A 72,089-nucleotide genomic window follows, 5' to 3' on the forward strand; every position below is an offset into this window, starting at 1 on the left:
GCTTCTCAGTTGGTGAGGAGGGTCTGCGGAGCTGTGGATCTCAGCTGGAGAGGGCACCTAGTTAATCATGGAGCTTCCACCCTGAATCTGCTCAGGTTGTGCTTTCTTCATCATTGTACATGGAATGACTCCTGTGAAGTGTTTAAAATGATGTAAAAAAAATGTATCAAATGTGTGGAAGAATAAAACTATGTGGATGTATAGTATTAATAAAATATCTTTTACTCCTTGATCCATTTCTGTTAGTAAAATTGAACCCTGTCCACCCGCTGTTTTTGCTCATAATGCTGACTTTATGAAATTTCAGAGCATGGCCTTAAAAATGGAAGTCTTCATAATTAATAAGAGGAGTCACAGGAAGAGATGAAAAAGATCCCTTTCTTTCCTTCTGCAAATGGAGAGAGATCTTTCCCCCATAAAACCATTTCCAATAGTCTAATTTGATAAAATGCTAAATTACGAGTAGTCACAAGAATATAATCTTGCTTTTGTGTGTGAATGACTGTTAACCAGCTCATTTTCTTCCTTTATCAAAATCTGTTCTTGATAATAATATGAACAAAAGGGTCTTGTTAAGAGCCCTAAGACCTACAAATTGTTGCCATGATCTGTGAAAATAATGGTGCTTGTTATACTCTATGACTCTCTCCAGGATCCAGTCTCTCTCTCTTTTTTGATGCCTGCCCTGTGCCCCAGGAGGCTGAACCCCTTGAATGCACCTTCCAGTCTCCCTTGTGGATGGCCTTGTTGGCTTTGGTCAATCGGAGAGCCAGAAATTTTGATGAGGCAAGCAAAGCCCACAAGGCACAAAATTTAAAGAGGCCTCCTCTGTCAGGTGTGACCCTCCCCTATGTGAGCCAGAGAAAGCCCTTGCCTGGCCTCCCTCACCCAAGCAAGGAAGGGGGAGGGCATTCACTCCACTTCTTCTCTGCTTTGGCTGTGTTTCTAGTTATGATGACAGCTCTGCCAGGGGAAAGACATCAGGGGAGGCTCCCCTCCCTGGGCTGTAGAGATTCAATTTTGGATTTTTTTAACCAGCTTCTGACTCTCTTTCCTGATCCTCCAAGGTCTGTTCTATGATAAAGGGACAGAGAGCCATTGTTATGCCTGAAAGCCCAGGTGCATGTCTTCAGTTAGTGCTGTGCAAAGCATATTTGGGAAGATATGTTATTTGCTGCATAGAAACTCCTCATAGTGGGTGGGGGGCAAGTGAGATGGCAATATGACAATACCTTTACTAGCACGCCTCTCTTTCCTGACAATTACAACTACTCCATTGCTTTGCCCTCAGGGGAGCTGTTTAACAAGTCATGACTATCAACCAGCAAAGCACAGCAAAATCCAGTGTGTCCCATTTTGAAAATTGAGATTTAGTTCCATGGGATTGAAAGGACAGAAGGTCAAGTGAAGAAACCACTGCTCTAGCTTTGGGACTCACTCTCTGCCCAAGGCTTGCTTGCCTGCATGCCAGGCTATTGTTTCACCACCCCATCCAGTACTTGCCAAGATGAAGCAATGGATATGATAAAGTTGAAACTCATCATTCATCTGGCGGCATACTATTGACCTTTTAGTACACTGCATTAGATAAAGAGGCTTTCAGAAGTCATCGTTTTTTGCATCTCAGTTTTGTTTAGATAGCAAAATACTTGCAAGTTTCCAGTGTGAGTTTCCATCGCTGCAGACACTGATGTCTTGATTTACACATGTACAAAGCTGGACTAGCTATTGATAAGAAAATGTTAATTAGTGTATAACTGCTTCTTAATTTGCATATTCTGTTAATTAACTTTCTCCTTGGGAGTGATCAGATTTGGAAAATGAGAGCAAGAGATCTAGGTAACCTCAGAGATACAAAAGATTTTAAATTTTTTTTCCCCCAGCTACCATTCTAATACTGAATCTCCTTCACCTTGTCCCTATTAAGGGTCTTTCTACTTTTGCCTGCACACCTCTAATGATTTCACTGTGGGAAATGGGATGAGTACTAGCACTTGATCGTTTGCTGGATACTATGTGCTGGGCATTTTCTCCTTTATTCCCCAACATCACCTTAGCAGATAGGAATTGCTATATCCACTTTATAAATATTGAAACTGAGATTCAGAGAGCTTAAGAAACTTCTTAAAAACAAGTATGTAGACTTCTGATTTCAACTCCAACATACAAAAAGCTTAGAAGACATCACTCCTAACCTAACCATAAGAAAACCTGGACAAACTGAAAATCAATTACTTTTCTTGGACTCATCAGATAACTGCATTCATGGGGCAAACTGCTACCCACAAATCTCAAGAGGCAGGTGAATACAGAGAATACTGCTGAAGTCTTACCTGGAGCAGAAGTCACTGGATCAATAAGCTGATAACAAACACTTAAACAATAATTTTGGCAAGTTGCTGGAAGCTGAGTGTGGAACTAGGATAAGGGTGAGAAACTACTTGGGGAGGGGTCACAATTTTGGTGGAGCCCCCCTGTTATGTGGGCTTTACATCCAGGAGCCCCAGGTTCCTAAGGTGAAGGTTCCCAAAGATCTCTTTGTGGATCTGTTCATAGAAAGAAAAGCATAATCATTGTGAAATATGTGAAAAACGTTCTCCATGATACACTCCAGGGGAAAATACTTTGAGCTTTATCTTAGCTTGGAGAAGAGCATTCCTCCCACTCCAGCTCCCTGCTATCTTCCTGTTTTGCCTGAAGAAAAACAAAAACAGAAACAACAACCATTGGTAACAGGGATTAGGCCTCAAGGAAATAGATGGGGAATGCTGTAGCCAGGAAAGGGAGTAGGGGGCAGGGAGAAGCACTTGTGAAGGTTGCAGCCCAGAAATACTCACAAAAGGAATAAGATTTAATTTGAAGATTATAGAATGCTACCTCTTCTCCACACCTTACTGCATTACCACTGGGGTTCCAGCATAGCCATAATTGATTACAGCTAAAAAAGCTATAAGACACAGACCAATTCTTTCTTAGGAGGAGTATTTAAGGAAGCCCAAGGTCAACAGCAGAGACAAGAGAAGAAACCCGAGGAATTGGAAGCCTCTGGTTCCTATAGCTAGCAAATATTAAAGCCAAACTTGTAGCCAGATTAACATAAATCCCCACTCTAGGTCTTCTCTATCTCAGTCCCTATTATCCAATAAAACATTTCTAATACTCAACAAAAATTACAAAGCATGCTAAAAGGCAAAAAAAAAAAAAATTAACATAGACTAAAGAGACAAAGCAGTCATCAGAGCTAGAATGAAATATGACACAAATGTGGGAATTATCAGACAGGGAAATTAAAGTAACTATGATTATTAATAAGAGTCCTAACAGAAAAAATAGATAACATACAAGAACAGATGGGCAGTGTAAACAGAGAGATGGAAAGTCTAAGAAAGAACCAAGTGGAAATGCCAAACATCGAAAACACTGAAAAACACTGTAACAGGAATGAAGAAAACCTTTGATGGGTTCATCAGTAGACTTGACATGGCTGAAGAAAGAATTGTGAGACTGAGGAGCTCAACAGAAACTATCCAAAGTGAATGCAAAGAGAAAAATAATGAAGAAAAATATAAAACCAGAACAAAATATTTAAGAACTGTGGAACAATATCAAAAGGTGTAATATGCATTTTGGAATACAAGAAGAAGAAGAAAGCCAGAAGAGAGAAGAAACGTTTGAAGTAAAAACGGCTGAGATTTTTCTAAAATTAATGAAAGATATCAAACAACAGACCAATGAAAGTAAGAATAAAACAGAGTAAATGTAAAACAAACAAGAAACAACCACCTAAGGATATCATACACAAATTGAAGGAAATCAAACACCAAAAGAAACTATTTAAAGAAACCAGAGGAATGAAAGTATCTTAGCCGCAGAGAAACAAGGATAAGAATTACAACAGACATTTTGTCACAAACTGCACAAGAAAGAACAGTAGAGTGGAAAAGTGTTGAACAAAAAAAAAGACTGCCAGTCTAGAATTTTATATCCAGTGAAATTTTCATTCAAGAGTGGAGGAGAAATAACAACTTTCTTAGAAAATCAAAACCTGAGGGAATTCCTCACCAGCAGACTTGTAATGTAAATGTCTTAGTCCATTGGGACTGTTATATCTGAGTACCATAGATTGAGTGGCTTATAATCAATAGAAATTTATTCCTCATAGTTCTGGAGGTTGGGAAGTCCCACGGTCTAGGTGCCAGCAGATTTGGTTTCTTGTGAAAACTCACTTCCTAGTTCATAGACCTCCATCTTCTCACTGTGTCCTCATATGGCGGAAGGGGGTGAAGAAGCTCTCTGGGCTAAATTTTATAAGGCCTCTAATTCTCTTCATGAGGGCTCTACCCTCATGGCCTAATAACCTCCCAAAGGCCCCACCACCAAATACCATTATATTGGAGAAATAGGTTTCAACATGTGGATTTTTGAGGGTGAGGGGGAAACACAGATATTCATTCTGAGGCAGCAAGAAATGTTAAAAGAAGTTCTTTAGGCAGAAGGAAAATGATATAGATTAAAAACTCGAATCTACATAAAGAACAGAAGAGTATCATAGAATTGATTGATCTAAAATATGTTTTTATTTAAATAAATAATAATAACAATGTATTAAGTGATTAGACTATATGGATAAGTGAAATGAATGACAACAATGCCACAAGGGATAGAAGAAATTGGAAATACTCGTTATAAGGTACTTTTACTACATGTGAAAAGATATAGTGCTATTTGAAAATAGATTGTTAAAGGTGTATATTGTAAACTCTAGGATAATGACTGGAAATATTAAATGAAGTTTAATGGAAATGCTGAGAAAAGAGATAAAATGGAATCATACAAAGTATGCATGAATTAAACCAGAGAAGGGGGAAAAATGGGAAGTTCAAGCATGTCTGTTACTCACTACATGCCAGGCACTATTCTGACCACTTTAGAAATATTAACTCTTTAATTTTTTTTTTATTTTTATTTTTTTTAAAGATTTTATTTATTTATTCATGACAGTCACAGAGAGAGAGAGAGAGGCAGAGACACAGGCAGAGGGAGAAGCAGGCTCCATGCACCGGGAGCCCGATGTTGGATTCGATCCCGGGTCTCCAGGATCGCGCCCTGGGCCAAAGGCAGGCGCCAAACCGCAGCGCCACCCAGGGATCCCTAACTCTTTTAATCTACATTGCAAAATATGGGACAAGTAAAAGTATTATACTTTTTTTAAAAAAGATTTATTTGTGTGTGTGAGAGAGAGAGAGAGAGAGAGAGAGAGCAAGTGGAGAGGAGGGCAGAGGAAGAGGGAGAAGGATAGGGAGAGAATCTCAAGCTGACTCCCCACTGAGCATGGAGCCTGATGTGGGCTCAATCTCATGACCCTGAGATCATATTCTGAGCCAAAGTCAAGAGTGAGACACTTAACCAACTGAGCCACCCAGGTGCTCCCAAATTATTATAATTTTAACTCTCTTTTACAGTGAGGAAACTAAGGCACAGAGATGTTAATTGTCTTGCCCAAATTACACATCCAGTAAATGATGAAGCTGGGATTCAAATTCTAAGTAACTCTTACTCTTAAGCCTTACACTAAATGGCTTTATTCATATTAGAGCCAGAATGTGAAATCAAATCTCTCTGGCTGCAATGTTTGCACCTTTATTCACTATGCCAGGAATATACTCTGTTACCTCCATTTGTAGATCTTTTCATCTTTGGGCAGCTCTGAATTTTTATTTTTTAAGATTTTTTCCATGTTATTTACATAATATATGCTCTCTCTAAAAAAAAAGTCAGTACAGAAATATATAGGAAAATACAAAAAATAATCTGATTATCCAGAGTAAATCCCTATTAAAATTTCAGTGACTGAGTTGATAGAACTCTCTAAGCATATATGCAAATATGTAGATAAAGCTACATTCATAGAATATTATACATACTATTTTAATTATAAACACATTTATTTTCTTCTAGTCTTTTACTTCTTTTTGGCTGTGCTCACTCCACTCAGCCTTTCTCCACTCCCTACTTGCCTCAAACTGGGAAATCAATTTTAACATAAATATTATAAATATATATTTACATTTATAGAGATTTTGCCATTCCTTTTACAAAAGCGGAATCATATTTGATACATTTTTCTGTGCCTTCCTTTTCACTTAACAGTACGTCATAGAAATCCTTCAAATAGTCTGGTATAGATATAGCTCATTTATTCTAATACTTCAAGATAAGAATGAATTGCAGCAAATTCTAAAGTTTCCTTATGAAAGGTTTTTTTGCAGACTTAGTTTTTGATCTCTACAAATTCTGCAACAAAAATTTTACACTGAACTTCTTGTTAGACAGATTTAACCTCTGTGTCCTTTCCAAACCCACTGAAATCACAGTAAATGGATTATTGTAATGGTGTAATCCCACAAGGACAAAGAATAGGAGAGGTGATATCAATGAAAAAGACAAATGGCATCAAGCTTGGCAGACCTCAGAAAATGAAGGAAAGCCAAGGTGTAGTCTGGTATATACTTCATGGCCTCCAGAGGCTCAAGTGCAGGTGGTATCAGGTGCCTCCAGATGTAGGAGGTAAGTTGGAACTTAAAAGAGTAGAATTGTTTTAGTGTCTGGCTAAGAAGCAGTGAGACATCTGGATTCCCTCCCCAGCTTCATTTAGCTTAAGTGACTACCAGGTCCCCTACTCTGGGTGAAGACTCAAAGCTTGTTCTCTGGATTGGGTAAATCAGAGACTCTTTAGACTGAGGGACACAAAGTACAGTGAGGGCAGAGGTATATAATTGCAGACAAGAGAATTAAGTAAAAGGTACATGCTAAATGGCTCTGTTCCTCCACTAGGCTCTAATAATGTCTGGAAGCCAGATGTATTCTAACCAGTTAAACAACTAGAAGCTTTCTGTCTAGGAAATGTAATCAGCCTGAAGAAAAGACCTAAAGATACTGATACCAACTGATCCCCAAGTGAAATAGTCCTCCCATATTTAATGATAAGCTCAAGTTTGCAGAGAGCTTTGATATAGCATTTGAGTATCTCCCTCTTAAATATGAGCTCATAGCCCAAAATAATCCTGTATTTGAGGAGGATCTCTAATATGAAAGAGAGAACAAAAACAAGTATGAAACAGATACTATGCAAAGAGAAAAGTTAAAAACAAAACCTATTCTCAGACAACAATGTTGCATTTAAAAAATAAGATCAAGATACTATTTTTTAAAAAGACAATTTAGATAACAAAAAAGGGGAGGCTCTTAAAAAGTTAAACATAAGAAATTGCAAACTCAAAAGAACTAGAATCTCCCCTCAAAATGGAACAAAAAGTTAAAGACATGGAAAATAAGATTGCAATAAAGATTTAAAAAGTTAATATTTGTTAAGTGGTTAGAACAGTGCCTAGCACATAAAGAACAAAAATGATAATAATTATTCCAGAAAGAGAAAATGGAAGGAAAGAAATCACCAAAGAAATAATTCAAGAAAATTTCTTAGACCTCACAGATATGAGTGTCAATATTGAACACACTACCAGAAAGCCCAACACAATGAATGAGGTACACACCATTGTGAAATTTCTCAATTCTTGGAACAAAGAGAAGAATGTTCCAGAAGAAAAACACAGGTTTTGTACAAAGGATCGAGAAGCAGAATGCTATGGAAGCCAGAAGATAATGGCTAGTAGCTTACTTTCAAAATTCTAAAGGAGAATATTTCCAACCTAAAATTTCCTACTCAGTGTTTATTTTTTTATTTTTTAAAGTATTTTTTAAAAGATTTTATTTTTTTATTAATGAGAGACACAGAGAAAGAGAGAGGCAGAAACATAGGCAGAGGGAGAAGTAGGCTCCACACAGGGAGTCCGATGTGGGACTCGATCCCAGGACTCCAGGATCATGGCCTGGGGCCAAAGACAGGCACTAAACCACTGAGCCACCCAGGGATTCCCCCCTACTCAGTGTTTAAATCTCCAATTAAATATGAGAGTAGGATAACAATATTTTCCAGAGATCATATATCCAAATATTTCCTTGAATTTATTCTCAGGAGGCTGCTGGAGGACATACTACACCAAATGAAGGAGAAACCTTTCTCCCAAAACCCAAAAAGACAAAACTAAAAAACATTCTTGACCTCCTCCTTCTACTCATCCTTTTCACTGCTCCAACTCCTGCCATTTCCATGACCAATTGAGTTTTTTTGTTTCTATTTTGGTAACCTAGGATTCCACTGGGTTTTGGCAGCCACATCATACTTTCATACTCCCTGAATTAGCTTTCAACCCAAATCCTCAAATCTTCTGCATACGTGCTATTGCTAACCCATACCCCCTCCCCTAATATGCACACCAGGTGCCTGTACTTAAATATCCTACACTTGCAGATCTGTATTAATAAGTTCCCTGTATTAATAAGATTTGTTTTAATGAGTCCTGGCTTGTTAAATCTAGTGCAGGATCTTCTATCTATTACTGCTAAAATTCATCTTGTTAGATGAGTTTGTTTGTCCCATTTTTTCAGCTTGTCATGATCTTTTTGGATTCTCATTCTATCACCCGGTGCATCTGGTATCCTTTCCAGACTCCTGTCATCCACAAATTAAATCAATGTGCCCTCTAAACTTTCAGCCAAGGCATGGATACAAATGCCAAACAAACCAAGGCTGCACCATCCAGGAGTTCATCAATCAATGCCAACAGTTATTCTACCAGTTATGAATTTCCCTAACTCTCATGGGAGGTGCCCCTGAAGATAGAACTAGATCTGTACCCCCAAACCGTAGATGGCCATTAATATGGAGTATCTGGTTTCCCTGCTCCCAACACTACTCATAAGAATTTGTGCTTAAAAAAGCCCAAACAAACAAATAGATCCTTTGACTAAGGTGAGCAATCAATACATTTTTTTAGCCTCAGTTCATGAAAACTGACTACAAGGTGGGAAAAATTGCATACAATAGGTCTATTGTAAAGAAAACCTAAAGTGAACTTTGCCTCAGTCACTATTACCCTTAAAAACCCTTTAGGAAAGAATCACACTGGAGACCATCTCAGTCTTGATAAGATCACCAACATCAGTTTCTCTTTCAGCTTTGGGAGCAGATTGCTGTCTCTTTTGCTGAGCATCAGTGAGGTAGTTGGTTCAGTTTTTGTGACCATGTTAAAAGAAAAATATCGACCTTTTAAATATTAGAATCATACTCTGTGGCAAGATGCTCCCACTGTTAGGGAAGCAAAAGCATTGAGTGAATAGCAGGTTTTCATCTCATCCTCACCCTGGGGTACACACTCAATGAGAGGAACAGCTGGAAATGTACAGTCTCTGTCTCTCTCTTTCTCTTTCTCCAATTTCCTAGAGTAGAATTTTTCTCAAGTTACACGTGGGTATGATGGCTGTTTGGTATTACCACGTTTAGACAAAAATGTCAAAAATGTAGATTTCTGAAGCCTGAGGCCAGAAAGTTAGGGTGTTTAGAGGGGGACAGTTCCTTAAAATAAGGTCAGTTGCCTTACAATCTGATATCTTAAGGGAATTCAGGACTGCACATTTCAGCCACAAGGTAAATATCCCTCATAATCTAGGTCTGTTACAGTTTAATTACTTGTCTACCCTGGGGAATTATTGGGTGTCTAGATCTGTTCTTTGGCATTACTGTGCATCATTGCCCCTGTGTCTCATAAGGTTCAGAAGAGATCAGGTTACCAGGAAGCTGAGATTTGAGAGTCTCCCCCTAATATAAAAAATGCCAAGGAGAACTCGCTATTCCTTTTTTGCCTCTCCTGGCTAGCAACCCTTAGGCAGAAGGAGAATTCACCTTAAGAAAGGAGAGTCCATGGGCTTGTCTTCCATAACAGGGAACTGCAAAAAGAAAACCAGGGATGTATTGAAGAGTGTGACACTTAGTGCCATATAGATGTGCTTATCTAATGCACCTGTAGAATCTTTGAGCCTGTGAGACTGTGAACCTAATTTCCTAATTTCTAAGAGAAATTGACCTTGTCAAGCACAGACCATGTCATTATGCTTGATCCCAAAGGAAGGTAGAGATTGCTGGTCTTTCAGTGTACTCATCACCATGCCACTTGAATCAGGCCCTGACCCAAATATCAATGTATTAAATAGTAACCCAGCCCTCAGATTCTTGCACAGGTGATGTTTCCAGAGAGAGAGATGCACATTATTGAAAAACTTGGACTTAATGTGGTCTTTGGCTGCATGATGCAAGCACTTAGGTTTAGTAATTTACAGAATTAAATGAGTACTCATATTCAAGAGCTTTTATAGAAATGAACAAATAAATGACCAACGTTTCAGTAAAGCATTTTAAATCTGCATTTAGCAGATAAATTTTGTCCTGAAACCAAAGGATAAAATCACACTTGTGATTTTTCACGTGCTAATATTAACTGCATTTGTACATTTTAAGCCATGGCAATAGACTTTGTACTGAAGTCTAAAACTACATTTTTAAATATACTCAGGGCCTTGTCACTGTGTAGTTTAGCATCTTCCAGGGCTTATTGATCTCATAATGTCAAGACAAATTTCTTTTTTTTTAAATTTTGCCTCAAGGCACTTAATCTTCCATTAGAGGGGATCAGTTATCAAAACTGACTATAAAGAGCTTTAAGCCTGAATTAAAATTACACCAAGTAAACAATTGTGTCATTATGTTTGTTAGAAGGCAGTCACCACCTGGCTTATCCTGCTTGTGCTTTAGGGACCCGGAGTTATAGGGCAATTTTTTTAGTGGAAGTTTTTAATCAAACTGTCATCTTCTGTCCAAGCCATCTTGTTGAAACATAACATTTCTGACCCTGGTAGCATCATGGGAATTTGAAAGAGAATATAAATTTGCTTTTTCTGAGTTTCTTTATTGGTCCACACACAAAAAAAAATTAATTTGTATGTACTCATGGATTAAAGTATCAAACTTTAAAAATCTTAGTCCCTAGAAGTGGGAGAGTAAGATGTAAATTAACAAAATTCTCCTGATACTTTTTTTTAAAAAAGATATTTTTCATTTATTCATGAGAGACACAGAGAGAGGCAGAGACACAGGCAGAGGGAGAAGCAGGCTTCCCATAGGGAGCCTGATGTGGGACTAGATCCCTGAACTGGGATCATCCCCTGAGCCAAAGGCAGATGCTCAACCACTGAGCCACCCAGGCATCCCTCATGATACTCTTATGCATCTTATTCACCAATAGAACTCTAGCCAGAGGATTATGGCCAACATTTACTGAACAGTTGCCTTCCATGCCAGGCTCTGTTAATGCTGAATTGTACTGTCACTTAATCCAGACCCTAACTGTGGGAGGCATGTTTTATTATTACATTTTATTTTACAAATGAGGAAACTGAGGCATAGAGCAATAAGTTATACTTTTTTAAAAAAAAAATTTTACTCTTTTTTGAAAATATAACATGTCTGTTTTACTTCAAACAAAACAAAGCAAAACCCAGGCCACCTGCCCCCCACCCCGCCCCGCCCCGCGAAAGGGCCCTTCACAAAGTTCTTGGGTAAGGTGTGGCTTCAGCCAAGCAAGGAGTGTGGGTGCAGAGCTAGCTTGAGGCCAGGTTTATGACTGCAGCATTTGTGTTCTAACATATTCCTTCTGAAACAATCTACTCATGAAATAGGAAGATCCTCACCTAGCCCTTTGATGCAGTAACAATAAAACCTACGGAATGGACTGGATGAAAATAGTGTATTTTCAAATCCCAAATTCTCTCTTGAATTCTGTTCCTATTCCTTACATAGGTTTTGAAGAGACTTTGGCCAAGCAAACAAGCTGAGCTGCTCCTGTTTAAGAGATCTTTTTTTTTTTCATGAGTGCTACATGTAGCACATAAAACGGAGGCACAAAATGGAAAAAGCATTTAGTCCATCTTCTCTTCTCTTAAAGTTTTTCTAAAAACTGCTTTATTTATAATAACACTTGGTATAAATGACCTTTAGGTAATTTGGCTTCTGTAATCAGAGGATTGTGGGGCTTTTCCATTTGGCTTTGCTCTCTCCTCATTTTCCTCCTAAAAAGGACACAAAATATTTTCTCTTTATTCTGAACACATCTAAACCCTCTAAACAAGCCATGCTCAAGCTGTGCTGCTGATATTTGGCTTTAGGAACTCAGCTGGTTAGTGGAGCAGCTACTCATTTTATTTGATAGAGGGCAGCAGCAGTGGTAGGCGATTTGCTTGGGGAATCCTTTTACATTCTACTTGGAGAGCAGCTCACAGGTTAAGATGTTTAAACTATTGCATTGAGAATGGTGCAGAACTTTTTTGCCAGGTAGCTTGATGATGGTGACAGCAGGAGGCAAATCAGGTTCCAGACCAGGAAAGGTCATTCCAAGTCTGAAAGAACTGTCTTCTATGTTGTGCAAAACATAGATAGATACTTGGAGTCTTTTACTTTGCCTAAGTTTGCAGTTGGGAGCTAAGATAGAGGAAACATTCAAGAGACTGTATTTTCTGAGTCCTGAGCTTCAAGTTATTTATTTATTTTTTTAGCTTAGAAGGAATTTCAGGGCTTATCTATTCCATCCCTAGACAAAAGAAGAATGCCTCCAAGTGAGAGACTTTGATCTTCAACCTTTTCTGGGAGAAGAAGTGTAAGAACTGAGTGCCAGCTTGATCATTAAGATTATACCTTTTGAATTTGTTGCATCTGCTAACATTCACTGAGCATTTGCCATGTGCTATGTACTGGTTAATTCTAGGGATGTGAAGATGACTGTGACACACTTCCTCTATTCTCTTTGAAAGGGGATAGTTAGGTATGATTTAGCTTGGTTTAGCAAACTGGGGCCAGCAGGCTAACTCCTGTTGGAACACAGCCATGTTCATTTGTTCATATATGTCTATGGCTGCTTTCACAATATAATGGCAGACTTGACTACTTGTGACAGAGATTGTATGGTCTGCAAAGCTGAAAATATCTATGATCTGGCCCTTGACAGAAAAGGTTTGCTGACAGCTGATTTAATCCCTCTTCCTTTGGGGTTTCATTAACAGCAGTGGTTAGAAACTAGTGGCTGATAGATGAGTTTGCTTTGGCAAGCACTGTGTTTTAAAAAGTAGAATCTGAATGTCTCTACAAGAGACTCTAACTCTCCGGTTTCCTAAGCTGAGCCACCTTCACATTTAGGCTCTTTCTGTGGCTCCTGAAGGCGTTTTAGTTTGAGAGCCTGGATTCTGAGTAAGACCACTTAACAGGAAAAAAATGAAGAGTGGTCTGTCTTCACACAGCTGCAAGGCTCAGCCTTGGCCCAGGGACATTCTTCTTTACTATCAGTAACACTCCCATAACAAAATCTTCAGGCATTGATGGAGTTATAGAAGAGAGGGAATAGTCCAGTAGAACACTCTTCACCTTAGGTGCGGGTATTTATTGGCTTTCTGAACCTGGAGCAGCACCAGCATATAACAGATCCTACATAAATATTGTTGAATGAATCAATGTAGAACAGAGCAAATAAATAATGATACGTTTTAACTGGTGATGAAGAAGTTGAAATTACCTCATTGTGTTTTCCATAAATTTTTAAATACTCCTTTTAATGGTGTAAAAGCACATTTTTGATTAGGAAATTTGCCCAAGCTAATGAAGAAGTCCCCATGGTTTGAACAATTAATTTAATTGGTTTTATTATCAGTACATGCATAACTTTTCAACAATCACTAAAGAGAAAGACTAGGAATTGGGTAGATGGAAACTCTGGCTGGGCCTTCTAAAATGCTGTTGGATCAACTTTTAATTAACTTGACTTTTAACCTTTGGCTGGTCCAAGTGTTCCTACTTATAGAAAGATGTTGATGATATTATTATTATTACTCATAGGTGATAGAAATCAGCTTTTCATGATATATAGAAAATATAACTTCATATTACAAAGGTAGAATCCAAATAAGCTATAAAAGATCCTATAGTTACTTCTCTGTTGGGTGGCAACATTCTCACCTGAGCTATGATAGACAAAATGAGTTCATTCTATTTAAAATATTAAATTTTGTAAATAGTTTAACATCCTTAGAAGCTAACATTTATTGAGTGCTTACTATATAGCAGGCACTATGCTAATAATTCTTTGTGCAATATTTAGTTCAGTCATTTCTACAAACATGAGGGAGATTGGCTTATTATTTTCATCTTATACATTTGGAAACTGAGACAAGATCAAAAAGGTTAAGTTACCTGAAGTTGCACATGTGTTTATTGTCAAAGACAATCTACTTCTAACTCCAAAGCCACTTAGCCACTGAACTACCAATTCAATAACTTGTTTCAATAGTCCATGTTTAATCATGTTTATCACCTTATCAACACAAAAATTCTAGGTGGAAATACTGGCTAAGCCATATATTGCAGTGGGATTTGCAAAGCAGTTCTTAACCTAGGATCCATGGATACCATGCAAGTTTATAAGTGCTTTAAAGACACTGCAAAATGCAGACATTTTATGCAAGCTGTGTGTGTGTTTTATGTATATAGGTGAGTATTCTTGTGGGGAAGAGCTTTAATTGAAGCCCAGGACCGAACAAAATGCTAAGAACAACATACTTTCTTGATAATTCAATTGTTTTTTTTATTTACTCAGTAAAAATTTCCTGAATATCAACCATGTGGCAAGTATTATATAAGGAGATGCTAAAATGAAAGACTCATTAAGATAAAACCCCTTTCTGTCATTTATTTTGTAACCAACCTTCATATCTTTCCTCATTCTTAGTTCCAGAATCTAACTTATATCATGCTTTAACTTAGAATTTAAAGCTCAGTAAAAAGTTAATACTGCTAAATATGTTCATTAGTTAATTCTAAAACATTACAGATACCATTTCCTACCAAACAAGAAAAAGAATCCTCTGTATTATCTTTTTATAAATTACATAATTATTCAATCTTTATTGTATTGCCTCAATTTTTTCAAGGTAATCAGTCTTCGAAAAAAGTAAACAACAACAAAAAAATGTTTTTAGCAATGACTTTAAGTCTTTTCATACTAGATTTGTTTTTTGGAACTCTTTTACTATCAAATGACAGAAACCCAACCTTAAATAATGACAGGAATTTATTCAGTCACACAGCTGAAGCCCTAAAGCACATTTCATCTTAGGTATGTGTGAGTCCAGAGTTCTAACAATAGTGTCAAGCTTCATTTCTCTGTCCATCTTTTAAATAGGCTCTTGCTATATGGTTAGAAATAGCTCCAGACCCTTATTCTATTAACTTAGCAACCTCAGCAGAAAAATAATATTCCCCAATCTCTCAGCAGAGAGGTCACAAGCAGTGTTTGAATTGCCCTGGGTTAAAAATGCTCAATGCTAATCCAATAGCTCCAGTAACTATGGTCAAAAAGCACCCAAGGCCAAGATCATGTGTCCACTCTTGGGGCTGAGGTGGGTGAGAAAAATTGCTCCACTCAAATAACATGGTATCCTAGAGATCAGAAAGCTTCTCTTACCATAATAGAGGTGAATGGTGCCTGATGGACCAAGATCACAGCTGTCCATCACACCAACATATATGTTTTCAGGAAACTGCCTATCAAGCTGATGGCCTGTCCTTTACCCAATGACAAACATCTTTTACTATGCACCAGGCATTTTTTTAGGCACTAGAGGTACAGGAAAGCAAAACAGGCAAAGATCCTGCCTTCATACATCTTATATTCTAGTTAGGAGAGATAGTCAATAAAGAAAGAAAATGAGTAAATTTTACAGTAAGACAAGGTGAAAAGCATTATGTAGAGATAATAAAGTAAGAATAAGATAAGAGAGAGGTATAGAGTTTATCAGAGGAGAAAGGGGGATTCAGTGTTCACATGGTCATGAAGTCTTCACTGGGTCACTCTGAACAAAGACTTGAAGTCAGTGAGAGGTGATTATACAGATATCAAAGGGTTTAGAGGTCAGACAAAAAGGAAACAGTACGTGCAAAGGCCCTGAGATAGGAACATTCATGACTTATTCAAGGTTTAGCAAAGGAGTACCTGAGATTGAGTGAGCAATAGGGAGAATATTAGGAGATGAGGTCAGAGAATAATGGCATGCCTTGAGAGGACTTTGGTTCTTACTCTGCGGGAAATAAAAAACCATTGGAGCATTTTAAATAGAGCTAAACTTTTTGAACAGGAATGCTCTGGATGCTGTGTTGAGAACAAGCAGAGTAGGGGGCCAGGGCAGAAGCATGGAGACCAGTTAAGAGGATTGGCAATAATCTAAGTGAGAGATGGTTACTTAGATCAGGAAAAAAGACAAGCTCAGTTCCAAGATCTTTAAGGGTGGAGTTGATATTAACTAAGGTGGGAAAGATCTAAGAAGGAGCAGACTGGGGGAGAGGGAAGGGAAAGATAAGAAAAACTACTGAACTTTACTATATTCAAATGAAATCTATTTTCAACCCCCCAACATGTTCATTTCTCCCCCGCTCAAGAAAGCTCCTTGCACGTACCAACACCTACTTTGTAGCTGGTCCTCTGCTAGGTGTTGTGAGTAAAGCCATATGCTCACAGCTTACAGGCTGTTTGAGATGACAGGATTTACTCACAGGGAACTTTAGTAATAGTAGAAGATTGGAGTAACCACCTGGAAAATGACATAAACTTTGTTGCAATAAGACTAATTCTGCACTGTGGTCTTGTAGGTGTTCAGATACAAGGCAGCTCAATTCTTCTGATCAAAATAAGGAAGGTATAATTGACAGGGCAGGATTTTGGTTGGATCCTGAAAGAAAAACTAGATTTGGATAGATATTGATTGTCTATATCTTGGCTGCCTTTATTCTTTAACAAGCTGTAGAGCAGGGCTTCTCAACTGTGGCTGCTTGTCAGAATCACCTGGAAAGTTTGCTTTAAAAAATGATTCTCATTTAATTGACATGGGATGAGTCTTGCACATCAAGAGTTTTTAAAGCTTCCCAGGAATTCCAATGGCAGGCAAAGTTGAGACCCACAGTATAAAGCAGAGGCTGGTAAACTATAGCCCCTAGGTCAAATTCAGCTGCTGCCTATTTTTGCATATAAAACTTTGTAAGAATACCCATTTGCTTACATATTGTCTGTGGCTGTTTTCATGCTATAACAGCAATGTTGAGTAGTTGTTATCCAGCCTAGAAAAAGTTTGCTGATTCATGGTGTGGTGAGAGGAGTCCACACTCCTGGTATCACACATACAAAATCTAAATCCTATTTCTACCAAGTAATAGCTGTGTGACTTAGGGCAAGTCACTTCACTTTTTGAAAAATGCTTCCTGCACCTGTAAAATAAAGATAACAGATCATGAGATTCAGAGAAGATTAATCTGGTAAAGAAAGCAGCATAGGAACTGGCTGGAGGAATTTTCAAAGAAGTCATTTTCCTTTCTTCTATATACTGAAAGGACCCGTCTTCCCAGAACCTTTCCTCTGCAAAAAAAAAAAAAAAAGAAGAAAAAAAAAAAAACAACAAAGAAAACCCGGAGTCCTTTTAATTTCTTGAAGACTTGTTATAGCCTTCATGGAGTGAAGGTTATATTATATGCCTCTTCATGTCTCAGCAGGTACACCTTAAGCAGGGCCTGCTGACATTCCAGTAACTAGATGCTCTTAAGAGGAGATCAAGATGGACCTACTTTGTATGTTACTGGGTAATGAAGAGTTTTTAGTGTGTTCTGGTGTATTTAATATGTAATATAATAAAAAGGACTTATGTGTCATGTCAAGGGGTAGAGCATAAATGATTATGACAAGGGAAATGGAAGATCAGATGGTATAACCTCAGTTGACAGCAGAATCAGCATGATTAACGTTCTTAGCTAAAATAGCCAGCTTTCAAAATCGTTGTTCCAGCCTTTCCAAGGAGCTGGGAACATGAGCTGTTTCATAATGAGAAATGACCAACTTAGTTTCCCGAGTCTCTAAAGGAATAAGGGACAATTCTTACATTTTCAGAAAGGTTTTAGAAGAAAGCTACTTGATTAAGGGCAGTGATATGAGAATGTGGCTTTGTAGAAGACCTTCAGCAAATCACATGTACATGCTTGTGTGTGCACACGCACACACACACACACACACACATACACACACTATCAGAAAGACAAATAGTTTTATACTCAACCCTGACTGCTGGTACTATAAACTACTGTCCCATGCTATGTCATTAGTGTCTTTGGCCATCATCTCCATGTGTGTGATTTTTTGTTCAAAGGGGCTTACAACAGTGACAATCTCAGAGGCTGCCTTACAACTTTTGTGGTCTCTAGATACTTTTGCCTTTGTAGGGTCCTTGTTTCATTACAAAATATTTATAATGGTATTCATGATTACATGAGTTTAAAGATGAATATAATCTCAGCTGAATTATATTTATTTTTTCTTTTGATTTTAAAAGAATCTAAAACATTTTCAATAATCCCTAAAAGTATAATGTACTCTTGGCACTGTGTGTTTTGTGCCTAATGGATAGATCAGCTATGGATATGTGTATACAAAGGTAATGCATCATATTACTTCAAGAATCAGAAATACTTCTAACAAGACTAGTTAAAAGCCACTTCTACTGTATTCTAAAATCCTGATCCTGAATGTCCTATTGGACATTTCCCAATGTATTGGTGGTGAAAAAAGGTGATCTTAACCAAATATGATTTATTCTTCTTGTCTGGATCAATGTTACATTTATTACTGTGACATAGTAATTGTCCTATTCCTACAGCTGTCTCCTTGTTACTCCTGTGTAGCCATCCAGAAATAGTGTCAAGAGAGAGGAGTGGACTGAAGATGAAGATGATAAAGAAGGCAGTGAGTTTAGGGTGCTGTGCATTGCCACCTGGGATTTCCATGGACAGATTGGTGTTGAGAAATATTCCCCCAAAACTATATCCTAAATACCAGTACAAAGACAGTTTCTCACACAATGATTCAGCTGAGGAAGATAGCAATCTGAGTGTGATATGGGGTAATTGGGCAGTGTTGGTTTGTTTTTCTGAGCAGGTATCCTCTTCCCAGAAAGCTCTACTTCAGTGGGCATGATTACTGAGAGTGAGGAAGATGAGTACAGAGTTACAGTCATAGGCTCTATACTTCAGCAGCACTTCAGAAATTGAAACAAGGGAAACTTCCTTGCAGTAGTCTGGAATGACAAGGACCATCATCAGATTGTAGGCTAGCCCTAATTTGGATGTTAGAATTACATGCATGGGCCTTGGTGCGCTTTTGACTTGTCTGTCCTTTGATGTGATCAAAGAAAGAAGCAAAAAAAAAAAAAAAAAAGAAAGAAGCAGGGGTTTCACTATAATCTCTCTTGGCCATTCTTTAAGTGGCTTGTGTTTATGTTTGGTGTTTGGTGAGTGTGCTTTACTTGGAGGAGGGGGTTTCCAATGAAAAGATATTACAAATTACAAAAGTAATTTTAAATTACTTTTAATTTAATTTTAAATTAAGTAGAATGTCAAGAAGATTAGCATATCACAATTCTGATTTCTTTACCAAAAGCAGACATCCAAAATGAGTTTTAATATGAAGAGATAAATAGAAAATACTCCTTAAATGATTTATGGAAACATGAGCCAGGAAGAGGGTAGGGGAGGAGACTATGTCAGACCTAACTCAAAAAGCAGCTATGCAAATCAATTTATTTCACAGAGTCATTTGTGGAACTATTGTTGATGGTATTTGTATTTGAATAAGAGCTTGTCTCTCTCATTACCCTGCTTCTCTCTTCCAGGAGCCTATAGTGAAGGCACAAACTTTTACCTGGGTGATTATAGCCGGTTGTCATGGAAACTGCTAGGAGGCACCCAATTCAGCATTATGACTTCACTGCAGGATCACAAGGAGGAGGAAGAGAGAGTGGGTTTAAATAAGAGACTTGCTAATTAATGGAGCGCCAGGGGACAGCTTTAAGAGAAAATCACACAGTAGATAAATCCAGGTTTTCAGGGCTCTCGAAAGGAATGATGGCAGTTCCAAAGGTGCTGTGGAAGTGTTTTCTCTGTGATCTGTCCCATTTTGGGTCTTCAGAGGCCAGTTTGCCTGACTCTGGAACAAGGTGGAAAGGGAACAGCTGTCTTTAACTTGCCAGCCAATTGAATTCAAGATGTGAAATGGCTCAACTAAGACCCCAGAAGATGTTGGTGGCTTTCCCAGTCCCTACATCACCCTTGCCCTTATGTTTGTGTTCAGGTTCTTGGAAGGAGCCATTTTGGGGGAATGGGCTCTCCTGCCCTGCTGGTTTTCTCTCTTCTCTTCCATTCTCACAAAATACAAATGATATACCTCCTTTTGATTCCTTCCTCCTTTCCTTGCCTTCTGGCCCACTTGTAAGGCTGTCTCTGGACCAGCTAGCAAAAATGCAAGAGCATCTGGTATAGCAGAGACTGAATAAAATTTGAAAACACCATTGTATGCGTTAGTCCACAAATATCAGCAGCTAGGAGGGGAATGGGAAAATTATTTTCTCACTGGCCATCCATTTTAAAACACAACATTTCAAATGTATCAGATTTCATTTTACAAATATTTTCTTAGTGTCATTTACTGATATGGGTGTTGTGGAGTTTAGTCAGGTAAATCAGACAGATTCTTCCTATCAGTAAGCCTCCTTTACACAGGAGAAATAAGTCTGTGATGCCTGATGAAATGGAATTTAAATAATATGCCAGCCTCTTTTCTGTGTTGAGAGAAGTCACACTGAGATGAGTCTCAATATCCATACTTTGTGCATTTATGTTGAACCTATATAATTTTATTTGACTCATAAATATGTATGGTACCACTTCACTAGATGCAAGGTCTGCTGAGTTTATGCCAGTGTCTAGAGCATAAACTAGTGTGTGCTAGGGCAGGGACCAAGTCTAGTCTGTAGTCATGGCAGGTGGCTACTCTAAGCCCAGCTCCTTGGCAAGGTGGTTGAGCTTTACTAACAATAACTGAGCATGTGTTTGTGACATGTGAGATCTGTGATCTTTTAGTTCAAACTTCAGGCCCCACTGTGCCTTGGAAGAGATTTCAACCAACTGCAGCAAGGCCACAACAGTGGGAAAGCATCCATCAGGCTCCCTGGGACAGATGTCCCATAAAGATCCCATGTGGAACAAGCAAAGCAACAGTGGTAATGAACTGACCAAGGTGACCTCTTTCTCTTGGCACTTGCAAGCAAGACTAACCTCTTCAAACTAAGTAAGTCCTCAGTTATTGAACAATTTGGAGTGGAAAAGAGGCCTCAACGGTGAAATAATAGGCTTTCTGCTAATATAAACATGTGAGTGCTCAATCAATTAATTGGGTAAATAAAAGAATGAAAGTCAAATTCTTTTACTGGTCTCTGGGATCTCTCTCGTACATTTCTGTGAACGTATTTCTTGTCAACCTTACCCTGCTCACTCAACCTCAAGCAAGCCAGCCTCTGCTGTTCCTCAAACATTCTCTCACCTTAGGACCTTCACACTCACTGATAATCCCTATGCCCAAAACACCCTTCTCCCTGAGATCTTCCCTCATAGCCTTATAGCACTCCTTCCTCCCAGCATGCTCAGTCTTCCTATCCTCCTATCCTATCCTATCCTATCCTATCCTATCCTATCCTATCCTATCCCAGTTGCTTTCATCCACAGAAATAATTATCTGACTTTGTACATTTGCCAGTTTTTCACCTCTTACCTCTATTGGAATGTGAATTCTACAAAGACAGGGGCTTTGTTTTGTTTTCTGCTGTTCCACCAGCACCTAGAATTGTGTTTAGCCCATAATAGATGCTTAACATGTATTTGTTGTTGAAGGAGATGTGAATCTATTTGTATTCCAAGTTGAAGGAGTGTATTCTTACACATTGTGAAGAAATACCACTATGAGATAGGAATTGAACACCATAAGAGAGAGCCAGACCAAGTACCCTTGGACTCTAGAAGGAGAAGAGATGATCCCAACTGAGGGAAATCAAGGAACAGTTGATGAAAAAGGGACCATTTGATGCTGGAAAGATGGGTAGAAGTTGAACATTTGAGGGATGGAAGGGAAGTTTAAGTGAAAGACATAACACAAACAAATGCATAAAGTTGTTGAGAACAGCTCCTTTGAAGTTTGCTCTTTAATCTCATTATGTAAGGCAATGTTTTCAGTACTTCTTGCCATGAAAAAAAAATTAAACTCAGCTGGGTGGCATTGATGACATCACCCAACTTTATTTATTTATTTTTTAAAAGATTTTATTTATTTATTCATGAGAGACACACAGAGAGAGAGAGAGGCAGAGACATAGGTAGAGGGAGAAGCAGGCTCCATGCAGGGAGCCCAATGTGGGACTCGATCCCAGGACTCCAGGATCACACCCTGGGCTGAAGGCAGGCACTAAACCACTAAGCTACCCAGGGATCCCCAACATCACCCAACTTTGGAGTCAAATCTAAAGCAAACTTTCACTGGAATTTACTGTTGAACAAAATTATGGTTGCTTTTTATTTTATTAATACACTTAGACTTAATTCAAATAAATGAAGATAATACTTTGCATAATATCTATAACAGTAGTTTTTTTGTTTATTACAAACTGGACACTCTGCTAATCACTTTATATATAGTGTCTAACTTAACCCTTTCAACAATCCTATTGGGGGAAGCAATAATTTTACTTCCCTTTTACAGATCAGAAAGAAAACTGAGGCATAGAGATATAACTTGTCCAATTTCACACAGCTAGTATATGATAAATCCAAATATTTCAATACATGCCTGTCTGATTCCAGAGCATATTCTTATAAGTCAAAAGAATTAATTTTCAATGCAACAAGATAGACTGAATGCAAAAAAGGAAAAGAAAAGAAAAGAGAAAGAAAAGAACTCTTTTTAACCAGACCAAGGGAATACAGAAAAGAGAGCAGGAGAAAAGATGACCTGAAGTGTAATTGAGCTTAGATTTTGAAGGGCCTTGCTTCTTGGTTGCTCTATTCTCTAGAAAATAACAAATTCCAATTCCATGAAGCTTGTAATGACACACCAGAGGCTTGTATGTAAAATAGGTGTAGACACAGAGCCAGTCAGGTAGGACAAAGGAGGAGCAAACATCCCAACCCACACACCCATTCCCATCTCTGAGAACCCCTAAGGCACTGCTGTGCAGAGTCTGAAAATCACTGTTCTATAAATAGGGAGCTATTAGAGGTATTTGGGCTGAGAGGCTAGACTAGAACTTTGTTTCAAAAAGATGAATCTGGCAACCAAAAGACAAATTGGAGAGAGAAGGAATCAGCAGTAGGAAAACCATTTCTGAAGATTCTTGCCACAGTCTATGGGAGAGGGAATGAAAGTCATAACTTAGGCCTGACCACGAATCATTAATTCTTGAATTAGAACCCTGGCGATGTGCATGGAAAAGTGACTACTGGGAGAAAAGCAGGAATAGGTGGTAGGATTGGGGAAATTGACTGAGGTAGTAGTTATCCAAATGGGCACCACAAGCTCAGGGTTGGCTCACAGCTATGCGACATCCCCGAGGGAAGATATAAGCGTCCAGCCATGCTGCAGGTCAGAGAGATGTTCACCTGGTTCTTCCCACTTAGTTCTCTGCAGGATCCAAGCCTGAAATTTGAGGTGTGGGAAGTCAAGGAAACAAATGGGAGAGCCAGGGAAAATGTTGGAGCCTAACAGACCAATGTTTCCAGCTTAGCTCCCATACTCAGACTGCTGAGCCCAGTGGGAGAAAATCACACAGCTCTATGTACAGGTACCACTGAAGGGACATTTTTGCTTTGGTGAAAAAGCCATGAAGTCCCTCACGGGGCCCTCATCAATTTAGTCTCCATCTTCTTGACAAACTATCAGGACTCTTTGAGCCCCCTACTCCACTTATTTTCGGTAAGTGGCCACGTTTCTTCTCTCTGGGGCTGATAAATTCCAGCCCAGAATTTTAAATGCTATTTTGATAGTGAAGATTCCAGAACCTGTTTCTCTTACCATGACTTTTCTGTGCCCCAAACTACTTACCTCATATATCCATTGAATATCCCATAGACCTCTCAAACTTGGCATGGCCTAAATAGAACTTGATTTCTACCTTTAAATCTATTCTTCCTCATGGCTTTTCCCATTATTATAAACAGCAACACCATTCACCGAGATGCATTAACTTGAAACCTAAACACCATCCTTGCTTCCCATCCATTGGCAAGTCTTGCCTGTTCTACCTCAGAATACATCTTTCACAAATCCATCCTCTCCACTAATACAATCACCATCTCATCCAAACCTACATCATCAACACTTAGGTCACAAGCACAATCTCCTAACTGGTCTCTTCGTCAGCCCTCTGCTGCCTACCTTTCACTTTACTTCCCACACATCCAAAGTTCTCCATTTATTCATATTCATCCTAATTCACCTCTTAGTACCCTCCAACACTATTAGTCACTTCCTCTTTTTAAAATTCTTTCCCCCTTGATTTCCAAGATGCCAGTTGGTTTTCCTCCAACTGTTTGGGCTACTTCTTGTTTGTCTTCTTTTCAGGCTCATCCTCTTCAGTGACCATTAAATAGTAGAGATCCTCCAGGCTTCATCCTAAAATCTCTTCTTTTCTTCTTCTATACTCTATTCCCCTGACCTCACTAGTGCCCGTATATCAATTACGCTGACAACTAACATATTTGTATCCAAAGTCTGGAAATCTCCTTTGAGCCCAGACCTGTATATTCAGCTGGTTCTTTGACATCTTAGATGACTAAAAGTATCTTAAATTTATCATTTTCAAAACTAAACTAAAATTAAATTCCTTCCCCAAACCTGGTCCTCTTCTGAGGTTCCTAAGCCCAATGAATAGTCTTATATTCCACTAATTGCACAAGCCAGAACCCAAGAGTCACCCATAAAACCCCATTCTCCCTCATCTCTCCTCTTGTCCCTATGTCCAATTCAATTAGAAATGAGGAAACTACCTCCCAGCCTGAGCAAATGATTTCAGCTCTCTATGCTTCTATCTTTGCTCTTATGAATTTGGTCTTGTAACAGAATCTACCACATGGGGCTGCTGTGTGTACTAAATGAAGTAATCTATGCAAAGTGTATAGGTTGCTGCTTGACATTAAAACAACAATATTCCACAACTGTTAGCTATGACTTTAATCCAATTTATAACCAAATCCCATCAATTTTTTACTCTAAATTAATTTTGAATCCGTTCATTTCTCTCCTCCCCCTTTGCTACCCTAACCAAAAACCACCACTATCACTCCCCTGGACCCCTGCAGTGCAATGGAGCAGCCTCTCAACAGGTCCACCCTGTTCCCCTTGCCACCCTCCCCTCCCAAATATCCCCTCCACACTGCAGGCAAAATGCTCTCTTCAAAATGCAAATCAAATGGCATCTTACCTACTATCTCCACTTCCCCACTTCTTCCTGTTTTTCAGGGACGTCCTGCTGGGTTTAGCACCAATTTCAAAATTCCTTACCAGGGCCCTGCATGTGTCAGGCCCAGCTACCTCTGCAGCCTTCTGGTGCCCACACCACCCTTTCTCTCACTCTGTGCTCCAGACACAGGAGACTCCTTTGGGCTCTTGTCTGTTCCATACTCACTGCTACCCAGGACATCTGCACAGGTCATTCATTCTGTCTGGGAGCCCTTCCCTCACCCCCCTTCTCTCCCTCCCTCCCCTCTTGTGCTAACTCAAGCCCCAATTCATCCCTGCAAATCCCTGCTCCAGAACTGTGCCTGCAGGGAAGTCTCTCCTGACCTCCCTGACTCCATCAGATTTCCACACTGCACCCTCAGTACACTGGCAAGCCTCTCTCCCTGTATGGCATCTGACACAGCTGCCATGCTCTAATGCCCGGGGTGGTATTCAGTGAGGTCTGTTGGACCCCACTAGCCTCTGTCTGAGTGCCATGAGGACAGGGGTAAGCCCGCTTTGGTTCACCTCAGACCCCCTGCTTGGAGTGTACTGTCCAGCAAAGAGTAGGCATTCCCCAAGTGCTTGTTGGACAGGTGTGTGACTCACTAGTAGTCTCAGTGAACTCTTACAGAAGGCTGAAGATCCTGAGCCAATGGCTGCCTGTACCCAGCCTGCTGCCACTTCTGTCCCAGCACCAACGTGCCTGCCTTCCCAGAGCCAGGCAGCTGTGTGGGTTGCTGAGTTCTGGTTTGAGTTCTGGTTTGAGACTGCAGACTCTGTGGGATCCTGAGGTGGAGAATTGGTGCAGGACTTTCTCCTTGGTGGGCTGCTGGAGAGCCTGGAGACCAGCACTGGACAGTCCCCAGAGAAGGGCTGGAAAGACATGATTTCTGGAAAGAGCGCAACACTCAGAATTCCAGGTATTCGTGGCTCTGTGTGAGTGCTTGTCCTCTCTGGCCACCAACACGTCAGGGAGGAAATGCAGAGGTGGCCACAATCCTTCCTATGCTGGAGCCTGGGAATGAGAGGAGTCCTTCACTCAGAATGGCTTCCACTGCATGCCTCATCAGCCCTCATTAGGGCTGTGTGCTGGTTGCATTATCAACTCACGTGGAAGAGAACACTCTTCCTTCTACCACTGCAAAACTGCCATAACTTGGAGAATTTTAACAACTATTTATGAGCTCCAGTGAGTGACAAAGAAAAGAAAAGAAGAATTCATCTGGGGGCCCAGAAGCCAGAAGGGGCATATTGTTTTGATCAGAGCAAACAGAGCCATATTCAGCAAACAAAGCTGAAGAAGGAAGAGAAAACTAATGTGAAGAAAAGTAACAATGAGAGAGCTCAAGAAGATTAGCATGCATTACATAAAAGACTTTCTGAAACTAAAGGATGATTTCCCAAATAAATAGTTGAGTTAATTAATTAAATGAGAGAGAAATCAGTCTTGGGATGAAAATTAATGTCTGAAGACACATGGAAGTAATATTTCAAAGCACAGAGCAAAAAAATACTTCTGAGTAAAGGTAAGAGAGTTGGAAATTTGACCTAGAAAATCTAATGTATGACTACAAAAAGAGAGAAAGAAATAGGAAAAAGAAAGTATAGTTGAATTCCACTATAATGTGATAAATGAGGTCCAAAAGATCCATTGTACAAAATGTGAGGTGAGAATTATTAAGGGATCAAGCATGACCAGGAGCAGCCTATGTCAACTGCCAGTCTGGAATCCCCTAGACAGATGTCCTGCTGTGTAACCTAAAATCATAGGGCCCAGCTGGGTTTGGGCACTACCTGCCGACAACCCTCTGCTCCAACTTAAATACCAGTGGGAACAATTCTAGGCGTTGTGGCTGGCTGGGACATCTAGGCTGATAGTAGTCATTCTTGGCATCATCCAGCTGGTTGGTACCCCATTTCATTAATTTGATCTGGGGAGGCTGGACCAGAAGAAAACTAGGTGAGATTGCCTGCAGTTTCTCCACTTGGCTATGCTGTCATTACCTTTGCATCTCTCCTGCTGTCTGCCACACAGAGCACATCATTTGGGGCCATTCCTGTTTGAGAAGGGAGCTGGGCAAATGAAGACAGTCATATCAAGCAGTGATACAGGTTTGCATATCATGGTTCATTTCAGTATGTATGTACCATGGTACAGTACACATTGTACTATAAGAAAAGAAGGTTGCGGGGATCCCTGGGTGGCGCAGCGGTTTAGCGCCTGCCTTTGGCCCAGGGCGCAATCCTGGAGACCCGGGATCGAATCCCACGTCGGGCTCCCGGTGCATGGAGCCTGCTTCTCCCTCTGCCTATGTCTCTGCCTCTCTCTCTCTCTCTCTCTCTCTGTGTGTGACTATCATAAATAAATAAAAAATTTAAAAAAAAAAAGAAAAAGAAAAGAAGGTTGCCTTCACTAAAGAAATCCTCGCAGATTGAAACCACTTACAATGTTCCAAGCAGGATCAGAGAGAAATGCCACTGATATTAAGTACAGATTTGTAAAATTCCTGAGCTAGAATTAGAATAAAAATTGACAAGCTTCTAGCCAAAAGTAGTAAGTAAATGACAAAGGAAAATGATCAGACTGGTATTTGCAACACAGGATGTTAGAAGATGGTAAAATAATATCAACATTACATTACGTAGAATAAAAAGTAATAAAACCCAGGGAACACATTCCTACATGAGATAGCACCTAAAAGAAAACAATTGAAAATAGATAAAATTCAGAAGATGCACTGAGCTCCTCTCAAAAATATTCAAGCCCAAAACAAATGAACAAGAAGAAACCTTGAAATAGAGGATGATGATAAGATGAGGAGACAGTGGTTAGCCATGAATACTGTCAACCATTTGGATGAAATGGGTTAAAAAGAGTTTGGGTTAAAAAAGAGTCTGACTGGGTACCTAGGTGGCTCAGAGGCTGAGCATTTGCCTTCCGAGCCTGCTTTTTCTTCTACCTATGTCTTTGTCTCTCTCTTTCTGTCTCTCATGAATAAATAAATAAAATCCTTAAAAAAGGGGGTGGGGGGGATCCCTGGGTGGTGCAGCGGTTTAGCGCCTGCCTTTGGCCCAGGGCGCGATCCTGGAGACCTGGGATCGAATCCCACGTCGGGCTCACGGTGCATGGAGCCTGCTTCTCCCTCTGCCTATGTCTCTGCCTCTCTCTCTCTCACTGTGTGCCTATCATAAATAAATTAAAAAAAAAAAAAAAGGTCTGACTTCTGTTTTCCACAATATGTTGGGTGAGATATCTTGAAACCTTCCCATTATAAAATATTTGAAAGTATTAGATAAAATATTCAAACCCCCCCCTTTTTTTTAGATTTTATTTATTTATTCATGAGAGACACAGAGAGAGAAAGAGAGGCAGAGACACAAAGCAGAGGGAGAAGCAGGCTCCATGCAGGGAGCCCAACGTGGGACTCAATCCCAGATCTCCAGAATCACGCCCTGGGCTGAAGGTGGCACTAAACCACTGAGCCACCCGGGCTGCCCAAAACCCCTTTTAAATGTACTCTAAGCTGCAACAAAGTACAGATTTTTTCAATGGTTAGAACCAAGTGAGTTCACAAGTCAAAGTTAAGTGGACTGTGACACCATGGGGCTACCCCCGGGGGCATCTGCCAAACTCTTATGGCCTAGAGCTTCTTCCTATCCACCACATGCAGTGCAGACAGGAGAGTGGGGAATGTGACCAGAGACCTCTCAAGAAGCCCTGACCACAAAGATCTACAAGCCCAAGGAAAAGGTAAACTAGAAAAATTCCACCACACAAAGGCAGAGAGAAAGAGAAATTTCTGTCTCTGCCAGTCTTGGGTGAAGGAGGAATAAAAAGCTCCTTTGAGAATGTGTGACTGTAGGCTGACCGGCATGCCTTTTTCAGATCCAAATTAATTTACGTGATTGGCGCGGTTGAAAAAACTACAAAGTAAGAATTTCAGATGGATTTGTATCCCCAGGTGTCTGATGAAAATAAACAAATGCTTTCAGGAGAAATGCACTTTCAACTCCTCAAAGAATTCCCCCAAATTAAGTTCTAATGGAGGCAAAGTCAGTAAAAATACAAGGCAATGGGACTCTAGGAGCTGAATCAGCAGAAGCAATAAAAAAAATGGAATCAGACCTCAGAGAATGAAAATATTGAAATGGCTGGAAAATTAACATGGATAGCTCTCATGGGCATAACATAAAATGAAAGAACAAGTCACAGAATGTCTACAGTTGGGTACTCTATATAGAGATTTTTTTTAAAGGGAAAAATAAAATATACAAAAACATGTAAATATATGTTTAACATAAAGAATTAATTAGGGAAATAAAATTTAAAAATACTAACCACATAAACAGAAGCTATCAAGCAATTAAGAAAACACCAGGTCTAACTAGTTTTTCAGATTAGTTTCACCAAAATGCATAGGATCACATAATTTTCAATCTTGTACAAACCCTTCCCAGTAAAACAGATTCTCACCAGTCTCATTCAACTTTTTCAATATCAACTTTGATATTGAAAACTAGACAAGGACAAGGTGGGAAAAAACAGTTACAGTCCTATCTCCCTTCTGAACATAGATGCAGTAATCCTTAGTAAAATATTAGCAAACCGAACCCAGCAAGGTATGAAAAAATAATCCATCATGACTAGGTACAGTTTATTCTAGAAATGCAAGGGTGATTTTACATCACAAAGCCTATTAGTGCTCGTCACTGTATTAACAGAATTGAGAAAAACAATGTGATTATGCCAATCGATGAATTAGTAACTGTTAAACACAATACTCCACTCATGGCACCTGCTATACTTTTGTTAAAATTAATAGATGCAGAAAAAGCAGTAAATATTTTTTTTAAATCATGATTAAAAAGACTTTCACAACCAGGACTGAGGAAATTTTCCATAACATTGTATTGGCTATCTATCAAAAATGTATTTTCTATTTGACATTATTTAGTGAAATAAAAGCTGCATTCACCCTAGCACCCAGAAATTTCACTTTAGGTACATACTTAAGTATATACAAGGATGATCAGAGCAGCATTGTTCTTAGAACAAAAAGCTGGAAACAATTCAAATGTCCATCCAGGGAACAAATAAATTTTGGTAAGGTCGTATGACCAAATATTACACAGCAATGTAATAATGAACATGCTACATGCACTAATGCAGACAGCTATCATAGAGGTAACATAAAATGAAAAGAGCAGATGTTGTGGACTCCATTGAATTGGGTTCCCCCAAAATTTCTATGAAGTTCTAACCCCTAGTACCTCAGAATGTGGCCACATTGGAGATAGGGATTTTTTTTTAAAGATTTTATTTATTATTCATGAGAGACACAGAGAGAGAGAGAGAGAGAGAGAGAGAGAGAGGCAGAGACACAGGTAGAGGGAGAAGCAGGCTCCATGCAGGAGCCCGATGAGGGACTCGATTCCAATCCCGGCTCTCCAGGATCACTCCCTGGGCTGAGGGAGGCACTAAACTGCTGGGCCACCCAGGCTGCCCCCTGGAGATCGGGATTTTAAGGAAGTAATTAAAGTAAAATGTGGTCATATGGAAGAATCCTAATCCAGTGTGATTGGCATCTTTATAAGAAGAGGAGATTAAGACACAGACAATACACAGATCAAGAGGTGAACATGTGAGGACATGACAAGAAGGCAGATGTCTACAAGCCAAGGAGGGAGCCTCAGAAAAAAAACAAACCTGCTGGCACCTTGATCTTGGACTTCAGTTCTCCAGAATTCTGGGAAGATAAACTCCTGTTATTTAAGCCATCCAGCCTGTGAGATTTGTTATGGCAGCCATAGCAAAGTAATACAGAATATTACAGAATATGTACTGTTATGTACTTAAAATATTTTAAAAAGGGAAATTAACCTCATTATTTAAGGATTCATATACATAAAATACAACTACAAAGAAGAGTGAGGGAATGACAGAGGATTGTGGCCACCCCTCCATCTCCTCCATGACGTGTTGGTGGCCAGAGAGGACAAGCACTCACACAGAGCCACGAATACCTGGAATTCTGAGTGTTGCGCTCTTTCCAGAAATCATGTCTTTCCAGCCCTTCTCTGGGGACTGTCCAATGCTGGTCTCCAGGCTCTCCAGCAGCCCACCAAGGAGAAAGTCCTGCACCAATTCTCCACCTCAGGATCCCACAGAGTCTGCAGTCTCAAACCAGAACTCAAACCAGAACTCAGCAACCCACACAGCTGCCTGGCTCTGGGAAGGCAGGCACGTTGGTGCTGGGACAGAAGTGGCAGCAGGCTGGGTACAGGCAGCCATTGGCTCAGGATCTTCAGCCTTCTGTAAGAGTTCACTGAGACTACTAGTGAGTCACACACCTGTCCAACAAGCACTTGGGGAATGCCTACTCTTTGCTGGACAGTACACTCCAAGCAGGGGGTCTGAGGTGAACCAAAGCGGGCTTACCCCTGTCCTCATGGCACTCAGACAGAGGCTAGTGGGGTCCAACAGACCTCACTGAATACCACCCCGGGCATTAGAGCATGGCAGCTGTGTCAGATGCCATACAGGGAGAGAGGCTTGCCAGTGTACTGAGGGTGCAGTGTGGAAATCTGATGGTGTCAGGGAGGTCAGGAGAGACTTCCCTGCAGGCACAGTTCTGGAGCAGGGATTTGCAGGGATGAATTGGGGCTTGAGTTAGCACAAGAGGGGAGGGAGGGAGAGAAGGGGGGTGAGGGAAGGGCTCCCAGACAGAATGAATGACCTGTGCAGATGTCCTGGGTAGCAGTGAGTATGGAACAGACAAGAGCCCAAAGGAGTCTCCTGTGTCTGGAGCACAGAGTGAGAGAAAGGGTGGTGTGGGCACCAGAAGGCTGCAGAGGTAGCTGGGCCTGACACATGCAGGGCCCTGGTAAGGAATTTTGAAATTGGTGCTAAACCCAGCAGGACGTCCCTGAAAAACAGGAAGAAGTGGGGAAGTGGAGATAGTAGGTAAGATGCCATTTGATTTGCATTTTGAAGAGAGCATTTTGCCTGCAGTGTGGAGGGGATATTTGGGAGGGGAGGGTGGCAAGGGGAACAGGGTGGACCTGTTGAGAGGCTGCTCCATTGTACTGCAGGGGTCCAGGGGAGTGATAGTGGTTGTTTTTGGTTAGGGTAGCAAAGGGGGAGGAGGAGAGAAATGAACAGATTCAAAATTAATTCAGGGTACAAAATGACCAGACTTCCTCACGAATTGGATAAAATCATATGTAACAAATGTTTTTCAAACCTGTAAGGAATCATTGGAAATAAAGTATCAGGTATATAGATGCTAGGGAGATTAAAGGGTAAGAAAGCAGGAGCAATAATATAATAATTAGACCATGAGGAATATAAGATTAAATGTGCCAAATGAGATAAGAGAGACGTAAGTAATGAAAAAGTCGGTATTTACGAAAACCATGTGATCTGATACAACTATCTATTGACAGATATTACAGCAGGCACGCACTAATAGAGACCAGCAACACTTGGGTAATTCAATCAAGGTTCCTGTAGGAAAAGGAAAAAAGGACAGCCAGGATACAGAGCAGCAGCAATAGCATCCTCCCACATTGCTACAAGCTTCCTGTCTGTCCACACCCTTTCCAACAGGGTACAGCTGCAGATGGTGGCATCAGAGCGGAAGAACACTGAAGATCTTTTGGAAGCATTAATCGTCCTGCTCCAGACTCAGTTTTATACACAAGCCTGGACCAATGAGCCTATGGCTGCATCTGCACATAGGGTAGAAGCCAGTCTTGGGCCAGGACACTTCATTCATCTTGAGGCTTGACACTTCACAAAATAATTGGTAGAGTAACACACACAACATAATCAGGCCCAAATAAACTTCTTATCCATCGTTCTGTTGCCTCCTCAGGCTGACACAGCTTGGTCTAAACACATTCCTAAGAAACTTTAAGAAAAATTTAGTAAAGTAAGTAATATCATGTATTAAGATGCTTAAGATTAAATAAATATTCTAAAATTGCAATAAGCACCTAAAATGGAAATTAGGAGATAATTTCATAAAAGTAACAAAAACTTTAAAGATTTAAAAATTCAACAGAAAAGACCCAAGAATTGTATGAATATAACTATAAAATCTTCTTGAGGCATACAACTAAGATCTGAATAAAAGGAAAAACATACCATGTGTTTGAATAAGAAAATTAATGTACAAAAAAGTCACTTTATTGAAGTGATTTATAAATTTAATATTCTGATCAGAATTCCAGTGGTTTTTGGTGGGTTGTTGTTTTGTTTATTTTGTTTTTATGGACATGAGCTGGGAATTGAGGAAAAGATCTCAGTGTTTGAATGGAAGGATAAATAGTTAAGAGTAGTTATGAGATATATGATGAACAAGAAAATTGAGGGGAATCAGGGAAATACAAATCAAAACCACAACGAGATACCACCTCACACCAGTGAGAATGGGGAACATTAACAAGGCAGGAAACCACAAATGTTGGAGAGGATGTGGAGAAAGGGGAACCCTCTTGCACTGTTGGTGGGAATGTGAACTGGTGCAGCCACTCTGGAAAACTGTGTGGAGGTTCCTCAAAGAGTTAAAAATAGACCTGCCCTACGACCCAGCAATTGCACTGCTGGGGATTTACCCCAAAGATACAGATGCAATGAAACGCCGGGACACCTGCACCCCGATGTTTCTAACAGCAATGGCCACAATAGCAAAAACTGTGGAAGGAGCCTCGGTGTCCATTGAAAGATGAATGGATAAAGAAGATGTGGCTTATGTATACAATGGAATATTAGCCATTAGAAACGACAAATACCCACCATTTGCTTCAACGTGGATGGAACTGGAGGGTATTATGCTGAGTGAAATAAGTCAATCGGAGAAGGACAAACATTGTATGTTCTCATTCATTTGGGGAATATAAATAATAGTGAAAGGGAATAGAAGGGAAGGGAGAAGAAATGTGTGGGAAATATCAGAAAGGGAGACAGAACATAAAGACTCCTAACTCTGGGAAACAAACTAGGGGTGATGGAAGGGGAGGAGGGCAGGGGTGGGGGTGAATGGGTGACGGGCACTGAGGGGGGCACTTGACGGGATGAGCACTGGGTGTTATTCTGTATTGGTAAGTTGAACACCAATAAAAAATAAATTTATTATTTAAAAAATAAGAAAATTGAGGGGAATTTACCTCACTAGTTATTAGGACATACTGTAAAATAGAATAAGATACATTAGAATGTATCAAATCAATATACAAAAAGATCAATGTAACATAATAATTTAAAAAATCAGTGGAACACAATAAAGATTCCAGATGTCAGCATCTTTGCAAAATTGATACAGAGCAAAGATGGTATATCCACTAAGGGGGAAAAGGATGAGTTATTTAATAGCCAGGATTGGCAGAACTGATTATTAATCTGAAAGAAACATATTAAAAATACAAAAATAAATTATAGGCAGCTTAAAGATTTAAATACAATGATAGTGTTATAAAAAATAAATAGTACTTCATGTACAATTGAGGGATTCAAAGCGAACTTCTTAATCAAGACTAAATCTAAAAGATAACATATATGTTTGACTATATACACAGTAATATTTTCCTATGGTGAAAGATATTATAAAGTCATTAAAAATGAAAAAAATCTGAAAAAATATTTATAATGTAGAGATGATACAGTTAATATCCTTACTATGTAAAGATATCTTTCAGAATGACAAGGAGACAAGTAACATATTAGAAAAATGGATAAAGGAACAAATAACTCATAGAAGAGAACGTCCAAATAGTAAGCAGATCGATGAAAAGATGCTTACTTCATTACAAAGTACCAAATTTTATATATACACGCATATACATATATGTATGTATCTATAATTTAAAAAAATATATTTTATATATATATATATACACACACACTCATCAGACAGGAATAAAAGCAACACAGTAGAATATAGGGGAAAGAGTACTATCGTATATTGCTGGTAGAAATGTTAGCTAATAAGAACTTTCAAAAATAATCTAGAAACATCTTAAAAAATAAACATATTATTTGATCAAGCAATTCCGCTTCTAAGATTTCCTATAAAAATATCAGCATGAATATGTTAAGGATATACATATAACATTGTTTCAGCATTATCTATCCCAGCCAAAATTAGGAAGCAGTCATCATAACATAAAGGTATGCTTAATATATAAGAGCTGTTAAAAGGAAAAAATGATAACTATATTATCTGACATAGAAAATTTCCATGAGGTATCTGTTGAATAAGAAAATCAAAAGAAAAAAAAAAAAGAAAATCAAGATGGAAGAAAGGGTGTATGTAAAAGACCACACCATATTTTGAAGACATTGACAAAATACCTTATAAATGTATATATAAATGCGTGTGTATATAATATGCACAAATTATATATTACGAATATGTATATACATCTATCTATCATCTATCTGTCTATCTATCTATCTATCTATCTATCTAATCATATATATAGAGAGAAGCCTACACAATAGATAAATTACTAGTCTCTAGTCTTACCTGAAATAAAATGGAATGGGAGCAATAGGAGATGATCCAGCTTGGGAAAGCCAGTCTTATCAAGTCATTTCCTTTTTTTAAGAAAAGATGTTTAGTGATTACCCATTTAACTTAGACAAAAATACAAAGTCTCAGATGATTTTTATCCCTAAATATCTCTTTAACCTTACCTTGCCCACTCTTTCTTTTCACTTCTTATATCCTAACCACTCTGACCTTCTGAAAGCCTAGAATATATAAAGCTCTTTCCCACCTCAGGCCTTTGTACTTGGTGTTCCCTATCGCTAGAAAATTCTTTCATGAAGCTTGGTTTCTCGTTCTCTAGTTTTCAGTCACCACCTAGTGATGCCAACCTTAACCGACCACTCCATTCTTTATTACAATGTACTGTATATTTCCTTCCATAGCACTTTCTTAAGTGCTGTTTATTTTGTTTTTTATTTGTTACTTATATATTGTCTGTTTCCCCCTTTGGCATGTAAGCTCCAGGAAGGCAAAAAGTACGTGTGTTTTGTTCACCACTATGTGTTCCTGGCACCTAACACAGTTAGTAAATGCTGAATGATCCATCTTCACACACAAGGTAGACTCAATCAAGCAAAAGACCATTAAGTTTCTGCTCACTCCTCAGCAACATCCACACCCCTACTTCCTGCACTATTCCCTACCTATGCTGTGCTCCCATGCTTTGTCTCTTCCTCAGAGACCTCACTCCATTAATTATTGGCCTCTTTTCCATATCTTCAGCTTTTCCTTCTCTTGAATACATGTATTCATTCTAAAGAAAAGAGGGGGAAGTGGGGATGAAACACTTTACTTTCTTCTAATAAAATATACTTGGAGTTGAAGAAACTCCATGAATTACACCTAGACATATAGTGAACTCAAAGAACATCAGAAACTAAGAGAAGATCTTGGGATTTGTTGTTGTTGTTGTTGTTGTTATTGTTGTTTACAAAAAGATCTTAAAAGCAGCCAGAGGAGAAAAACAGATTGCCTACAAAGGAACAATGACTAGATTGACAGCTTTCTGTTCGATGATAATGGAAGCCAAAATACATGGCAATAATGAACATAGCAATAATAAAATGGTTGCCATCTTAGGACTCCATATCTAACAAAAATATCGTCCGAGAATGAGGGGAATATAAAGACATTTAGACAAACAAAAACTGATATTGTTTGTCATCAGCAGAAATTCTAAAGAATGTATGCAGAAATATAGGGACAGAAGATAGGATGTAAGAGGAATGAAGAGCACAAAAGTGATACATATACATAGATATGGAATATAACAGAGGCGACATTACAAATCCGTAATAATCAGCAAAAAAAAAAAAAACCTGTCTTCTCAAGAAATGGATCTAGGAAAATTGAGTTATGAAAAACATGAAATTGGATCTTTTCCAAATAACATATATGCAAAATTGGACCTTTTCCAGATAACATATTCATGTATATAAATACAAAAGACAAAACAATAAGACTTTTAGAGTATACCATAGAAACAGTTTTATGACTTTGGAGTAGAAACGTATTTTTTTAAAGAATCTTTAAATGAAAATGGTTGAATTTTAGCATATTAAAATTACAAAGTTCTATTCATCAACAGATACCAGAAAGAGAATTAAAAGACAAGCCACAGCTTGGGAAGTGATATTTGCAACACAAGAGATAAATAAAAGGTCAATATCTAAAAATATAAAGAACATCTACAAATTAATCAAGATATAACTTATGACAAAAGTGGGCAAATGATTGAGTAGACATTTCACAATGAAGATTGTGGTCAAAAATATGTGGAAAATGTCATGCCTCACAGCAATCTCCCAGAAAATGAGTATTTTAATGGATAAGAATGGAAAATGGTGCATGAGGACTCCCAGGCTCTATCTCCAGGCCTTAAGTAAACGGCTCCTGCATTTCAAGGCCACGTCCTCACTTCTGAAATGTGCCTGAAGTTTTATGTTTGAAAGACAAGTTTCAGAAGAGGGACATATTTAAGTGGAGGCTGGCGGCTCAGTTGGTGGAGCATATGACTCTATATCCTAGGGTTGTGAGTTTGAGCCCCATGTTGGGTTTAGAGATTACTTTAAAATCTTAATAAAAAGAAAAAAAAGAGGAACCTTATTTGAGATAAGGAATTACTATTTCTTAGCAAATTAATGTGATTTTTTTTACTGAGTGAAAATATGAGGTAAACTTTATCCTCAATGAAATGTGCAAGCATAAGATCTCAAATAATAAACATTTCCTTTAATGAAGGTAGACATTTGTGACTTACCAATCTGATGAAGGTTTTATTTCCTTGTTCTTGCCTCTCTCTTTCCCATCTCGTGTTCTCATCTCATATTCATTTACACCACTCCCATCTAACCATAGCTCTGACCTCTCTACATTTTACAATACTGTTTGCAATTTTTTGATGGATTTTTCTCCAATTCATAATGAATATTTTTGGAAGAAAAAAATCAACACAAAATAAAATTGACAGTAGTTAAAACTGCACATGGTGAAATTTATTATGACTAAAATTTGATGGAAATTCTATCCTTGTCAAAGTTCAGATCTGTAGAGTATAAGCTGGATGAATTGAATTGGTTGCAAATAATGGCCTCAAAAGAAAACATGTGCAAAAACTATAAAGAATAAAATTTGTTAGGAACACAAACTCAAGCAATGAATCATGTCTTTGTTATAAGAGTTTCTCTTTAGAAAGGAATTGATCTCATTGAAAATAATATTGGAAACATTAAAGAGGGGGAAATGGGAATATCATATATTTTTTCATACAGAAAAACTAATAATTAAATTAGTTCCATGCAGTTGGCTCTGAAAAATACTGCATTGTTCTGATTAAAACAATTTTATCCAGTTTAGTGAAGTGTGTTTTCCATGGACTCATGAAATCATTTTTGTACATAAAAATAATGTATTACCTAGCACTGTATAAATTTAAAGATAGTAAATGTTTGCTAATTACCTGATATCAATACTGATACTGATTGATATGCTGCACATTTTTGCGACTAGCATTTACAGAGTGCCAGCTGTATACGCTTCAATGTACTAAGCACTGGCAATACAAAAATGTATAAGACAGATTTCTTCCCCAAGAAATTGACATGTAACTAAAATTGAAAATATAAGCCTAAAATTGTTTCATTTTGTTTTACTTTATTTGATTCTGTTTATAAATCTGCGCATTTTTTAAAAAGTGCACATGGTTAAAGATGTCACTTGTAAATTATTTATTCATTGCTCTGCTATAATGTAATCTCTTCAAGGCAATATCCTCTCCTGAATTTTCATTTATTTAAACATACGTGTGGACTCAAAAACCAGTACCAAAAACCTCTAAAGCATTACACTCAAAATATGAAGTTGGTATTTTGCATTCTGTAACATCCTCCTCTTAATTTAGCCTGTCAAAGTCCGTTTATCCTGTCAGTCCTCCATAAAGTCAAACCATTAATTTCCTCAACTGTCAGTGTACATATCACTTTCAGGATAAATCTATCAAATGGAACCTGACATCTCCCAGGCTTTGCCATCATTAGATGGTGATTAATGTTAAAAACTTCCATTTGTCTTAAACACTCCCCTTTCTAATTCAGTAATTGGATCAAAGATAGAAGATGTTGTGTTAATGGGCACTGCAGTCTTGTTTTCCAGGTGGCTCCTTCAGCTCCTGAGATAGGGAGTCTGAGGCTCCTCCAAACTGTTGCTAGCTTGAAGCTTCAATCACAGTCTACCACTGGTCTTCTGCCTCCACAAGGGTAACCCCAGGACTCTGGTACTCTGTGGTGATTTCCTGTGAATAAAGCCCAGGATGAATGCATTTCAAACTTTGGCCTGCAACAGTTAATTAAGCTCCCAGACCCTCATCTTTGAAAACTTCTCTTGTACTGTATTAAATACACTGTACTAAAGTGCATTAATTACATTCTATTAAAGTGTATTAATATACTGTACTAAAGCTTAAAGCTTTATATTAGATTCCCACCGTTCCATTGTTCATAGGAAATAAAATCCCTTCATGATCTGGGTCCTACCCAGTCCTGCAGCTTCTTTTAAACTCTCTCTGTCTGTTTCTCTAATCTAGCCTCATGGCTTACTTGCAGACATTCAAATACCCTGTGCTTCCCTTCCATGGGTCTTTGCATTTCTCTGCCTGGAATGTTCATTCCCCCTATCCTCACCCAGTTCCTCTCTGATTAAGGATCGTTTCCTCTGGGCCACTTGCCCTAACCGCCCACAGTAGTGTTATATGTGGTCAAGTGCTTCTCCCTCACCACTTGTGGCATAATTGTCATCACTTGTTTGCTTGACTACCTGCTTAATGTTTATTCCCTCTCATTCAACAGTAAGCTTCATGAGAACAGGGAATGCTCTGGCTTTTCACCATTCTCTCATCATAGCCATAGTACACACAAGGGTTCACTCAAAAACGCTCAGTACATACCTATAAATTGCAGTGGGGTTGTATTCAGGTCACAGTCTGAAAGGGTTACATTTTTTGTGTATATGTGAACAGGAGTGGAATTTATGCCATGTGATATCCTTTCTGAGCATCAGCTGATCGCCGGAGCTAGCAAAGGCCTCTACCAAACGCATTTAGGTCTTCAGTGGTCCATACTGGCGGGTCCATTCCCAGCTCACTTGCCTACCTGAAAGCTCAAAGAGTAAAAATGGGCAGTTGGACCCAGTACAAATAATTATAGGTAACGTACCTACTGAAATGTCCTGCCAAGAAAGTCTAAGCCAATTGCCAGGTATAAAATTAGGAATTCAAGTGTTCTTGAAAGCACCAAGTTTTAAAATGTAATCCTGACTCTGTGTTCACTTTAAAAAAGATTTTCTATGAGGGTTTGACAGTCTTAACATCAGCATAATTATCGATTCCTGATCTGCCTTGAATTTGATTGCTTTTACTTAGTATCTAAGGGTGGGCAGAAGCATATTAGACCTTGGGTTTGCAGAGTAACTACTATTTGTTCTTTGCCCCAATTTTACTGCATGAGAATTGGAGCCAAAGATTGAGTAACTTCTTGTCCAGAAGGCTCTGTACTTGGCTGGTTGTGGATGTCTCAACAGGACACATTCAGATCTGTCCATTTTCTTTGGTGCCATCACTACAACCTTAGTTCAGGCCACTATCACTCTCACCTGGTCTAGTGTAATAGTGTCCTTTTTTTTTTTTCTAGTGTTCTCTACAATTCATTCTTCACTTTGCAGCCAGAGAGGTCTTTATATATCAAATAAGATCATGCATGCCCTAGCCCAAACCTGCCAATGGCTTCCCATTATATCACATCTACTTATTCTACCAACTAATAAAAGTGTTAAAAATCTTCCAATTTTAATCGTAGATTTGTTTATTTATTCCTTTAGTTTTTTCAGCTTTTCTTCATGTATTTTGAAATTCGATTATTACATACAAATTTAGAATTTATTATATCTTCTTAATGGGTTGACTCTTATTATGAAATATCCCCTTAATCTCTAATAGTACTCTTAGACTTAAAGTCTACTTTGCCTGACATTAATGTACCTGTTTCTGCTTCCTTATTTCTAGAATTCATATTGTATATTTTTTCATTCCTATATTTTAAATTTACCTACATTTTTATATTTAAAGCGTATGTGTTGTTAACATCCTATAACAATCTCAACCATTCTGAATCTCAATCTTTTACCCATTTTTATTGGACTAATTAGCCCATTTATATTTAATATAATTGTTAATACAGTTGAGTTTAAGATTACATTCTTGATACATTTTTCTATCTGTATTATCTGGATTTGTTCCATTCCCCTTCAGTGCTTTTTTAGGTTTGCTAATTGTTTTTTATTATATTATTATATTATTTTATTTCCTCTACTGACATTTTAGGTATACTTCATTTTTTAGTTTTTGTTTATTTTTATTGAGTTCTCTGAGGTTATAATGGATAAACTATATTAACAATATAACCTAGTTTGGAAAAATATTACACTATTTCAAACATAGGAACCTACAACAGTATGCTTCCACTTACCCCCTTCTGTCCTTGGAACAATTATTATCATACATTTTTACATCTACATATGTTATAAACTCCATAATACATTTTTATTATTTGCTTTAAACAATTATTTCTTAAGAAATTAAGAGAGTGGTGATGTCTTTTATATTTATTCACATATTTATAATAAATGGAAGTCTTCATTCGTACATATAGGTAAGAGTTTCTACCTTGTATTACTTCCTTCATTTTCCTGAAGGACATTTTGACTTAGCAATTTGATGAAGGCAGTACAATGATCCCCTTATCTTTCCTCTATCTCTCCCTCCCCCATCTCCTGTCTTATCTCATATTTACCCAACCTACTCCTATCCCTCCAAACCAGCATATTTCTATATCTTTGAATACTTCTTGCAGTACAGTGCTGCTGATGACAAACTCTCTTACCTTTTGTTTATCAGAATGTATTTTTATTTAGCATTCATTTGGTAGGGGGAAGATTGTTGGATACAAAACTCTAGGTGACTTTTTTTCTTTTAGCATTTTAAAGATGTTCCATTGCCTTCTAGCCTACCTTGTTTCTTATGAGAAGACAATGTTAATTCTTATTATTGTTCCTGTATATGTAGTATGTTTTTGGTTTTTTGGCTGCTTTTAATATTTTCTCTTTATTTTTGTTTTTTGGCAGTTTGGCTGTGATGTGCTTTGTGTTTGCACTGCTTGTTGATTTGGGAGGTGCTTGGATCTGTGGGTTAATATTTTTCATCAAATTGGGAAACTTTTGGTGTGTTACTTTTTCAAATACTTTTCTTTTCCTCCTCGGACTCCAATTACACAAGTAAGCCTGCTTGATAATATCCCACACATCACTAAGGCTCTCTTCCATTTTTTCCAGGCTTTTTTCTCTCTGTGCTTCAGTTTAACTAGTTTCTATTGTGTTTTGTTTTGTTTTGTTTTGTTTTCCTCTTATACAGTGTCCAATCTGTCCTTCAGGGCACTGTTTGCCCTTCGAAATTTCTCTTCAGCTCACAGTTTCACAATAGCTGTCTTCAACCAGACCTCGTAGGGTCTTACCCTTTGTGTGTGTGTCTTAATATTTGGTCAAAGACTTAAGGGGACTTCAATGCAAATTTCTTGAGTTCATTCTTTGCATAGTTCCTTCTTTTCTGGTGCATTGCCCTGTAAATGTCCAGCTTCCCTAGTGTTCCCACACTCTGATCTTTGCCTACTCAGCTCAGTGAGATTGGTATGCTCTGTTCATCCTCTAACCCTCTAGGCTATATTCCAGAAAGTGCACCCACACAGAAAGCCAAGGTGATCAGGAGATTCACTTCATGTATTTCCCTTCTCTCAGGGGTTTGATGTTTTACTCTGCCTTTTATTCAATATCTAAAAGTCATTGTTTATATGTTTTTCTGTTTATGTAGTTTTTACTATGATAAGACTAATTTAGTACCAACTACTCTGGTTGCCCCATCTCATTTAGAATAAAATTCAAACTCCTTGTTTCTCTGGTTTATAAAGCACAGTTTAACCTGGCCCTGCCTAGTTCTCTGATTTCATGAAGTACCATTCTCCCCTTTACCTACCTATACTCTATACTGGGCTCCTTCCCACTCCTCAGACATACTGCTTGTTCTTACCTTAGGGCTTTAGCACTACTCCCTCTTCTGTATAAGATGCTCTACGCTCTAATTGTCACATTATGGTCTCTTGCTAATTATTTAAGACCATCCAAATTAAAGTATACACCTAGCCATTGTCAGAGCAACTTGTTTTATGTATTTGTAGAATGTATACCATATTCAGATATTTTTGTTTGTGTATTTTATTTATTTTTCTCTTGGCTTATTTACTGTCTTCTTTCATTAGAAAAAGTATCCATGAGGATAGAAATGTTCTCTGTCTTTTTTATTGCTGTATCTTCAGTGCTGGGACTGTGCCTAATAGATATGAAGTATTCGATAAATACTTCTTAAGTGAATAGATAAATTAATAAAGCCCATTTTTCTTCTTCATTGTTTCGTACCTTCCTCTCAAATTACCACAAACTTTAATGGAATATTCAATCTCATATAACATGGATGATGGTGAGGAAGATAATAATGATCATGCCTGATATTTATTGAACTGTTATTACTATGTGCTAGATGCTGACCTAAATGCTTTACCTTTATTATCTCATTTAATCCTTATTACAACCTTATAAGGTATCTGATATTATATTGGCATTTCAGATAAGAAAGTAGGCACAGAGAAGTTAAATGTCTTTGTGAGTGTCTCACATCTAATCATTTTGCCCAATCTCTAGTGTTTATCATTCTGGCAAACTTCTAGGTTGCTATTGTCCAGGCTCTGATTTTTATTTCCACATGACTGGATCTGGGTTTTATACTGCCTTTGAGATACACCCAGGTCATGCTAGTCTCTAGCACTAAAATATCATGTACCACATCTGTTGTCTATTACTCTTCCTTGCCAAAAAAGAAAACCAAAAAAAAAAAAAAAAAAAAAAACCCCAAAACAAACAAACAAACAAAAAAAACCCAACTCATATTGTGCTATTGTATCCAACCCTCATGTTTCTACTGTAGCATAAATATGCTTAACCAGCTGTTGCTAACGCTTTGTAATGCTTGTGACAACTCTACTGAGAACTTCCTCTTAATGGAGCAGATGGTGTGAAATCAAGCAAGCAAGTGGAAATGTAGTGACAGAGCTGAAGGAGGGAGAGAGATACTGGTCAATGCTGCTTCTTTTTTTCTTTTCCTTTTTCTTTCCTTTCTTTTTTTCTTTTTGAGATTTGAATCTAAGGCAGGTTATATTCAAGTCTCTATGCTTGTATTCCAAAGGCAGTATAAGATCTGGATATGAGGTTAAAGGAAAGAAGTTTGCAGGAGTGGGAGAATGGTTAAAAATGTTTTACAGAAGTGACTGACAAAATCACCAAAATGAATATGTTCCTCCAAAAAGCAAATGGATTTGAAGAACAATAGAAAACATTGAATAGAGTTAAGGATTAAAGGAATAAATCAAAAGAATAATAATTTTCCCAGAGAGAGTAAACAACCTATCCGATACCAATGTTAATAATAACCATCTTAAATAAATTAAGAGTTGCAGTTTTGAACAACTTAAAGAGAGAAAGGTGAGAGTCAGACAGACTGCATAAACCCCATACCCAGTGCTTACAAGCTATGAGACCCTAGGCAAGTTCCTTACCCTCTGTGAATTTGAATTATCCTTTGGATAATAAATCCTATCATAGGATATGAAAAAGGTAAGTTTGGGGTAGAGGATGGTTATTTGAGGGACAAAACATTTACAACAAAACCAGTAAAGGGGTACTCCCATAAACCCCAAAATACAAGTAGGTGAAGACAAACTTTTGTCATTCACAAACCCTTCAGGGCAGTAGGGTGAGGTTTGGGGAGGGCTTATGGAGGAGAGGGGAAAGAAGGAAGCATCAGGGTGTCCAACAGACTTGAGAATAGGAGAAACGCCAAAGAAGCAAGAGTATACACTAGAAAGCACAGCAAGCCATGGAGAACAGCAGTTGCAGCGAGGAGAGATTTTGCCAATTCATAGTGAGGGTGGGAAAGAGGCCCCTGGTCAGAGATTCTGCTGAGTGGAGCAGTGAATTCCCTCTTTCTATCCTTGGTTAGCAGAACATTCACGGTTTCAGGGAACCTAACAATGCCAAAGGCTGTATGAAATGCACACTACAAGGAGCATTCCGAAATTCTCTGTTAAACTCATATCAAAGATTTCAGTGTTTTATAGATCAGACTATAAAAACATTAATTTCATTTCCTTTGAGACCAAGTCTCAAGTCCCCTGGCTGCAAGACCCTCTAGGCTGAAAATGGCCTGGATTCCATGAATTGTTGTATGAGCTTGCAGAGCTATCTACGTTGTCCTTGGGCAAGATTTATGCAACATTGGCTATTGCCAGCTTATGGCTGTACATTGTGGAAGAAAATAATCCAGAAGAGGGGGGAAAATTTATGATCCAAGTAAAGGAAGGAAGAATTACAGGAGTGATATGCTTTAGTTGGTCAGGTCAAAGGGGAAGAGGTGGCTGTGGATAGGATCATTAGGGATTCCTTTACAGGAACTGGAATGCAGGCAGATGCATAGAGGCGGATACTGGCAGGTGGGTAGATACTGTGCTGGCAACTTTTGCAAGTTCTCATAGTGCTTCTGCTTTCTCAGTTAAGTAGGAAGCAGTGTCATTAGCTGAGAGAGAGGAGTGGGGAGGAAGTGCTAAAGGTTTGAGGAGAGAGGAACAGATTATGCAATTGTCATTTAGGGGAGAGAGAGAGAGTGACTGCCCAAGGAGAATGTGGTATGGTTGCCAGGTAGCCCATCTTGATCAAGTTTATATTAGGCATGACTGGAGATAAGCAGATCCACAAGAGGGAAACCCAATGGTCTCAGGAGGGTGTGATGATTAATTTTATGTTGATAGGGCCATCAGGGGCCCAGACATTTGGTCAAACATTATTCTGAGTGTGCCTGTGAGGGTGTTTCTGGATTAGATTAACATTTGAATCAGGAAACCAAACAAAACAGATTGCCCTCTTAGTGTGGATGGGCCTCATCCAATCCACTAAAGACCTGAGCAGAGCAAAAATGCTCAGTAATAGGGACTCTGCCTGCCTGACTGTTTGAGCTAGAACATTGGTCTTCTCTTGCCCTTGAACTGAAACTTATATCATCAGCTCTTTTGGGTCTCCAGTTTGCCTGCTATTGATCTTGGGACTTCTCAGCCTCCGTAATTGCATAAGCCAATTCTTTATTTAATCTCTGTATCTATCTATCATCTATCTATTTATCTTTCTATCATCTATCATCTATCTCCTATCGTTTCTATTTCTCTAGAGAACATGACTACCAAATTAATGATTTAGTGATTGTGTTAGAATGGTAGTGGTGGCTTACCCTGGCTCTACTTCCTCTGGTGGGAGACATGAGGGGCACCCTATGGGTGAACCCCCAAGGTGTGGGGCATGAGACCCAGAAAATGACCCATCCCCCAGTAAAGCTTGTTTTCTCTGTGTTGCTGGCTCAACCCAGGAATTAATGAGAGGGTGGAGATGGGGCTCTTTCTACTTCATAGTTTATGTCTCTTGAGTTCTAGACTTGGTTGTGTTTTTTGTACATTGTCTTTCCTCCTATTTGCCCCATTTTGCTCTCCATCTTCCAGCCTCCCAGCTTACTGGCAGTCTGGATGATGGCTGCAGACTATGAATGATGCCCTTTCTCTGACTAAACCAAATTCAGACAATAGCAGCTGGTTCCTAAGGGCCCATTGGCCCTATGCCCAGAAGAGCTGGTAGGAACCAAAGTCTCTGAGGCTCAGTTAGGTCAGACCCGGATGCCATAGCCTCCAGGCATGTAGTCTCACTTTCTTTGTGACCTCTGTGTGCCTCTCTGGGGAGAGGAATAAAGAGTGTCCCTGAGAACATGTCCCATGTCACTTCCCTCACACACAGGTGGGCCTTCCCCAAAGGGAGGTACAGGCCTAGGACACTCCTCTCAGCTATACCATGGGTAGCAGGCAGCCCTCCTGCTTTTGTATGTCCTTGAATAAAGAATAGCTTAATATTTTTAAATAATTGGGGAAAATCCAAAGAAGAAGAATATTTTGTGACACATGAGAATTGCATGAAATTCAAATTTGTGTCCATAAAATGTTATTGGAAGAGAAATATACCCATTTGTTTAGATATTTTCTGTGGCTACTTTCTTGGGCAAAGTTGAATAGTTGTAGTAGGGACCATTAAAAAAATTTACTATCTGGTCCTTGACAGACAATTTCTTGTAACCCTTGTTCCATGGCATGGTACTTCATTGGAGCCCAGAAGGACTGGGAGAAGCCAAATTCTCTGGGACCAGATGGGTCAAACTTGGGAGCCATAGCCACTTTGGCTCCGTCAAAAAAAACAAAGAGCCCAATGTCTGGGGTTCTTCACTGAGAAGAATGAGAGAAGATAACAGGTAGTGACAAGCAAATGTGTTTACTTCATACATCAAATTGAATATATCTGTAAACATATTGAAAATGAAATCTGGAAATATTTTTAAGAGCTTCTAGTTTATTTTACAGAAAACCATAAGGCCTCAGAGATGCCACCAAGAGGTAAAGTCATGTCCAAAGTCATGTTCCATGTACACAGCTGGTTAGTGGCTGAGACCAGACTAGAACTCATTTGCTTTCACTTCCTACTCAACACTCTTTCCTTAGCCTTCTATATTATAGTCTTTGTGATGCTTTGGGGATCAGAGCCTATTCCTTCAAACTATGCTATGGCCAACTTCCCTTCCTGCAAAGTTTGCCATGAGTCTTAATATGGGGACATCTGGAGCCCACTGAAAGCATGTGTGGTCTTAGGTTGAGAAGTTCCCATTTCTGATATTAGGCCATCTATTAATAAAACCAGAGAATCTTTAGAAGCAGTTTCTTCCAATTACCTGGAACTTCTGGTAGGCGTAAGGGTACAGAGGAGCTTTTGCCATTTGAAAACTGTCCTCTGACTTCAGATTTCAGAGTCCTTTCCAGTGACAGCCTCTCAAAAATGCCCATGTATCTAATTAAAAATATAGATTTTTCTGTTGTGAGAGAAAGCCAAAATATAGCTTTAAAATTTGCTTGGCCAAGTACATTTAATAATACCTAAATGCTCTCATGTGTTAAATATTCTTCCATTTTCTCCATAACCACTTACAATAAATATTGATGATTGTCTAACTTCGAAAATGGCTATGTACATAGGAAAATATTCATGTGTGTCTCATTGATTTTCCTGACAGGGCCAAATGGAGCAGGTAAGCCAATTTAACACAACCAATTTCCAATTTTGCACAGACTGAATAGGAGAAGTGCCATGGAAATGAATAATCAATCTTACTACCATTATTATTAATAATATTTAGCTCACATACAGCTCCTTCCATTTTTTAAGCACTTCACCAGCATTAACAAATTTATTCACTAACACTCAAGGGAGGCATTTTTGTAATGGGAACGAGAGGCCAAGAGAGACGTAAATGGCCTCCTTAGGGCTAAGGAACAGTTTGGGTATCGTGCTGCAAAAGCGGTATAGCCTCTAGTGAGTCCCAGACCCCACAGGATTTCCTACTTCCTTAAATACTAGAGAAATAATGCAACCTAGGGGACAAGTATAATTTTTCAATCTTACTTTTATAAGATGTGTATTTCCCATAAGAAGAACGGCATAATAAAAGCTACTATATTTCAAACACCTACTATGTGCTTAACACATACTGTTGGGTAACTGTTGGGGATATTGAAAGAAAAGAGCCTCAGCCCTGAAGAAGCTGGGAGATTAGGGAGGGAGAGAAAGGGAGATGAATAACCAAACAGCACACAGTGAGATGAGGGAGCTCAAGGGAGAGAGAGAAGAGAGGCACAGCTGAGCGGAGAAGGAGCACCCAGCACACTGTGAGCATGCTCCCCGAGAAAGAGATGCTGGAGTCCAGCCCCACGGGGTGACTGAGCATCAGGGCAGGGGATCTGAGCAGATCACAGATCAGACACTGTGGAGAAAGGGGAAAACATGGGGAAAAGGTGGCCTGGAAGAGCACTATGTCCTCTTCAGCCTAATGAGAGTGAAGGCTACTTGTCTGAGATGAAGATTTTGTGATGCTAGGGAAATAATTGCAGTGTCTTGTATGCCATCGGAGCAGATTATATTCTCCAAAGATAGCTCCAATAATATCTCCCATGTCACCCGATCTTCTGTAACGTGTCCTTGCCACCCTCTCCCATCCAGAGGTAAAGTTATATCCCCTCCTACTGAATCCTTAGGTGGGCTTAAGACTGCCTTGAACAATGGCATCTGGTGGAAGGATGCTCTGTGACTTCCGAGGCTAGGTCAGTGAAGGCAGTGCTGCTTCCGCCTTGTGGGACACTTGCTTTTTGGAGTGCTGAGCCATCAACTAAGAAGTCCAACTAGGCCCTCATATTGGTGCTCAGACCACCAGGCTCAGACCACAAGTAGTTGCTCAGACGAATGGCACCAGCTGAGATCCCAGCCAACAGCTAGCATCAGCCTGCAGACATATGAGTGAAAACACTTCCAGATGATTCCAGTCCCCAATTGTCAAGCCACTGTGAGCTCTTGAGTCTTCCCAGAGGAGACCCAGATACCGTGGAGCACAGAGAAGCTATCCCTGTTGAGACCTATTTGAATTCCTGACTCACAGAATCCACAAATGTAATAAAATGGTTGAAATGGGGGTGGTTTGTTATGGAGCAACAAACAGCTGTGCTACAGACTTTTTTACTTTATTTTCAGGCAATGGAGAATCACTGAAGGATTTTTAAGGGCGTACACTGTCATCAGCTTTTGTGTCGAAATGTAGGAGGAGGGGGATCCTGTGTGAAATGAGAAGACCACCTGACTAGTGATTTCAGTATTTCAGGCCTAAGGATTGTTCTTAGGTAAATCTTGGGTTATCACCTTTCTCTGTCAATGTTGGTTGATTTTGTCAGTCACACTTGTCTTCCTGTGGTTCAATGATTCTCATTCTGGCTGCACATTAGGATCACCTGGGGAGTATTAAAAAATATCCCATTTCCTGGGCCCCACCCCAGATCAATTAAATCAGAATATCTGGAGAAGTGGGACTCCAACATTGGTATTTTAAAAGTGTCCCTAGGTGATTCTAATGTGCATCCAAGGCTGAGAGCCACTTAGTGAGCTGTTCACCAACCATGCAGACTGAGCTCAGGGACAAGTGGCTCATGCTATAAATCTGAAACTCAGTTGCAAACTAAAATTACAAATTGCTAAATTTGTTATACTCTCTCACCTTGGGGGAAAAAGAAGTTTCTAGACAGTAAATGCTGGTTACCACTGTAGAACCAAAGGAAAAGTTACAGACCTGAGGCCACATTATGAGAAAGATGTGAGGTCTTGGGGTGAATTTGTGAAAAGAGGAAGAGTGAAAGCTCTCTTTTCACAAGATTTATCTATTTTCAGTGGAGAGCTCCTTTCTCTAAAACATAGCTTCCCAGCATGGTTTGATGAAGCATCTCTTCCAGCAATTTTCTTTTCTTTGACACGGCCCAAGCCAAAATGAATCAGTTACATAGCTCTAGTGCATGTCTGTGGAACTGGATAAAAGAATGAGAAAACCTCCCCTGTGTGCATGTGCAGAGGTGAGGGGGCATATGTGTGCAGGTCTAGGTCATAATGTTGAAATGTAATGGGTAGGCAGGAGGGTAGAGAAAGGAACTGACTGGAGAACGAAGTCGAGAATGCCTGTGATCTGGAGCAGACCATGTGCCCTCTCTAGACTCCAATTTCCTCATCCGTATAGGAAAATAGGATGATCCTGAGGTCCCTTCTTTAACTGGAAACTATGGTTCCATAGTTGGGTACCAGAAACCTCTGTGGTTTGCTCTGCAATTGTCATTCTGCCCCAGACTAGCGAGTCTTGCTTCACAGTAGCTCTTTGCTTTGTGTATTAACCCTGTGTTTCCAGTGCTTTGACATCTGGGGACTTGCTGATCCTGGAGAGACTGCCCCTCCCAGGGCTAGCCAACTGCTAGAGATAATAGAGATACCTGCCAGCGTACTTTTCATATGCAAACCAATCTAGAGCCCACACCCCAAACACCTCCTTTATCAGACCCCGCTAGGGCTCTCACACTCTGGGCCCCTAGCCACCTGCTCTAATCAGGACCAGGTACTGGACAACCAGGGACAGCCTTGTTGCCTCAGAGTCCTCAGAAATTATCCAAACTAGCAAACCCTCAGCCTGCTTACCCTGTTGTGCCCATTCCTTCCTGCGGAAAACACACTCTTGTCCACGTTTTCCCCTGTCCCGATCTGCATCCTGACTGACCCCATTCTTCCGCACATGTTCCTTCTCTTGGGATCTGTGAGTGTAACCAGCTCTTTTAAAGGGCAGTCATCTTCTGATCTGCTGGCTTTGCCATACCTGCACAATAATAAAATCTACATTTTAAAACTCTCTGACTAGAGCATTCTCATTTGTAAGTCACAGATGAGAATGGTGACCTCCCTCTCAGTATTCCTGACAGCCACACTGATCACAGAGACACAAATGCAGTTCGCCAAAGCATAAGTGCTTGGAAATTATAGCAATGTTTCAGACTAATACATAAAAGCACCTCTGAAGTTTGCATGGTGTGATGGGCTGGTCCAGGCACCTGTTTCCCTCACCCTTAGATCTGTACAGATTGCCAAGGAAATTGTCCATGGTGTCACAGCTAATTGGGATGGAAATTGGGGAAGTAAATGTAAATAAGTCCTCCAGCATGACCCAGCAATCATGGCAGGGATGCATTAAATAAATTGACATTAACCCTTCTAGACAGACTCTCTGTGCTCAGTGGCACATGTTCCTATCATCGCAGCAGTCCATTATGCCTCAAGTTTGGTAATGTTCCCCATAATCTGTATCATAATGATACACAGATATTGTATGAGAGGGACCGACAGCCTCCTCTCAGCTCCTTGTTTTCATAGCTTGCACAGCAGGATTAATTTCACAGCTTTTAGTTTCATGACATTCAAATACCAACAATTGATTGGGGGGGAAGGGAGAGACCCAAGTTTATTGGAAATATCAGTCACTGCAAAAAATCCTGGAGGAAAACTCGCCACTTTGTGAAAGGTCACCAGATAAATAATTGCCTTCTGAATTGGGATAATTCCTGTTGTCATTAAGCCCCAGCAGAGATCTAATACGTGTTAATACTTCTGCTAAATGCCGAGAGACAGCAGTGCAGTGGCAGTCACAAAGACAATGAAAACTAAGCACTTGATTGCCTGAGTTGGAAGGGTTTTGCTTTTTTTCCTCCTTTTTTTATGCATAAGGTGATATTATAGCCTCCCTGTCTGTGATGATAATAATTTTATCCCTGTAAACACAGTTGATTTGGGTCTTCACTCCTAAATGATGACCCACATTGCCTGCTGGCAGAGGCTTCTCATTCCAGCCTCACATGTTCCCACCCCCACCACCAGGCAACAACGATGATATTCACCAAACCACCAAACGATGGGATATTTCTAAACCATCCTTCTGTTAAGTGGTTGCTATAGATTGAAGTGTGTCCCCCCTCCCTCCAAATTCATATGTTAAAGCCCTAACCCCCCACGCTGTGGCTACATATGGAGATGGAATCTTCAGGCATCCATCTGCAAGCCAGGACAAGAGCTCTCACCAGAGACCAAAGTGCTGCTGGACCTTGATCTTGGACTTTCCAGCCTCCAGAACTGTGAGAAAAGAAATTTCTTGTTTAAGCTAGATAGTCTAAGGTATTTTGTTATGGCAGCTGGAGCAGCAGACTAACATAGTGGCCTTCTCGAAAAGTGGAAAAAAGATTCTCTTGCTTCTCCACTGAGCAGGACTTCACAGCCAGCAGACCTTGGACATAGCTTGACTGGCAGAGATGCAAGACAGTTTCACTAAGGAGATCTGCCTGCAGAGAGGGAAGCAGTCATTTAGCTTCTAGCCACCCAAGCAGAGGCAATGGGTGAGGATGGTCAAGGGCACCAAAAGTCATCTAAGGAAGGGGTCATGTGCAAAAGCTCTTGTTACTAGACATTGCAGTGCCTGTGTGTAAAGGTCTTTTTGTAAGAGTTCTCTAAATTAGACAGAGGAAGAGGGCATGTCATTATAGGTGTGTGTCTAGGTAACAGGTTAGTTGAAGCACTGACAGGATTCAATTTCCCCTTAGAAGCTGATCCTAGAATTATCCAAAGTGGTCAGTCCAGCTTACTGAGCCATGACCCCTCTGGCTGCCACAGGTTGTTTCTGTGCTCTGCTACACAAGTGGGCCAGCCTGTGGTTACCTGGTGAATCTCTCTTTATACTATAATGCTCAGGGGGCTCCTACACTGAGCCTGTAACCATGCAGTATGTATTGCACGTCCCAGAACTGAAACATGAGTGTTACAGGCACATGTCTGCCCGTGGGGTTGGAGTCTATTAATCATGCATGAGCATATCATGTTTAACTTATAAGAAACACCTGATTATACCACACAAAGCAAAATAACATGGGCACATGTAAACGTGTGCATGTGTTCCTTATTCATTTCTTCCCCTAGGAAACGTACGAGATGGAGAAACCATCTTTCAGTGACCCAACATTTCCTGAGCACCCGCTCTAAGCCAGGTGCTTTATACAGTAAAAGCTAATGTTTATTGAGTATTATGTTAAGATCATTACATGCATTACTTTATTTAAACCTGACAGTGACCTCACAAGGAGTGTATTATTATCCACCATTTACAGATAAAGAAACTGAGGCTTGCAGAGGGTTAGTAGCGTAAAAAAAATATAAAAAGCCTTGCAGAGGGTTAGTAACAAAATCAGCCTTCAATCCAGGTTCTCCTGTCTGTAAATGACCCTTGTATCTCATTAAAACTCACAGTAACCCTTTGCAGTAGGGACTATTAGTAAAGCCTATTTCATGGACCAAGCCAGTTACTTACCCCACATTACATAGTAGAAGCAAGCCTCACCCAAACCTGCACAATTCCACAGCCCATGTACCCTCCATTAAATGGCCAAGCCCTATTGTAGTACACACAGAAATTGCCCCAGAGTGGTGCCTCTCAAAGTTCAATTTGCATTAGCATTTACCTAGTGATCCCACTCCTAAGTATCTACTTGAGGAATGAAAATCTATGGCTGCCCAAAGATTTGTGCACAAATGCTCTTAGCAGAATTATTCATAATAGTTGGAAAATTTAAAAAAGCAAATGCCCATCAATTGACAAACAGATAAACAAAATGGAGTCTTATCCATACAATGGCATGTTATTTGGCAATAAGAAAAAATGAAGTGCTGATAATGCACAACATAGATGAACCTCAAAAAACATTATGTTAAATACAAGAAGCAGGCAACATGCAGGAGACCACATATTGTATGTTTCTATTTATATGAAATATCCAGAAAACACAAATCTGTAGACAAATCAGTGGTTGCCTGGGATGGGAATGGAACAGGAATTTTTTTTTTTTTTTTTTCGTGTTGGAGACCCGTTTAATGTGGACGCTCATGGAACAGGAATTAATAGTAAATGGGCAGGAGGGATCACATTGAGACAATAGAAAATGTTTTGTGGTGGGGCACCTGGGTGGCTCAGTTGGTTAAGCATCTGTCTTTGGCTCAGGTCATGATCCCAGGGTCCTGGGATCAAGCCTTGCATCCTGCTCAGTGGGGAGTCTGCTTCTCCCTCTCCCTCTACTCCTCCCCCTGCTCAGGCTTTCTCTCTCACTGTCTCTCAAATAAATAAAATCTTAAAAAAGTTTTATGATGATTTATGACTTACAGTGATGACTGTACATCTTGCTAATTTCACTAAAAATTGAACCATATACTTGAAATGGGTGAATTATATGAAATGGGTGAATTTATGATTATATGATGTAAAATATGCCTTGATGAAGCAGTAAAAAAATATTTAGTGTGCAATTGAATCATCTTGAGGTCTTATTGAAATGCAGATTCTGAGTCAGTAGATTCGGTGAGGCCTAAAATTTGCACTTTTTAATAAACTAAGCAATGCTGATGTTGTTGGTCCAATGTCCATACTTGGGTAGGTAGGAGACAGATTTCCAAATTCCTGCTCCTCCAGTTCAACCAGCCTGGACAGATTACATCTTTGCTTGGTCTTTGTTTATGATATGGAGCACCCTCAATGTTCTCTCTTGATTTCTCATTTGTACTGAACTGTCATGATTGCACTATGTGAAAAAACTTTATTTTCTTCATTCTTTCCTTTGTTCATCTAGCGTGTGGCAGGCTCACCCAAGGAGCTGTTGTTTAACGTGCAGATTCCCTGACCTGCTCCTGAAATTCTGAATCTGTTCGGCCTAAGAACTCTGTCTTTTTAACAGGCCCAAAGGCAATTCTTGTTATAAATTCTTATAAACAGGTGGTTTAAGGATTATCCTTTGTGAAATGCTAATCTAAACCAGAATGGTTCAATAGAAATATAATGTGAGCCCATATGCAATTTTAAATGTTCTAGTAGCCATATTTTAAAAACTAAAAAGAAATAGGTGAAATTAATTTTAATAATATATTTTATTTAATCCACTAGATACAAGGTATTATCATTTTTAATATGTAATTGATATTTTACATTTTTATTTTGGTCCTAAGTCTGAAATGTGGTATGTATTTTTAAGTCACCACACATTTCAATTCAGACTAACCACATTTCAAGGACTCAGTTTTGGTCATCCATCCCAAACCTCTTGAGTCATAAACTCTGGAGATGGGCCCCAGCTATTTGTGATTCAACAAGCTGTTCAGGTGATTCTGATGCTCACTGAAGTTTGAAAACCACTGAATGAGGCTGTTGTCTTTTGAACTTGGCTGTACGTTGGAATCACCTGGAAAACTTTTTTAAAAAATGTTTATGGGATCCCTGGGTGGCGCAGTGGTTTAGTGCCTGCCTTTGGCCCAGGGCGCGATCCTGGACACCTGGGATCGAATCCCACGTCAGACTCCTGGTGTATGGAGCCTGCTTCTCCCTCTGCCTGTGTCTCTGCCTCTCTCTCTCTGTGTGTGACTATCATAAATAAATAAAATTTTTAAAAAAGTGTTTATGCATGGATCCCAGAAATCACAATTTTAAAAAAGCCTTTTATATGATTCTAATAGACAGAAAACAATAGACATCTCTGTTATTTTTAGCTTCAAAGTCAGTTACTGAGCCCCATCATCGTCATCCTGTAATATTTCAGAATCTTCTCATCAAACTCCCCATTTCCAGATTTCTTATTTATTCTGCCTTAACTTGTAGACAAAAGTAATCTTTTAAATCCACTCTTCAATTTCTGTCCTAAAAGGGAAATCTCTTTAAAAATCCGCATCTTTTAGCTTCTGCACCATGACTGCCAGTCTCAAACTGCTGTTTTACTCAGCAACATATATCCTTTTACCCCACCTCCCACAGCCTCCAGGGATCCAGACTCACCTTGGAGCATGGGCCCACTTATGGCTCCCTCCCACTGCATATGTAACTCCAGGGCTTTGGATACTTCTCTATGCCTTTTAATTGAGCTTTGGCTCCCTCAATCCCTGTATTTCAGATTCTTGAAAGCCCAAATCTTCCCCTAAAACCTTTTTCTGGGAAAGAGAGCAAGCAGAGAAACTGAATTCATGAGGCCCTTTTCCTGTCATTGCTAACAGTTTCAATTCTGGTAGATCTTCACTTCCACACATTCTTGGATTCCAGCAGTTTACTCGAAGGATGGTGAATCTTTGGGAAGTCCATCTGATCATCTGTGAAAGGTGTGAGAGAGAATTAAAAATCCAGTCATACTCCCATGTCATAAATTGTTAATGAAATAGCAGTTGCTTTGTATGTATGTGTGCAGCCCACAAAACAACATATGTGTGTTTATGCGTATGTAAATGTGTATAGTTGAAGCACCCTCTAGTGGAACACCTAGAGAAGTCTCATTTTCTGAAGAAACTTACCCTCAAGAAAAAGAACAGGGTATTCTGAATTTTTTTCTGCCTAGAGTATCATGAGAAATGAGAGCGTGAGTCTGCAGCATCTTCCAAGTTGTGGTAGGATACCTGGAGTGTTGGCCAACTCAAGTGCCTTCCAGTTCCTGCTTGGTGAGAAGGGATGTGAGCCAAACTGGCCTTTCTTGAGGGCCTTACATGGAGGCCTTAGTTCTTCTGCCAGAGGTGTATAAAAGCAGTGTTTGGAGGTTACAGCTGCCACAAAGAAAGATTTTGCACATTACAATGGGGTTCCTTCAATTCAAGAAGCTGCCTATCTCCATTTCAAGCCAGGGGATAAAGATGGATTATTCATTATTGGGATTACAGAATTAACATCAGGAAGAGGACAAATGTGGAGCCCCGTCCTACTTTTATACACTAAATAAATTCCAAATGAAAACAAAAGAAATAGAAGAAAGCAGTGGAGATTATATCAGAGTGGTGAATGCCTGGCCAAGTATAATCTCAAATCCATAAAGGCATAAAAGAAACTTGATATTATGACTTAAAAGTAAAAATTGTCTGCATGACAAAAAAGTGCCATAAACATATTCAAAAGATAAATGGCACCCAGGGGAAAATTGCAAGAGATAGCATAAAAGGATAGTTTCCTTAATATGTAAGGTGTTCCTATAATCCAAAGACAAAAGGCCAATAGTCTAACAGAAAAAAATGGACAGGCGATATGAACAGGTCACAGAAAACAAAAGAAACATTTAAGTACTTTAGCATACACAATCATGCTCCCCTTCATGCAATAGTTGTTTTTGAGATTAGAGAGTAGGGTAACATATTGAGTACAGCATGCATGGGGAAGCAGACTCAATTATATGTGGAAGTGGAGACTATAAATTGGTAGCTATACCTGAAGAGCAATTTTGCAAAACTGTCAAAATGAGCAGTAGCCACACACATTGACCCAGCAAACCCACTTGTAGGAATTTACCTTACAGATATGCTTGCAGATATGTGAAATGTTGTGTGCACAAGGAAATCTATGGCAGCATGGTTTAAAAGAGCAAAATCCTAGAAACACTCTAAATGCCCATGGATAGTGGATTGATGAAATAATTCATAGTACATCCATACAATAGAATACTATGTAGCCGTGGACTCCATGTTCCCAAGAATGAGTCAGCTCAGTATGTGTAGTTATGGACTGATCTCCTAGACACATGAAAAGGCAAGGTTCAGTAAGGATGTTGAGACTTTCCACTACACTCCACTACTTTATTATTATTTTTTTTTCATAAATTTATTTTTTATTGGTGTTCAATTTGCCAACATTTAGAATAACACCCAGTGCTCATCCCATCAAGTGCCCCGCCTCTGTGCCCATCACCCAGTCACCCCCACCCCCTGCCCACCTCCCTTTCTACCACCCCTAGTTCGTTTCCCAGAGTTAGGAGTCTCTCATGTCTTAGGAGTCCTGTCTCCCTTTCTGATATTTCCCACTCATTTTTTCTCCTTTCCCCTTTATTCCCTTTCACTATTTTTTATATTCCCCAAATGAAAGAGACCATATAATGTTTGTCCTTCTCCTATTGACTTATTTCACTCAGCATATACCCTCCAGTTCCATCCATGTCAAAGCAAATGGTCACTCCATTACTTTAAAAATGAGAACTGCTGGGGCGCCTGAGTGGCTCAGTCAGGCATCTAACTTTTGATTTTGGCTCAGGTCATGATGTCAGGGTTGTGGGATTGAGCATAGATAGCATCAGGCTCCATGCTGGGTGTGGAGGCTGCTTAGGTTTCTCTCTCTTCCTTCTGCCCCCTCCCCTACTTGCTTGTGTGCTCTCTCTCTAAAAAACAAAATAAAATAAAAGAGAGAGAGAGAGAGAGAGAACTGCTAAGAGAAATTTTTCTCAAGTCTCAGAATCAGCTGGTGATTTTTTTTTCAGCTAGTGATTTTTTAAAAAATGTTTTTGGTGTTGATGTTGTTTCGTTTTACTTTAAATTCAATAGTTTCAAATTATTGTAGAAGGAATACATAGAAATGATACAAGAACAAACAGCTTTTATGTTAGAGACACTATAGTCATATAACTGTGTTTTCATCTGTATTAGCTGCTAGAGAGCTCAGAGCCACATTAGGTGTCCACATCTTTGGATGTATGGCATCTTGGGCATGAATATTTGGTACTAAATTAAACCCTGGCTTAGTTCTATTTTTTTTTTCAAACTTTCCTAAACCATTATTTTACATGTATTGCAATAAACTACTTCAAATACATCTTGTAATGAAGCAGGCATATTTTTTAAAAATAGCAAAAAGGAAGCAAAGTGTGGAAAGGAGTGTATAACAAGCTACCATTTGCACTGAAAAAAAACATGCATATTCTCACATTTCATAGAATATCTCTGGGAAGACAGTATCTCTGGCTACCTGAAAGAGCTAGAGGACAGAAGTGAATGGGATCTAATAACTCTAAGTTATTTTGTATTTTAATGTTATGCCACATACATATGGTTGGTTGATTGTTTTTAAAACATTTTTAAAAGTTCTTCTCCCCTTTACTCTAAAGAGCCACTTGGTTGCTGCAAGATCACTCTTGTGGTTACCGCTGTTGTACCAACAGGAAGAGGTGTATTTAGAGAAGAAATTGACCTACCTTCGCCCCCTGAATTTCTGTTGCTGTGTGGACTCACCAGTTACGCTGTTTACTCTGCAGGCTGAGCTGAGATGTCTATAAATATTCCCATTGTATTAACAGAGGGTGAAAACTTGGCCCATCTCCCATAGTTTGCACTTTGAAAAAAAGAAATTTGAGGTAAATATAATTTTCCTCCTGTACTGAAAGTTAAGATTCTTAACAGGGGAAGGACAAAGGCATGATGAGTTTTCTATAGTGAGGCTTTCACTTTCATTGTCTACTAAGCCCCGCATCCATGTAAGTCCATAGCAGTGATTTATTTTTTAAAAGTCAGGTTTATTGAGGTATGACTTACATACAATTAAATTCATATAAATTATATATAATTAAATATAGTTTTATTTTTAAAGAATATACTTCAATAAGTTTTGACAAACGCATACAGGATATTTCCATCACCTCTAAAAGTTCTCTCTTTCTTCCTTATAATCAAACTTTCCCCCACCCCTTAATTTGGAAACAATTTAACACATACAGAAAGTCTGTAAGATGGTAGAGTTCTCATACATTCTTTACCAGCTTCCTCTAATGGTGACATCTTACATAACCATGATATACTGATCAAAACTAAAAAATTAACTCTGTTAAGTTACTATTAACTGAACCATAGACATTATTTGGATTTTACCAATTTTTTTATCAGTAATTTTTCTATTCCAGATCTCATCTAGGATCCCACCTTGCATTTAGCCCACATGTCCCCTTTGTCTCATCTGTGACAGTTCATCCATATTTTCTTGTGTTCTATGACCTTGACACTTTTTAAGAGTACGGGTCAGGTATTTTATAGTGTGGCCTTCAAGCTGGGTTTGTCCTATGTCCTCACGATTAGACTGAGATTATGGATTTGGAGGATAAATACCACAGAGGTGAAGTGCCCTTCTCATAGTATCATATCAGGGAGACATGATATACCCATTAGTATTGGTGATGGTGGCCCTGTTCATGACCAGTTTTTCTCACAGTTGTAACTGTGAGAGGGAGAGAATCTGTACACACTATTGGGCCACTGCCCTCCTTTAGGCCAGTTTCCTTCTGGTGCACACTCATTCTCTGAGTACTGGGTAAGGTCCATGAGAAGTCTGCAGGTACCTGTGAACTTCTATTGTGTCCACAGCTCCCCAGGATTCTATACTTTCATCATAGTTCACAACTTGGTTTTTGCAACTACTTAAAGTTTTAGCTGAATTCTTCTTATTCACTTGTGCGGCCCTGGAAGCTCTTCCATCCATGTCCACACCACTGAGCCAGTGCTTCCCTCCCATCTCTCCTTGGAAGGCCCTGTCTTTTCTTGGATTTCAGGCTGTTTGGTTTCCTACAACCTCAAATCTTTGATGGTTTCAAGAAGAGTTATGATGTTGTTTATCAAGGTTTTACTTGTTATAAAGAGTAGCATTCTTCTCAGCTTTTTATATTCTAGGAGGAAGCAGAAACTGATGTACTTAATATGAAAAGGTATTTCTATTTCTATCAAGTAGAGAGTGAGATCTAAATGCTTCATATCTGTAGGAACATCACAGAACATCCTTGATTATGTGACTCTCAATTAGGCCAACCATTAGCAAATATTTCCTAGCACACCAAGGTCCATGACTGGTCCATGACTGGTCCATGACTGGAGTCATTCTAAGAAAGAATAATCAGGGCCATCTCTGAGCATCCTCTCACATGCTTCACTCATTCTTCACTTGAGCAAGGCACTTTCCAAGTAGCTCCATGTCTTATGTTTGCCACCCACCAACTGGCATCATCTACCTCTTCACAGCACATGGGGATACTCCAGACCCTTCTGAACCATAGATAGATGTGCATGTACTAGTGTTTGGTAGTAGCTGCAGTGAAAGCCCAGCTGTCCTATCCATAGGACACAGGAATTCTAACACCATATATCTATGTCTCTGAAAATTTCATTTTGTTCAACAAGCAGTAAATATGGTAAGAATTATTTGGCAGAAATTATGCTGGGCAGTGGATATGCATCTAGTCAATCCCATAAGAACAACTTAACATTTATTTGTCTCCATAGAGAGAGACTAAACAACAAGGATCTCTGAGTATGGTTCAAGTATACAAAATAATCATTATAATAAATATACCTTGTATCTGAATGAGACATTGCAAAGTTTCACTAGACCTTACAACAACTCTGTGAGGTAAATGAAATACGGAAACTCAGAGAAGTTATAGATCCTTGCCCTTATGACTGCACTGTTAGTTTTAGAGCCAGGTCTTGAGGTCTTTGGACTCCAAATAGTGTTTTAACGCCTTGATGCATTGCCTATCAAGCTTGACTCTATCAAATACGTAGTAAAAGGAGTATATGTTTAAAACCAAATGTATCCTATTTAAATTAAAAACCACTTCCACCAAAGTGTAAGAAAACGGGCTGTCCAAGATGATTGAATTTAAATGCCTTAATTTATATCGCGCCATCCAACAGCTCTGCTCTAATCATGGCACTCCAACTGAGGTTCAGAGAGTCACCACGGGACCCAGTGACCCAAACTATCTGTGACAGTTGATGGCAGCTGGCATCAAAGTCTCATTATTACCAGCTGAGAGCAATGTCCACTGTCCAGCTTCTTAGAAGAAGAATGGAGAAAAACTCCACGTAGATTCACAAAGAATGTTTTGAACTTTCTCAGGGAGTTGTAATTAAGGAACAACAGTGCACATCAAGTCGAGGCTTCTGCACAAGCACAGATAAATTGTCTGTGGCCTCTGCAGGTGCCACTCTGCACAGGCAACCCTGGAGAGCTCAAATCTAATCTGCACAGAAATCCCTGCAACAAGTCCTGCTCCAGGCTTGTTTGAACTTCAGAGGAAAACTGAGTGAGCCAATTGTATTATTCTTAAGCAAATTTACCCAAATACCAGATAAGCAAAGCCTTTTTTTCAATCAGTACATTGTGTATCAGAGCAAGAGAGCCTGTTCATTTCATCTGGTGGGGCACTTTTTGGAGTTTGCTTTAAAAAGGAGAGGGAAGATTGCCTTCTCAAGAGAAGAGAAATGGGGACAAGATCAATTTCTTGACTTCACGTTGAGGTATAACCATAAGACTCTAAGTTGTCCTCTATGATGTAAAACAAACGAAAAACAAGCTTGCAGTGGTCAAGCTTCATTTTGGGGGATGAATTCTATATACTCCAGGAGGCTTTTTATCCAAATGGATTTGCCAACTTTCAGTGTTTGTCCTGAAGGAAACATTTGCTGAGTCAAAACATTTACATTGTAGAATTAGGAGAATGTGTCAGCCTCTCCTGAGGTAATGTCACAACATCTTGACAAAACATATGCCACAATAAAATTATATCAGTGAAAACAAAATCAATGGTTATATTTGTCTGTATGTGTTATACACCTCCGCCTAACTCCAGTGTCACTTACTAGAATAAAAACCTTGCAAGGAAAATGGGAGAAATAAATTGTCCCCAATAAAAGGGGAATTCCTGAAAAGTTTATTTCAAATAGATCAGAATTCTCTTTATCACTCAATCCATTATTTCACAGGTTTATATGGGGCTGTATCTTCAATCCTATGCCCCTTACTGTAATTGTTCTACACAATGAAAACCCATGCAGTAAACTGGTGATATTTGCAAGGAATGTGTTTGATATCCTTTTTGAATCTTAAATTCATAAGCATGGAAAAGTTGGAAAGAGTTATATGTGTCCTGTGTGCATCTCACACAAATGGAAACCCCAAATATAAACAATGAAAAATAGAGCTTCTCACGTTGGATGGACATAGAGCAGAGAACCCAGAGCCTCATCTCTTTGTTCTCCTTTTCTCCAGACAGTTAATCCCTTTCCATGCTGTTTTCTGCACCCCCACCGCCATGTGCACACGGTGGGCAGTCCCTCTGGGTTCCCTGGGAAATTCTGGGGCAGTAAGGAACAGCAGCTTGAATGCAGCTGTACTGATATCTATGAAAGAGGTGTTATACTTATCTGCCAGAAGAGATAAATGGCCTCCCCTCCTTGATTTCTAGAAAGAAGTTAAGTGGGCTGTGGTTCTATGCCCAGATTCATGTTTGATGTACTACTGCCTTTAAAGACTGTAATAAAACTGTCATAGTCATGTACTCACCTCCAGATCACTCCTCCTTACCCCTGGAGGATTTTAGCACCTGATTCACTTTCTCCTCCTCAACATTATCCTTGATATAATTCTTATGGATTTCAGGATCCACATAGATGATTCTTCTAAAACCCTTTCTCATCCTTGACCTCTGCCCCTCTGGTTGTCTTCCACACTCCTGCCCCCACTGCCAGCAATCCATTCCCATGACCATACCCTCCACCAAGTCATTGTCAGTAAGTGCCTTCCCTCCATACTTTGAATTTCAGTCATGCCATTGTCTGACCAACACCCCCTATTTTCTATCTCATCCGCCTCAGTACATGGGTTCCAATAGTTCTCCAATAGATCGCCCCCAATCTATTGACTCTACTACTTTTACTGTCTCTTTATCCCTCATGTGTTGAATTTCTTTCATTTGCAGTATAGATTCATTGGTCCAACTTTATTCTCTCTTTATTTTGCCTTGACCCTGGCAAAATATAATCCTATATTTTAAAATGTACATGTTAGGGGAGGCTGGGTGGCTCAGTAGGTTAAGCATCTGCCTTCAGCTCAGGTCATGATCCTAGGGTCCTGGGATGGAGCCCTTGCATGGCATCTTGCTCCCTGCTCATTGGAGAATCTGCTTCTCCCTTTCTCTATGCCCCTCTCCCTATTTGCCCCCCCCCGCCAGTGTGTGTGTGTGTGTGTGTGTGTGCGCGCGCACACACACACACAGGGGCACGCTCTCTCTCAAATAAATAAAATAAAATGTACATTTTATTACTATTCAGTATGGTGAAGCCAACAGATTAGGAAATGACTGCCATTGAAAAAGATCATTTGTTTCACAGATCCCATGAGAATGGGGCACAATCTGTCACAGGGGGCATCACATAGAGAAGCACTGGGTTGGTCAGGAGGGAGAGAGCTAGGGGAAAACATGAGCCAGAGCCTTTATTGTGGTTTCCACAGGAAGAAATGAGTGAGGCAGGTAGGCAGGTTTAGGATTTGCTAGGTTGAGTAATTTCAGAGGCCAGTGGGACGCAAAGGCTGTCCCTAATAATCGAGCATCTGCCCTTGAGTGACCAGGGGATTAGTGGCCCTGGGTGTGAGAGCCAGTAGTTAGGGTGTGGGCACTTGATTGGTTGGTTTGCATACAAAAGGCATGCTCACAGGCCTGTCATTTACTATCTTTAGGAATTGACCCTCCTGGGAGGGGCTGTCTCTCCTGTGTCAGCAAGGTCCCTGATGTCAAATCTGGGAAACACCTGGTTAATATACCTGGTTAAATCCAACCCTCTGCTTACTTCGCACAAGTCCCCAAACAGCTGAATGTGACTGAAGGAAGACATACAATTGTGCTGATTGCCTCATTGTAAATCCGTGAGCACAAAACTCTAATGTAGTCTTGTTTGCCCTCTCTATACCCTAGTCAATAACAGACCCCAGTCTCCTAAATGACTCAAAATTCTTCCTCTCTTCTCAGACATCCAACAACTTTTGACCCACTTTCTCTCTTTGCTTCTCTCACTGAGCAAATAGAAGTGATCAGAAACAAATGACCACACACTCTCACCACCAGAACCACATGCTTACCTCCCTGAACTGGCCTTCTTTCCTGCTAAAATGGTGAGCCACCCATGGCTCTGTCTAAGACCACCCCCTCTGCTCCAGCAGTCATTCCCATCCTCTCTCCTACTCTGAAGATAGCTCTTTCATGTGTTCTTCTCTCTTCTGCATCAGTAAGTGCACCCCCTCATCTGGATCATTCCCATCAAACACAAAGGGGTAGTAATCTCCTAGCTATGAAAACTCTCTTGACTCTACATCTTCCTCCAGATACTGCCTCATTTCTCTGCTGCCCTTTACTGTAAAATTCTTCTGAAGAGTCTTCTGTCATTCTTTCTTGAATCCACTCAGGCTGCAGCCCCCTTCACTCCACCAACACTGCCTTTGTTGAGGTCTCCAATGACCTCCATCTTCCCAGAGCCAATGGAAACTTCTTACTAATCACTTAAATATATTGACATAATTTGACAGTAGATAGTTCCATCCTCCTAGAGATATGCTCTTAGCTTGACCCTAGGTAACTTTGTCTCTTGGTTCTCTTCCTACCTGATGAGCTGCTCATTCTGAGGCCCCTTTGCTGGTTCCTTTTCATCTTTCCCACTCAGAACATTAGAGTTTCCCAAGCTAAGTCCTCAGACCTCTTCTCTTCTCTCTTTCTCTAGGTGATTTCATCTTTTTCTTGGCTTTAAATTCCATCTACATGCTGATGCATCCATAATGTATATCTCCAGCCTAACACCAGGCTTGCATATCCAGCGGCCAATTAGACATATCTACTGGGATATTTAACAGGCATCTCCAAAGTAACATGCTCCAAAAAAAATGATTTTCCTCTATTTTTTTCTACCATCCTTTACATCTTAGTTGCTGAAAACTTCAAGCTTCTAATTGCTCAGGCTCAAACCTTAGAGCCATCCTGAACTTTCCTTCTCTCACACACCTTATCTAGACCATGAACAAATTCTGTCAGCTTTCCCTTTAAATGTAGGTAGAATCTGATCAGTTTTTACCTCCTCCATCTGGTCCTTGCCACCATCATCTGTTTCTCTCATTTCTTACCTGAGTTATTGCACTAACTGCTATTCTGTTTCCATTTTCACTCTAGACGGGAATTGTAGCCTCATCAGCCTTCCACCCACTCCCTCACCACCAGATCTGGCTACACCACAGTCTTAGCTCTAGCCTCATCTTTGACGATGACTTTTCCTATAAAGGTCTTTCTCCTCATCTGCAGAATGATAGTTGGATTAGGTTACTTAGGCTTCTTGAAGCTTGAACATTTCAAGGTCCTCTGTTTATCACAAACTGTTTCTTTAAAATATTCATCCTTGGGAAATCTAATTTAATACTCCTATCTGATTTATTTGCCATTCCCCGGGGCTCTCATGACATCCAGCACCTCCTTCTGACTTGGTGCTTGTCATATGATCCTATAATCCTGGATCCATTTATAGCTGTTCTCTCATGGGACTATAATCCTCTTTATGGCAAGGATCCACATTCTAGTTGCTTTTATGTCTCTAGTACCTAGCACGGTGCCTGGTATATGGTAATGCTCAGTAAACATGTACTATGTGAATGAATGGAAAGCAAATCACTTTCAGACTGGGGAGAAGATTGAGAAAAGTTAACAGAAACATGCTCCAAGGGGGTGGGGGCAAAAGGAGGACGCTGGGGAGAGAAGGCCAAGTCCAGAGTGATGGGTTTGAAGAAGAAAAGGGGCAGGAAAACCTAGGGAAGCCAGAGACCCACAGATCCTGCTGGGGCATCAGCTTCCATTTACATTCACAGTGCACTGCAGAGCCAGCCAGAGCCCAGCCCCAAAGAGAAAGGTAACTCCTTTCTCTCTGAGGAGCTAAATAGCTTCTTGGGCAGCCAGTTTGTGAATGGACTTGAAACCATTTAAAATTGTACCAGACAGTGCATGAGCAGTAATCAAGTGCTAAATAGTGTGGTACAGATTATTAACACTATAAATTAGACAGAGAGAAATTGATATGGGCTGGAGGCTATTCCCCTACTCAGTGAAAGGCAAATCTATGCCTTTTTACCAGGTTTTCTTTTTAAAAAATCTACCTGTAATTTCTGTGTCAATGCCCTTGTAATGCATACAGGGCTTTTGAGCCAGAATTGCAATGACAAATCTCAGTGGACTGCCTGGTTTACTTTCAGTGAAATGTGTCAGATCTAGAAGTTAAAAGATTTCAATCACATGTTCACAGCCACAAGTTCCCACCTCAGTAATAGGATCTGTAAATAGCAGTCCCCTTTCCATTACTCCCCACTTAGCTACCCCTCCATGAAATCAGGGACCATATGTGTCTGCTTATGCTGGCTTCCCTATGTGTGGCATTTGCCTGGAAAACAGTAGCTGCTCAATGAGTATTTCTGTGAAGAACAACTGAAAAACTCTCAGGAGCATGTGTTAGAGATGCGAAGATCTGAAACTAATTGGCATATCTAAAATGTCTAAAGTACTCAATGAGATATTTTAGTTAGATGTAAGGCAATGAGTTATTTATATCTGAGAATTAGTTAGCAATACCCCCATTTTCTTGAAACTTAATTTTATCTTGTAACGCTTTCTTTCTTTTTCTTCTTTAATGTGATAGAAATCTCATACTGGGTCTAAGCTCTGTCTACCACTGGGGTTCAGACCATCCAGACATGTCTGGTGAGCCAGTGAGGAAAGTCTGCAAGAGTTGGCTTGCACGATGGCTGCAGAGCCTTCAAGGAGAGAACTCTTCCTGAGAACAGGAGGGACAGGTTCTCTGCAGAGAGGCATGAGGAGAATGTGCTTTGTGTACAAGTAAAGGAGATAAGTACACATGGGGTGGAAGGATTAGGTAAACACACAGAAGGTTGTTTCATTAAAAACTCTCTGAGATACTGGCAATGAGCAGCTTGGCTTGATGCCCCTCTATACAGTGACCATGTGGAGAGCGATGCTGATACTTCACTTAATGGTAACCTGAAAGGAAGCCAGAGAGGAGATGGGAAAGGCATCGCTGATGCCACATAATAGCCTCTCATAAGCAAATAATATACAGCCCTTGGCAACTGCTAGGAATGTTTGGAAAGACTATGTATGTGAGGGTCTAAGGTCTTTGTGAGAAGGCAGAGAGCCAGTGAAATATAGTTACCAATAATGTGCCTGAACTGTAAGTATAGGTGTGGACTAGCAAGGAGAGAAGATGAGATGCTAAAAAGCACAGACTACCTGGCCAGATTGCCTGGGTTCAAATCCTGTATTTGAAACTTACTTGCTATAAGACTTTAAACAAGTTACATAATGCTCTATGACTTGGTTTCTATAATTGTAAAATGAAATAAGAATAGCATGTAACTCATAGAGGTGATGTTAAAACTATATGACTTAATATACATAAAGAGTGCCTGGCAGATGATGAAAAGTATCATTATCTGTTTGTATTATTGCAGTTGTACTCCTAGAGACATAAGGAACATACAACTCAGTGAAGATCCCCAGGATTTTCTCTGTAGACGAGTATCCTTGTGGTGGTTTTAAAGTCCTTTAGCATTCCTCCCTTTAAAAGGTAGAGCGTATATTGCCTCCTGTCGATTGTAGGATCAGAGATTTGCTCAGAGATTTGCTTCTAGTGATTAGAATATGGTAGAAATGATGCTATATGGTTTCTGAATCTGTATCATAAAAAGAATAGCTCCCACCTCTCTCTCACTTTCTTGAATGGATCACTCACTCTTGGGGAAGCCAGAGATCATGTCCTTTGGACACTCAAACAGCCTTATGGGAGTGGCTTATGTGGGGAGAAACTGAAGCCTCCCACCAACATCTAGCACCAACTTGCCAGCTATGTCAGTGAACCATCTTGGAAGGAGCTGGTCCAGCTCTAGCCAAGCCTTTAGATGAATGCAGTCTCAACCGACATCTAGACTATAACCACCCAGCTAGGCTGCTCTCAAATTCCCAACCCATGGAAAATCTGCAGACAGTAAATTTTTATTATTATTTTAAGTCACCAAGTTTTGGGGTAGTTTGTTATGCTAGAGAATGAATAGTCTTCATCAACTGACCATTATATTGTGTTGTATTTTTCTGCATGAATTAGCATGAAAGTAGATGTGAAACTGGATTTATATGTAATTGAGTTTTCAATATAAGAAGACTGTTTAATTAAACATGGTAATAGTTGTAAGTTTGGAGGTCATTTTGGCTATAAGTAATAAACCCCCCCAAATTAAATTGGCTTAAACAATCATGCATATATTGGCTGCCATACTTAGAAGTACATCAATAGGATAGGCTCTTGAGCTGATTTGTCCAGGGGGGCACTTGCTGCATCACCTGTGATTCTCTTGCCCTTAACCTTCCCCAGGATCAGCCTCATTTTCACATTGAATAGTGAGATGGCTGCAGCAGTTTCAGGCCTCAAATCAGCATCCAAAAGAAAAGCATCACTTCTGGATGCTGGGCCAGAAGACTGAAGAAGAATGTTTTTTGATGCATCTCCAGTGAGATCCAAAATTGGATCACATATCCATTCCTGAGCCATCACTGGGAGGGAAGTGGGGATTACCCACAAGTCACTCAGAGCCAGAGACAATGTCAACTTTCTTCAAGGTGTCTGGGCTGTGGGAAAGAGATGGGCACAGAACTGTGTTAGGGAAAAGAAAGTGGATCTATGCTGGGTAGGCCACAAGCAGCAAAGGGATGTGATTGGGACAAACAACAGTCATTATAGCTCCCAATTCCTAAAAGAAACATGGGAATAAAATAGCTAATAAGGTCCTAAAAATCTTGATGAAAACATATTTCACGATGTTCCCACAGGCTTTCCTTTCCAGCTGAGATTTTTTTCATCTCTAGTTGGAGGTTTTGTGTGTATGTGTGTGTGTGTGTGTGTGTGTGTGTTTTGTTTTTATGTGTTTTTTTTTCTTTTTGGTTTTTGCTACAGAATTTAGAATTAATAAATACTTCAGATTATTAAAGGAATTTAAAGCTTTAATAATGCTCTAAGCTTATTTATAGACACTTTGAGGAGGAGAGGAAACCTTAGAAGAAGTCTCCTCATAACACAGGTTAAAATATGCATTCTTTTCTGAGCGAGAGTGTCTTCATGCAGGGCTGTTCTTCATGTTATTAGGTGGCCTTTAATATCTTTGAAATATGGCATAATTAGGAGCCTGAACCTTACTCTAATGTTTATAGCAGCACTTTGTCAAGCTGGGTTTCGGATCATATACAAATTCTGACACTAGAGGGAGTGCATAATGTATTACAGACAGAAAAAGCACACACCCAATAAATTCAAGGTAAAAATGCAGAGTAGCAAGACAAGACCTTCATGATATACTGCCCTCCAAGCCCTTCCCCCTTTTCCCCTCCAAAAAAACAAATCACTGGAGGCCTTTTTTCCCTTGTAGCTCTAGCTGGATTTGTAGGAGGTTGGTAGGTTCCTTAGACGGTGAAAAGAATGCTTTAGAGTCTTACTAAATGGATTTTTTCATAAGGAAAAAAAAAAGAGCCATGTTATTTCCTATTTCCCATATAGAAAATGGCAAAATTAAAATTACTCCTTGCTGCTTCATTCTGTTTCTGAGTTGGTTAACATGTAGTAATCACACTTGTTAAATGAAAATACCAGAGGTTTATTCTATGCTTGGAAATGAACACCCTTCATCTATCCCCTTATTAAAGATGCCACTCCTATTAAGAGTAATGTCAAACAATTAGCAAATCATACTTAAGGAATTTTTATTTCCTAATGCTAAAAGTTTCCCATGTTCTAACAAAATAGAACATCTCATGCCTGAAATATGAAAATGACTGCAAATATGACTGAGCTATTAACATTGCAACAAAGGACTGGCTGGAAAAGTGAATGATTGCTGCCATTTAGTAAGACTCAACTATTCCTGAAAAATGTAGTAAGTGCCGTGTGCTTTTCTATAACCTTTTTATGCATTCATTATACATTCCACAATTATCTTAAATCCATCTTGCTCTCAAATAAATTTTTGAGCTACTGGTAAACTCTCTTTAATGGAAATTAAAATTAGGAAAATTAAAAAGCAGACTCATTATGAGAAATCCTGGACTTTATCCAGATGGGTGAAATGACCCATACAAACAAAATATCCGGAACTACATTACTCACTTCTAAAGGACTAAAACATGGATCTGACTAGGGCATATTGGTCCAGACTCACCTGACAGACTTTCAGTTAATGACACTTCACCATAATGGCTTTTGAAAAATTAAACCAGTTTTCAGGCAGTGACATCTCTTTAATTTTTTTTTTAATTTGGTATAACAATTTTCATTCAAAAACACTCTAAATAAACACCATGAAAAGGCTACTTCAACATTACGGGTTCTGTCA

At 39.4% G+C, this 72,089-nt stretch overlaps 1 long non-coding RNA gene across 2 annotated transcripts; it reads left to right on the forward strand.

Moving 5' to 3' along the window:
• Nucleotides 1-20,601: 20,601 nt before the first annotated feature.
• On the forward strand, nt 20,602-50,373 carry LOC125752479 (uncharacterized). Of its 2 annotated transcripts, none has more exons than XR_007402049.1 (2): nt 20,602-21,234; nt 50,210-50,373. It is a non-coding gene; the product is annotated as an uncharacterized LOC125752479 (long non-coding RNA). The 2 variants fall into 2 exon arrangements; XR_007402048.1 differs by having other exon boundaries at nt 20,602-21,152.
• Nucleotides 50,374-72,089: the final 21,716 nt, after the last annotated feature.

The sequence above is a fragment of the Canis lupus genome, chromosome 14, assembly GCF_003254725.2.
Source record: "Canis lupus dingo isolate Sandy chromosome 14, ASM325472v2, whole genome shotgun sequence".
In the NCBI taxonomy this organism is placed as follows: Eukaryota; Metazoa; Chordata; class Mammalia; order Carnivora; family Canidae; genus Canis; species Canis lupus.